We start from the raw sequence: 51,573 nt of genomic DNA, 5'->3' as shown, positions 1-51,573 counted from the left end.
TGCTATATGCATTCGAAGGCTAGCTACAACTGTAAAACTTAAACTTTTGACACATTTTCAGATTATAGAAGTGTTTTCGTGAAGAGTTACGCTACAGAAAACAAATTTTCTTGGGAAATGAAATCTTGTGCGCGAATCTGATGTTGACTTTATAGTGAAAAGGAAACCTTGTGTTTAACGATAAGTTTTCTTCCATAAATTTAGTAAAACAGATAATGCGAATGAATGCATACTTCACAATATCATAACAAATATAGTGATGTGGCGGCAGTATTTATCATATTTTTGTGTTACAGTAGAAGTTTGTTAAAAACGTTCAGGTAATAACTGAAGTGCACATTTTAACATGGATTATTTAATACTTAATTGGTTTTATTTTGTTTAACGTCCTAAGGTCATATAAGGACGAGCCTTCATGTGTGGATCTGATGCCGACGTTATATTGCTTTTTCCCCGATTTGGTTTTGGTTTCATTTGGTTTAACGTCCTTTTAACAGCTAAGGTCATCAAATGACGTTCTTCCGTGTGTGTTGTGTAATTGTGCATGTGTGTATGTGTGCTCGAGGCAGGATATGTTGGTGTACTTGCCTCCTTATGATAGCACAGATTGTATGCCGACTTTATAGTGCTATCTCACTGAAATATCACGCCGAAGGCTCCCAGCAAAGCATTCCACCCGGTCACATTATCCTGACAACGGGTGAACCAGTTGTTGCCATTCCCCTTAATGATGAACGATAAGCGGGGTATAACAAATACCATTGTTAAGGACTTTGGTATGTCCGTCTTCGCCTAGGGACAGAACCCATGGCTTCTCTCACATGGGCGAACGCTCAACATTCAAGCCAAAAGTGAGGTGTTGCCAAGCAAGACGCTAGAAAAAAAAGGTACAGTGCCGTGCCAAAAGTGAAGATAATTTTCACAACGTCATTTTAATTCCGGGTTACTTATTTTGGTTAAAAGGGGCATTCCTCGGAAAGTGCCCCTTCTTCCACACATTTACTCAAGCGATGCTTTTCAAAGGGTCATAGGTCACTGGAAGTGATTGGTCGTCTGCTTTGTTTACATTTCGTACAGTTTTGAGAATGTCACCAAAACGTAAGGAATTGTTAATATCGGAGAAAAATGCCATTGCAGCATTGCATAAAACTGGTGTGATGGGACCTGATATTGCACGGCAAACGGGACATCCACTCCCAACTATTTATGGAGTTTTAAATCATTTAAAAGGTCGAGGGAGTTTGGAAAACAAGGAGAGAACTGCATGGTAGGCCAAATATGCTAACACAGCGGGATACTCGCAAACTTTGCATCACTGTAAAATCAAATAGTAAAACGTCCACTTCATAAAATAATTTTTAATGAATTCAGGGAAGAACCTAGCTGTGTCTAAGAGTACTGTTCAGAAAAAATTGTATGAAGAAGGCTATAAAAAGTGTGTTGTTAAAATATCCATTAGAATTCGTGCCTCAAATGTCAAAAAAAAGGCTGGCACGGTGTAAATTGAACAGACACAAAACTCTTGAAGATAATTGGAGAAGAGTCATCTATATTGATGAATATAAGGTCGAAATTGGAATGGATAATCGTGTTTTAGTCTGGAGACGGTGAAGAATGGACACATTCCTGTTTAAATCTTGGGCGTGGTACACGTGGATCTGGGGCTGCATTACCTCTGAAGGTGTTGGGACTATTACTGTTGTAACTGGTTATATTAATGCTTTAAAATATATTGAGATATACAAGTTTGAGTTTACAATTTTGTTTGGCCTGTTATTGCTCGTCATTTCCCTGATAACAATAACATATACCAGGATGACAATGCTCCGTGCTCCGGTTCATAGAGCTAATTCTGTGAAAGAGTACATGGACCAAAATCAACTTCATGGTATAAAATGGCCGGCACAAAGACCAGACCTTAATATAATTGAGAATATGTGGCGTAAAATGAAACTTGAACTGCAAAAACAGGCATATAAAGTCATCACAAAGGCTCAGATGGAGACAACAATTCGGGACATATGGACAAATATACCCCTAGAATTCATAAAAAACTTTATGATTCGATCCCAAGACGTTTGAGGCAAGTGATCAGGGCAAAAGGAAATATATCAAAATATAAGTTGAGTTCGGATGATTTTATTAATATAATTAAAAAGGTTGAAAAGTGACAGGTGCTTGACAACTGGATGTGGCAGCCATCTTGAAGTATCTTCACTTTTGGCACAAGTCTAGTTAGAACCAGATATGTATTATACGTCTCTGTTAGAACTAGAGAGAAACATAAGGATACCAAATATTTGAATGGATGCAGCAGATTTATTTTGGACGCTTTATTGTCCCCAAGAAGAGGATGGATGCAAAAGCAAACCTCCAATTCTGCAGGGGGTTCCTCATTAGTCGCCTCCTTCGAAACATACAGAGGGTAATAGCAGTTGAATTCGTTTCTCAATCCCCGACCGGCAGGTGTGTATTTGTAACTTAAAAGTTATTTTTATCTCAGGAAAAAATAATATTGGTTGCAAAAGATTCAACTTCCTTTCAACAGCTGCCATTTAAGGACGTGCCTCATTGTGTGTTGTGTATGTTTGCTGGAGTGGAAGCATGGACTATTGGTGTATTTACCTCTAAGTAACAGCGCGGATCTTATATTGAACCATACTTACAATAGGTGAACCAGTTGTTGTCATTACCCCAAATGCTGAACATTAATCGAGGAATAACAACTTCCAATTTTAAGGACTTTGGTATTTCCCGGCCTGGGGATGGAACCCATTGCCTTCCTCACTTGGGCGAATTTCAACATTAAAACCAAAAGTGAGGTATTGTCAAGAAAATAAAAAGAACCCAACTATTGAAATTACAGCAAATCTAATTTGGTAGCTTTTTTTTTGTTCCCATGAAGAGGGCACAAAAGCAAATCACCAATTCTGCAGGTAGTCATCACATTAGTCGCCTCGTGCGATTTTTCTGGATCCCCGACCTGCAGGGGTGGTATTGTAAAGTGAGGAAATATAGGTATTTAGTAGTAAAGAGAAATACAAAGATCCCAACTATTGCAAATATGCAGCAGATTTATTTTGGTCGCTTTTGTGTTCTGGAGTAGAGGACACAAAAGCAAATCCCCAATTTTGCAGGCGTTCCCACATTAGTCGCCTCTTACAATACATGTAGCGGGTAACGCTAACAGCAAGTGTATTCTTTTCTCGATACCCGACCAGCAGGGTGATTAACAAATAAGTTCCTTTTAAAATGTGCCTTGTGTGTAACCTATGCATGTATGTTTGCCTCCTTGCGACAGTGCTTTCTCATTGAACTAACATGCAGAAGGCACCTAGCATGGTACTCCACCAAGTCACATTATATGACAACAGGTAAACCAGTTGTTCCCTTTTCCCTTAATACGTTTACATTAGCAGGAAATAACTAACATTTTTAATGACCTTGTAATGTTCCGGCCTTGGGACAGAACCAATTGCCTTCCTCACCTGGGGTCCCTTAAGGTAGGGCGTACGAATTGTACCTGATGCCCCTATTGCATGATCGTAAGAGGGGACTAAATTTGGGATCTTTTCTCTTCTTTCTAAACAACTTTCTTCTTCCTTATGTCTCCCTTGACAATGCCTCATTTTTGGACTTTAGTTGAGCGTTCGCCCCATGTGAAAAAGGCTAAGGGTTCTGTCCCATGACCGAGACATACGATAGTCTGAAAAAATTGTAGTTTGAACTCCTGTTTAACGCTCAGCAATTTAGGAGTGGGAAGACTAGTTCGCCCGTTGTCAGTATAATGTGAACGGGCGGGGTGTCCTGATGGGTGTCTTCGTCAGTAGGTTTCAGTGAGGTAGCACTATAAAGTCGGCATCATTTCCGCGCTATCACAAGGAGACTAACACGAACATATCGCATCTTCCCAAAACACACGCATACACTACTACACGCATGCATCTTGCACACAGTGGAGGCCGTCCTTAAATGAACATAGCTGTTGGTAGGACGTTAAACAAAACTAAACCAAACCAATCCAATACAGGTCAAGGTCGTTTATTTAAAAAAAACTTGGTAGCCCTTTAACCTGGCATGCTACTGGCCAGATATCATCACCCTGTGCTTTTTTGTTATTCAGAAGAAGTCGTTTAAAGTTTTTTTTTAAACGATTGACCTCTGTGACCTTGAATATGATTGAAGGTCATTCATTTGAACAAACTTGGTAGCCCTACATTCAAGCATGCTACTGGTCAAAATATCATCACCCTAGACATTTTGATTATTGAGAAGTTGTTGAACGATTTTAACATATTTGATCCCTGTGACCTTGAATATGTCATTTATTTGAACAAACTTTGTAGCCCTTCATCCCAGCAGGCTACTGACCAAATATTACCGTCCTGGTCTTTTTAAGTCACCTGAGCTTTAGCTCAAGTGACTTATTGCTATCCGTCTTCGTCCGTCGTGCATTGTCCGTTAACATTTTTACATTTTCAACTTAAGCTGAAATACTGTCAAAGAGATTTCATTGATACTTCATGGGAATATAACTTTCACCTCCCTGACCAAGTGTTGTTATTTTTCGGCTCGATCAGAAATCCAATATGGCCGCCATTTTGAAAAACTATTTCAAACTAATACTTGTCAAGTTCTACAGGGCCGAGTTAACGGAAACTTGGTAGGAATGATCAACTCATGGTCCTGGCAAATGTTATTTTTTCAGGTCAATCAAAAAGCCAATACGGCCGCCATGGCTGCCATTTTGGAAAATGAACTATTTTAAACTTGATTACTTGGTAAGTGACCTTATCCAATCTTCTTAACCATAGTGCAGATGGGGCCTGACCTAAACCAATCTTCTTAACCTGGTCACTGAAGCCAAAAACGAGGAAAGTGGTCCTTTCTTAATCAAGTTTTGAAGTCCAGTTTATCATGGATATACATGTATGTGAAATAAGATCAACAATTTGTGTTATGAAAATATATTTTATTTAATATGTTTAAACGAATTGCACTGTAAGTAAAGGACATATACTGTGTCTTTCCACATATTAAAATATCACTGGTAATAAAGGAGGAATTGAAACATGTATGAATTGATGTATACTATACATACATACGGAATGGATCTCAACCTTATCAATACAGTACTATACGGCTATCATTAGAGACTTGGAAACTGTCGCCAGCCTTAAAGATTCCACAACAGTACTTCAAACAAATATTTCACACATCATAAATGATAGTTCAAAACATAAAGCTGAAGCCCATGCACGGGTGGTCGGGTGGTGCAGTGGATAGCACACTTGCCTTTCAGCAAGGCGGCCGGGGTTCAATTCCCCGATCGAACGTGAAAAGGTTGAGTCACCTGCCGGACCACGTGGGTTTTCTCCGGGTACTCCCGTTTCCTCCAACGCGCTAACATCCGGGCAAACAAGAGTGATTAATATAAGATGAAATAACTTTTTTTTTATAATTGTTGTAAAATGAATAAAATTTATATTATAATAGCTCGCATGCTTTTTACTAATCTCTCATCAGATAACATACATAAACTGAGGATGCAATAACAATCCAGCAATATCAATGTGTATATTATTACCTGTTATTCAAAAGGAAATACAATTTATTAAATTTTTTCTTCATGTTAAGTATTTTAAATAGGAAGGAAGGAAATTTTGTTCTTACAATGAGATCATGTGGTCATCTTGGATTTCTTATTCATGAACCTAGTGATTACAGTAACACTTTGTCAGTAACATTTCTTATAATCATGGTGGACAGTGATCACCTGGAACAAGGAATCGGTCGAACATGTCTCGGCAAATTAGAACAAGGTGTTGTCATCGTTGACGATGAATCAACGTAGAACCATTTGGTCATAGTCATAAGCATCCTCGATATCCAGGGGTTACGTTCACCTTCGCTCTCTACACCCCTGGAATAAGTCATAGCAAAATTGAAGGCACGAAGATAGCTGTTTGATTGGTGTCAGGTAAAAAAAAACCTGATCAATCGGTAGACTGATGCCTGTCCTTTGAAGATTACAAAGGAGAGACGCCCGAAAAAGCCTGTCAATTTTTACCGTTACGTGACCACGAGATTCTTTTGATGTATATAAAAGGATCGAAATAGTCTTCTTGTCTCATCCTCAAGGTGGCACACACCGAGCCTTCAATTTTGCTATGACATATTCCAGGGGTGTAGAGAGCGAAAGTGAGCGTAACTCATGTATATCGAGGATGGGTCATAAGAGACTTTATGTCAAAACAAGTAGGAAGAAAGTTATAAACAAGAGTCATCAATATCCCGACCTGTTAGTTGGGTTTAGATAATCATGTGACTGTGTATCACACTAAAGGATTTTGAATGGAAGTGTACTAAAATTTATATTACTTAACTGTGTATCTTACTAATTAGGATTGTGAATTGTACAGCGTACTAACATTTATATTACTTACTGTGTATTATACTAAAGGATTGTGAATTGTACAGCTTACTAACATTTATATTACTTACTGTGTATCATAATGAAGGATTGTGAATTGTACAGCGTACTAACATTTATATTACTTACTGTGTATTATACTAAAGGATTGTGAATTGTACAGGGTACTGAAATTTATATTACTTACTGTATATCATACTAAAGGATTGTGAATGGCACAGCGTACTAACATTTATATTACTATGTTCCTATAGGATTTTTTCAACCTGAATACATAAAGCAATAGTGCAAACAATAAGAAAAGTAATTTTAATGATCAAAGATGGTGACTAATGTATATAAATTATAACATTTGTCCCTCCACAGGTAGTGCTTTTACGGGTTTATCCAACACCCACTCGTGATTTATCCATTACTTAGTCCATTTCCCATTTAAGGCTCACTTTTCTTTCATAAGAGGGCCAGCCCCTTCATATATACAACTCTTTTATTGGCAATAAATGCTCCAAATTTACCAGGGTAGTCAAATTCCCTCATCCATTTTTGACAAGTAGTCTTTTTACCAGTTAAATTAAAACTGGTAAATGAATGAAAGAATAGATGATGGACACCTTACTATGACATGAACTCATGGACTTTTGAATCTTAATGTGAGCGAAAATCAAACTCAATTTACAACTGTGTACAAGGCAACATTTTGCCACAAATTAATTTTACAGTATACCATATATGCCATGCTATATAAAACATTAACACCAGCATTTCCTGACAGAAAAACTATTTGGAGCGTGGTAGTACACATACAAAAATAAACTTATCAATCTTCAACCCATGCTATTAGTATATCAATAAAGCTTCACAAGTGATACAAATTTTCTCGCATTCACACATTAAGACATATGTGTAAGAGGAAATGAAGTCGCTAGAGCGATGACCTTGACCTTCAACATAGAAACCTAAAAACGCAAACTTATATGTTCAAGGCATTGCCATACCAAACACTTGTGTGAGGTTTCATGAAATTTCGTTAAGGAATGAAGTTGCAAGAGCGATGACAGAGTGTATCATACATACTAATGTACGTACGGGCGGAACCCCCTCAAACTATTGTTGCGAGGGGATAATAAGTTTGGAATGTTTTGAACATAGAAGTCCACAGACGTCAATTTTGTTATAACCGCATATTATATAAAAACTTCAATATTTACAACATATTTCCAGTCCTAATCTCTACATAAAATATACCATTAACAACAAGAATCTCATTTTTCAGTGATAAAACTGATGTATGCATAATCTCATAATACATATATTTATTATATTTTTGCCAGTGAAATATTGGATTCTATCAACTTGATAAAACTGATACCTTTCACACTATGACAAATATCAAAAGTGATAAAATATCACTTTTTGGTATTGACCAATCATAACGTTATCTTCTATTTGCTGCATTCAAAGGCAACAATTTTTTGTTCAGATTCAAATGAAGCAACGGTAGAATAAGTGGTTGTTATGGTAAATATTTGGCACACTTAAGTATTTACATAAATATACATTTACAACTAATAACATTTTTATAAGCTATCATACCAGAAAACGTCAGAATTGCGTTGAGTATCCCAATCAAAACGGTGAGCAGCTTTGTTGTCAAGCACCACGTCATTAAAATATGGCGCTAATTATTACGCTTCTGATTCCCGCCCTTTTTTCATGCATTACATTTTTTTCATGTTTTATGCTTTAAAAATGTAATAATGTTTTAAGCTTCAAAAATGTAATGAATCGAAAATTTAATTGTGTCTTCAGTAATAACAAATATATTTCACTTCTGTGGCTTATATTTTGATATTTTACATTCCTGCTGCGCACTCGTGAAAAATATCAAAATATAAGCCACACTAGTGAAATATATTTGTCATTACTGAAGACATCATTAAATATCCTCTATATATTTAGAACACATTAAAGATAACAATAGTAATCTGTTAACATGGCCTAAAATCTCCAGAATAAACCATGGATTATTTTCTTAAGATTATCAGGCTCTGCTTTACAGCTGGCCTATGTTCAAAACTTAGTAATTTCGTAGTCATTTAAACAATACCGGGTAAGCCATGAATGGTTTGTTATCAGCTCTGTCATATTAACAAAGCCTTTTAGATGTAAAAAAGTTATTTCCTGTGAGATATATGTCAGAAATTAGGGTAATTAAAGGAAATGTTACCACTTTAACCCTTTCACCCATATGTAACTTTAGCAGACTGTACTGTGCATTGATCTGGATGAATCCATTACGGTCTACAGTGGTGAAAGGATTAATGCTTCAATGGCTTTCATAGTGAAGTTTGATTAAATCTAAAACTTGACAAACTTCCAAGTCATAAATAAACTTGCATGTCATGGAATGTTTTATAAGCTTTATGCAGGTTACTCATTTAGAGATTCGGCTGGTAATATGCATTGTAGGAGTACTTCGTGTTGATTTGAGAATTGTAAAGACATCACTGGTGGGAACTGTGCACCTCACACCCGGTTTTCTTCCTCTTCTTGCACATGACCAACAAACCGTGGTGGCGGTTTCACTGGCCGTTTAAAGGACTTCAGTTCCCTTACTGGGTCAGCCTCTTTCTCTTCTAAGCCTACAGCTAACCATTCTTCTCCACGGAAGGCTGCCTACAATAAACAAGTTTACCACCAGATTACATTGTGCTCAGGTACACCATTTGGGTCAGAAAAAGGATGGACGAATTTAGGCTAAATTCAAGCAAACTGAACATTTCATATGAAAACATGCTTAATCAACAGGAAAATGGCCCATCATTTTAAGATTGATGGATCATGTAAAATCTTGAGGGGCTTTAAAATGTCAAATAAAAGAGAATCATTTGCAACAAAGAGCCATTTTGGTGGTTATCGTAGACTTCTAATGTTATTTATGTTATAAATAGTACCTACAAGCACATTTAACATGCAACTTAAAAGAAACCGCGTCTTCAATGCAGCATGAATTACTCCATGTGTTTCAATAGATGTTGTAGTGAAGACTACCCAAAACTTTATAGGATTAACATATCAATTGTTTATCCTTATTGTGATGAAACTGAACTGAAGCATGCATGTCAGTTATAACATAATAAAACAAGTCATTAGTCCCAAGCTAGTATGTCTGTAAATTTCACTAGCCCATGCAAGCTGGCGATCTGGTAGCCCTGCATGGGCATTTGACTAGTGGGTTACTGTTTATAAATTACTGTTTTAAATGAAAATTTACATTAAGGTCGCACATATGAAGCATACAGGGGAAGTTAGAATGACCGATGTATAGCCTGCCACCGTCCAGTGACCGGACATAGAACGGCTGACCACTGTTAAAGCCAGTTTTTGGAGGTAACATTTTAACCATTTGAAACTGAAAATTGGTTCTGGCATTGAAATTCAGAGGAGCCATATTTTGTTGTACTGTGATAAAAAAGAGACCAATTCCATGCACAGTAGTTTCTTTCCATAAGTAGCCTGTGGGAGGGGGGTATTATATTAGTCATATAATGTTGGTAGAATTTCATTTACTTACTTTACTTTTCATAATAAACCCTTTAGATTTGAGAAAGTATTGGTTTATTATTTACTCACCACCATGTAGATCATGCTTGTGATAAAGAGACACACCCCTCCCAGCAACGTGGCAAGGATAAAGCAGGCAGGAACACATAATCTTTAAAAATGAAATAACCAAAATATACTGTCCCATCAACACACAAGGAAACAATCTTAAACTGATATTAAAAGACAAATAAAGATAGTACAACACCTTTCATAATAACTAGAAAATCAATTTTAGTGAATGTAAGAAATAAAATGAAACATACAAATGTATGTCAATGAAAAAGAATCACCAACCACTTATAATTAATCACATTATTATTATAAAATGTTTGAATATTACACTGACAAAATGAATGATGATGAGGAATACAACCATTTAAATAAAATGAAACAGATACAAATGTATGTCAATGAAAAAGAATCACCAACCACTTATACTTAATCATATTATTATAAAATGTTTGAATATTCTACTGACAAAATTAATGATAATGAGGAATACATCCATTTAAATGAAATGAAACAGATACAAATGTATGTCAATGAAAAAGAATCATCAACCACTTATAATTAATCACATTATTATAAAATGTTCAAATATCATATTCCAGACAAAATTAATGATAATGAGGAATACAACCATTTAAATGCCATTTACAGATACATACCATGTATTAAACGTTATCTGGGTTAAAGAAATGAGACACATTACAAACTTATATCAATCACTCTTGTTGTCCCGATATCCAGGGGTTACACTCACTTTCCTCTATACACCCCTGGAATATGTCATAGCAAAACTGAAGGCACGAACATAGCTGTTTGATTGGTCTCGGGTAAAAATAACTGACCAATCGCTAGGCTGATACCAGTCCTTTGAAGATTACAAAGGAGAGAGCACCGACTTCAAAGCCTGACAATTTTTGCCGTTACGGGCGACCGCGATCTTTTGATGTACATCAAAGGATCGAACTAGTTTTCTTGTTTCATCAACAAGGTGGTGCACACTGAGCCTTCAATTTTGCTAAGACATTAGTCATATTCCAGGGGTACAGAGAGCGAAAGTGAGCATAACCCCTGGATATCGAGAATGCCAAATTTACAAAGAAAGGAACAACAATACAATATAATACAACTTACACAAGATAAATTATAAATCTGACAAAATAGTTGCGGGTGACTGGTCCGCAGCAGTTCAGTAATCTAGACAGTGGTCTCTGAAACCTGAAGATAAATCAGCATTAGAGAAAGATGGTTACTTGTTATGATATAATCTTACAATTCGTATCCTAAACATGATCATTTCTGATTCTTTCATATAAAATATCTGTTGTGAAAGTCATTGATTTAATAATTGAAACAAATATTTCAAACAACATCATTTAAAATTAATGACCTTATACAAAAGGACTCGGCCTTATTTTAATCCGAGAAATTTTCATCACAAATAGATTGTCTTGAAAGCGACCATCAGGTGTGGATATCAATGGTTTTATATGTACTCAACTAACAAAAACTAAAGGGTCAGAAGCATTTCTGTAAAAGAATATTCTATTGTGGAACTCCTACATTTGGGAGTTTAACGGAAACTATTATTTCTTTTTCTGAGCAACATTAAATTAAATGACAAGTTGTGACCAAGTCACTTTACTTTTCAGATTTATTCATGCTTTTATGAGACATACCAACATTCTTTTCAAATAATATTATTGTTCCATATTACTGCAAAAACTCCCTTACATATATATTCTCAGGACGACTGAGGTTCTTAAGTACATACTGATGAGATTAGTTTCTTACGTTCTCTCCTGTGTAGAATGACCTGTCTTCCTCTTGCCGCGAGGGTACTCGATCATCAGCACAAAAATGCCTGCAACACTGAATACCTGGTTAAGGCTAGATAAAAGTTTTATTCTATGGTCCATCAAGAATTTTAAGTAATTTAGGGCCAGTCCCAGGAAAACTGTATATGGAACATGATAATCTTGGTGAAAATAAGGGAAAGGAATCATAATATACTGATTACAGAAGCAACCTATTGTTTTAGTTATCAGTATAGTGATATAGCAGTATAGTGCGTTTAATTTTCCTTAACAAGAATTACGCATAATTATATGTGTCGCCTGTCCCGCTTTGTCAATATAATAATAAGCATTTGACATAGTACATAAGGAAACGGACCTAAACGCAAAATCATAACATTGATTTTTTTCAAGTCCAGAAATTTGAGTTTTTTACCAAAACAATGCAGAAATCAATGAACTGTTTTTAGTGCAGTAGGCTCCACTACCCATGCTACATCTATGATCGAGGTTTTGTTGGTGTAGCTTTGTCAGAAACAGAGCTAAACGCAAAACCTTAACGTTGAGGTTTTTTCTAAGTCCAGAAATTTGAGGTTTTTAGCAAAAAAATGCAGAAATCTTTGAAATGCTAGTAAAGAGTGTAATGCATTCAGCTATACATCCCATGATACAGCTATGACCCAAGTTTGGTTGCTCTAGCATTTATACTTTGTCAGAAACACCTTAATATGTAAGAGCTAAACGCAAAACCTTAACGTTGAGTTTTTTTCTAAGTCCAGAAATTTGAGGTTTTTACCAAAAAAATGCAGAAATCAATGAAATGTTTTTAGTGCAGAATAGGCTCCACTACCCATGCTACATCTATGATCGAGGTTTTGTGGGTGTAACTTTGTCAGAAACAGAGCTAAACGCAAAACCTTAACATTATTGACGCCCCCGTCGGAAAAGGAGCGCCTATGTGTCTTTCCGACATCCGTCGTAGCTAGGCGACACAAAACTACCTGTATGAATATATATTTTTTTATCCCACAGGATAACTGACTTAACTCTAAATTTAATCTCTGGTTTCCACAAAAAAAAATTCAATAAACTAAAGTTAATTGCAAAGAACTTTTGTGTTTGAGACGTTTCCTGAAAAGATACATTCCATAGATTCCGATCTCCCAGCCCTTGAAGAAACCTGCTACACCAATGGCTCCTCCAGAAATCAAAACTGAAAAGTAAGTATAATATCTATATAAATACTTAGGATCTTACATGAGTTTCCATTCCATAAGAGATTTATGAAACGAATCTAAGAATTTTTCAATTTAGCAATCCTCTGACGAGCTAAAATGAAAATTTGTGGCGAGTTTCATAAATCTGACATATGAAATGAAAACGACTGTAAGATCCTTTTATCACAAAATCAAGATTTGTGGCATTTATTCGTGTAAAACGACAATTTTCATGCAACCATCCGCCATTTTGGCGTGACGTCACAATTGAACAATTGCAAGGTCGAAAGGTCGTATTACATGGGTTAATATTCACTGGATAACACAGTACATTATGTATTTTCGTTCTCTTTTTGTTTCCTCCACACACATATTAATACATTATCTAAGGGTCTCACAGTTTTGCCCAATCCCAGATTATTACGATAATCAGAGACGTATATATATCACAATTAAATACTTATTATTATTGTAATATATACGTCTCTGCGATAATGAGGAGCTTCGGACGTATATATTTAAAACTTTGCAGAAGATTAATTTGTCTATGCGATAAGTTGTGTAATGGAAGATGGTGAAAGCGGGCCGTTGGAAACAACTCTGGAAAAAAGACACCTAGAAGTTAAGATAGATATCATAAAGACATCATTATAATCCATTAGAAAATGATTACAATGATCATGTTAAAAAGTGATCTGTTCTACAGACAGAAATACCATTGGATCACGTCTCTGTTTTGGACTATTAAAAAATTATACCTCTATAAATTATCAAAGAAGCCAATAATGACAGTGCAGTATCATAGACGTAGATATGAATAGAGATTTTTGTTCTGACCTTAGTAGTTCAGGCCCATAACCCAGTCCGGCCCCATATTCTTAGTCGTTGCATCCACATAATAATATTATATATATATGATTCATGTTTAAAATTTAATTCCGTTTGATTTTATTTGTATTGTGTATAATTTATTTTACTAATTCAAAGAAATAAAATTAAAAATTAAAAACATATATCACATTGTAATTTTTTATTTTTTTCATTTTACATGTATGTTGTCTAAAATAAACGGCAAAATACACCTGTGTAAACCAGGGATGTGTATACATAGTCCACTACACATCCGTGTGTAAACAGAGACTAAAATTTTCAAGAAGATTTTCTTTTCTTTTATTCTTTCCTTTTTATGATTGATACAGAAGATCTATATCAATCATCAAAAAAGAAATCAATAAATACATATATATGATTTTTAAAAAAACTTGAAAATGCTACGCCACTGCCTTTATTGTTTAGATTGTTATAATTGATTACCCATTGGTTATACATGTATATATATATTACCAATAAGTAATACCTATAACCATTAGATATTATATACTAGTTATAATTGTTAATATATTTTATCATTACGTCCCGTTATAAATTAGGTATACCATTATGTATATATATGGATTATATTTATTAAATATATTTTATCATTACGTATATATTTTAGTTATAACTATTAGATATATTTTATCATTACGTACATACAGAGACATATAAAGCTAGTAGTATATACGTCTCTGGTATATATATTAGTTATAATTGTTAGACATATGTTGTGTTACATAATTGAATAATGCATGAAAGTTGGTGTTTGGTATTTAATAATAATATGTGGACATATTTTTCATCTACTATTGAGTATAGGCACGTACATGTACTGATAATGAAATTGTCGCCATTTTCTCTTAAAAACATAAATTACATTATCTATTTTCGCATGATATATTGCACCTACCACTTGCATTGGTAACTTAGTATAACATGTTTGTAATTATTAACAGAGACGTATAATGTATTATACGTCTCTGTTATTAAGAAATACTGTAAGCTGTTAACTTATTTGCTATTTATTAAATATATGTTTTTATTGTTGATTGCATTAAATATTACATAATGAACATAATGTATCATGTTTTTCTTGTCTTTTAACAATGGGAAATGGGAATGTAAAACAGAGATGCATCATATTTCTTTTCTTACAGAGTTGAATGAGTCGTATATACACTGTTCCCCGGGTCGACTTATATCCACCCGTTTGCCTCTAAGCGGTTTCACGAACTATTGAACTCTCTCTTCAAAGTTCTACGGTTGTATATTTTTACACTAAAAATTGTCCGGATGAAGGGCGACAACCCATAATACACTTGTACAATAAACACAATGCAAAATGTACATATGATCCATGCATAAAACATCATTTAATGGTAATATGTGAAGGAAAACACTACAGTGAGGCCGGAACGACTAAGGGGTCGGAACGACTAGGATGGACCGGGAAGGGGCCGGGCCGGCCCGGGAGAGGCCGGAACAATCAATCAATCAATTGGGTATTTGGACGTGCCGCGTTCGGAGTGTAGGGACTAAACAAGTGAGGTGACATCGAAATATTATTCAACAAGCGAACAAACGAAAACTTACTAAATGCACTAGCTATAGCCTGCTCGTTGGCCCACATCGCCCATTCTATTTGCCTCATTATTCCTTAGTTTCCTTTTGTCAACACAGAGATTTTTTTCCTCGTTTCCTTGTTGTTGCCGGAAGTAAAAGTGGCAACTTTATAATGTATCGGCCTCTTTGATTGGATACAGGCTCAGAATTCAGCTAATCAACAACGTGATAACAAGATCAAGAATAGATAACTCTAACATTACACTTCCTGTGTGACGTTCCGTCAAAACTAGCCGGGAACACTGAGTGTAAATACAGCTAATTTGCTATTTCCTTGTTCTGACACGAATTGATCAGCTACGATACGCATGATAAAATATCATAACGTTTAAACAGGTAAAATGATCAATATGTCTTTAGACTGAAAATCGTTATATGTTCTTCAAACACTGTTTTATATATTTATACAGAACACAGATTCACACAGACTGACAGATACACAGAACCTCTAGTCATGAGAACATGGGCCTTGATTCTGACTGGCCTGTTTGTTCACATTGTGTTTTTCTACTCCATATTTGACATCTACTTCACCTCACCTTTGGTGCATGGTATGACACCAGTTGTGTCCAATGAATCTCCCCCAGCAAAAAGACTTGTCCTGTTTGTTGCTGACGGTCTCAGAGCGGACAAGTTTTTCGAGATTGATGGTGATGGAAAATCGAGAGCTCCGTATCTTAGGTAAGTAAACTAAAAACAAATATAAACATGTGTTGCAGTCTTGCCCTAATCAGAAATAATTGACTATATCCCTCCCTTTCAAATTTTGATAGGATAGGCTATCTTTGACCAATCAAAAACTTTAAAAGAAAGAAGATAGTTATTTTCAGATTAGATGAGAAATAGAAATATAGCGGAAATGGACTGGGTTGATCATCGGCGACCTGGTAGCTCAATTGGTAGAGCGTCCGTCTAGAGTTTGGAGGGTCCCCGGTTCGAACCCTAGTCAGGCCGTGCATTTATCTTCTAAATATTCCACAAGTTTTCTTCTAAATATTCCACAATAAACCAACGCACTTGGACCATTCTATAAGCAGAGCTAAAAATGCACAGTTTCGGAGAATAAAAAACAATGTATCAAGAATAGCAGCCCTTCTCTCACGTGCACACGTCCACTGAATTACATAACGTATCTTAAAAACTACATGTGGCTTGACATTGTTTAAAAAGAAATAACGCAAACTGGCAATAGTCAGAATTTTAGTTTCGGACAGGTACGTCTGGACCCCTCAATCTACACTTGCCAAATTTTCCTGAGATCAGCCTCGGTTCGGATCTGTATCTGTCGTTTTCTTTACAGGTTCAACCGGATACGCAAATGTACCCTAGATTTTTGTTTAAATAAGCAAAATTCATCAATTGAACTAGGAGTTTTTTGTTTTATTTTCCTAAGAAAGAAGATTTATTTATTTCATGAATTACTCTACTTCTATCAATATATTGTTCCTACAGAACTGTCATAGAGGAAACAGGAGCCTGGGGTGTGTCCCACACTCGAGTGCCCACAGAGTCCCGGCCTGGTCATGTAGCACTAATTGCAGGCTTTTATGAGGATGTCAGTGCAGTTGCTAAAGGTATCAAATGTGATTAAAATGTATAGGAATTTCGTCACGATACAAATAAATTTTGTTCTCTTACAAACATTCCTTTTCAGAAGGTTAGATAAACTAAAGAGTGGATAGCGCACTTGCCTTTCACTACAGTACTCCGGCTTCCTCCCTCACTAAGACCTCCCCCCCCCCCCTTGCGCGCTTACATCCGGGCAAACAAGAGTGTGGTTAATATAAGTTGAAATAACTTGTTTCATAACTGTTGTAAAATAAATAAAGTTTATATATTTATATATAAACTAAAGAGCAAAAAGTAGCATATCATGGGTTGAAAGTTGACCTCAGTTAAAATCTGGTCTTGAGACATTGTAGTATGTAAGTATAGATGCTAAAACTAAGAATTAAGCTTATACCACGATTAGTTAATAGAAAAAAAAACATTAGATAGACATATTCATTTTTTCAGTTTACATTTTTAGACCCCTATATTTCTGTCAAAGTAATGTTTATATTTTCTGTCGTCCTGTTTGCGATAGGCTGGAAGGAGAATCCTGTGGAATTTGACTCTGTGTTCAATGAGAGTCGTTATACATGGTCCTGGGGCAGCCCAGACATACTGCCCATGTTTGCTAAAGGTATGTCTGAGTAAATTTATTACTCTTACCTGCATAAATATTCTGTTACTTTATGTTAAGTGAAAAAAGACTGAAAAACACATTTTAATTATTTTTTTATTGTTGTAATGGAATCAGACGGAATACAGAATCTTGATTAGACTAGACATAAAACTCCTATGGTGATGTTCGATAAAATAAAAACATTCAGTCTGACCACTCTGTACAAAAGGTTACATGAAGTAAGTATTGATTTTGCATTTTTTTTAAACTTCATTTTCCATTTCCAGGGGCCAGTGGTGACCATGTGTTGACTGACCAGTATCCATCTGAGCTAGAGGACTTTGCAGACTCTGACTCCTCCAAGTTGGACACTTGGGTGTTTGATCGTGTCAAGGTTGGTTGTGGTTGTAGCCTGTAATTAAGTGCATATGTTTGTTTCACATTGTCCTCATTTTTTACGATCTGATTAAAATCATCTGTTACATGTCCTCATTATACACAATCTAATTAAAATCATCTGTTACATGTTGTTGCAAAATATATACATGGCTCTGTTAACGTCGGACTATGCCTGGACAGGTGTTGTACGAAGTAAACAGAGCCGTAACAGATGATTTTAATCAGATTGCATTATACAAGGACCAAAAAGGCAGTACTTAAATATTTGTATTAAAACTCAATATGTTTCATTTTTGTCTGTCAAAACATTGTGGTTTTGAAACCTATCTTGTGTCCTAATATACCTAGACATAAAGTGGTTGTTTAAATGGTCAAGTCACTTAGTGGAGTGATTAAAAAAACAATGTGTAATACACATTGATGTTTAGAGTACATTTAATCAGTGAAATATATTTAAATATTAAAATCATTATTTTATTTGCTCAAAGTGCAATAAATGTATAGAACTTGAAGCCAGTGCTCTACTTATTATTGGCAACCCTTTAATAATAGCTTTGTATTTTTTGTTGTGCTATTTTTGAGTTTGGCATTGGATTATTTTGATCAAAAGTGTTTTTTTTATATAAAAAAAACATTTATTGGTGGAGTATCTAATAGGTCCTAAGGTAATGAATGAACTTTTGACTGCTCATTGCCAGCGCTCATGAGCTGCAGATAATTTGTATGACACTTTGTCGGACATCCAGTGTATTGCTTGAATCACTTAATTTTCATTTTACATTGAAAGGCATTATTTGAGAGGGGGAGAAGGGATAACAAACTGGCAGAACAACTAAATCAGGACAAGATCGTATTCTTCTTCCACCTCCTGGGGATAGACACGAATGGTCACTCCCACAAACCACAGTCAAAGTGAGTAAATCCAAAGTCGGGAAATGCTCCATAATACTTGCTTTTCAATGCATGTGAGTTTTGAAGTTTAAAATTTTACCATTTTGGCTCTATATCCACTGTCTCTATTGAAATGTCATTATATAATCTGAAAGTTTGTGACATTTGATTATCATTTAATGAATTAAAAGTTGGTTATATTACACAAGAACTTGTGTCATATTATATGATTTCATATGCAAAATATTACACGAGTGTATTCATTTGATAAACAACGTTAATGGTCATTTGATAAATAAAACATGTACAAATTAAAAATAATATCTACCGGTAATCACATTGTTAAACATACAGCAAGGCTTGTCTGCTCAGTAAGAAGACTTTAACTCTTTCATCCCTGAAATTTCATAATGAACTATTTCAACCTTTGACCTGGAGGAGTTCAAATGTGTCTTCAGGAGTGAATGAGTTAAAGCATCATACTTGTTACATAGTTCACAACTGTTTGTGGTATTTTTAAATACTGTGGTGTTGCATTGTTTTTGAATGATATAGTGTATATAGAATATAATGTAAGTTCAGGACTGTCCATCGTCAGACCAAACAAGATTTATAAATATCACCCTGGTAAAATACTAAACGCTTCGATTCCTACAGACTCGACAAGGAGAATTTCTCTTTAGTTCATTCGGTAGAGCGTAAGACTCCTAGCGGAGGCATTGACAAAAAAATTACCTCTGTTACGTAAATAAGGAGATGGTTGAAATGACAGACTTATAAAACAATATTTGAAAATTCGTAAATTAATTACAGAGAATATTTGGAGAATATTGGACTGGTGGATTCTGGGATAAAGAAGATGACAGAGCTGATAGAACAGTATTATGGCAATGATGGGAAAACATCCTACCTGATGACAGCTGACCACGGCATGACTAACTGGGGTGTGTATGGCCACGTTCTGGTATACTGTTGTGTATTCTTTGTATTACATACTTTAAAATGTTTTAATATTTTAAGAAAGTTAAAATTATTTTAATATTTTAAGAAAAGTTAAAATTATTTTAATATTTTGAGAAAAGTTAAAATTATTTTAATATTATTTTAATATTTTAAGAAAAGTTAAAATTATTTTAATATTTTAAGAAAGTTAAAATATTTTTATCATTTAAGAAAGCCTATTCCTAATACATTTGTACAGTATAACAATGTTTTCACAATAATCCTTGTTTTTGCTTCAGGTTCCCACGGAGCTGGACATCCTCACGAGACCTTGACCCCGCTGGTTGCCTGGGGAGCTGGGGTCAGACAGCCAGTAACTAGGCAACACACATCAGACCCAGACTCCTATTCTGAAGGTTATTGTTACATCAATTTCTGCTGCATGCTTAGAATCTTTATACAGGTGTTGATGTCACTATTTTGTTTGATGACATTTTTGGGCACGTCTGAAGCTGATCTCAAAATTTTATATCAATTACGGAGCTGGACATCCTCACGAGACCTTGACCCCACTGGTTGCCTGGGGAGCTGGGGTCAGACAGCCAGTAACTGGGCAACACACATCAGACCCAGACTCCTATTCTGAAGGTTATTGTTACATCAATTTCTGCCGCATGCTTAGAATCTTCATACGGGTGTTGATGTCACTATTTTGTTCGATGACTTTTTTGGGCACGTCTGAAGCTGATCTCAAAATTTTATATCAATTACGGAGCTGGACATCCTCATGAGACCTTGACCCCACTGGTTGCCTGGGGAGCTGGGGTCAGACAGCCAGTAACTAGGCAACACACATCAGCCCTAGACTCCTATTCTGAAGGTTATTGTTACATCAATTTCTGCTGCATGCTTAGAATCTTCATACGGGTGTTGATGTCACTATTTTGTTGGATGACATTTTTGGCCACGTCTAAAGCTGATCTCAAAATTTTATATCAATATAGGAATTATCTACATGGTTTAAAAAAATCACATGATACATGTATACTTATTTATTTATATGTATAGTATAATTTTATTTGAATTTTTGATACAATTTTTTTTAGCACATTACATTGATTTGTTATCTTTCTGAACTGTACTTGTAGATTGGAATCTGAAAACACTAATGCGGTCAGATGTCCAACAGGTGAGGAAGTATAAGCTATTAAATAAGATTTTCATTGAAAACTACATGTAATATCAGTTTAGTTTTGTCATAATTATCACAGTTTATCTGTGAACATACCAGACTGTGCTGTATGTTTCTCCGTCAATCATGATTTGTATGGTGTTTATAACTGTTTGTTTACAGGCTGACATTGCCCCACTGATGGCCTATCTTATCGGAGTTCCTTACCCTGTCAACTCTGTGGTAAGGTTTAACTGGATGCTTGAGTAACAGAAGTTAGGAAGTAATAATACCACAGACTTAGATCTAATTCCATGGTAATACATAGTATTAAATCAAGACTTCTGATTTATGTTTCTGTTTTATAATTGATTTTTTGTTTCATTTTAATTGTTTGATGCATTTATTCTATATTTCATATGTAGAGAAAAATAAGTGTAAAGTTATTTAGAAATTATTCAAATGAAAATTTACCAATATGCAGCTAAAATTGTTTTTTAAGCCATGCATTTACTGTGTTACTGTATGGTTTGCTGCATTACTGTAGGGCGTCCTTCCCATTGACTACCTTGACTGTGATGATCGCCAGAAATCTCAGAGTCTGTACGCCAACGCCAGACAGATTCTGTCTCAGTACCAGGTACGGCATACAACAAGGTCATAGGTCTATGTATAGGTCAATTAGAGGTCATATTTCATAGCAAGTTTATCTGCGGGATATATAGATGATCACTCCAATGAATATGATACCAGTCATGCATGTTGTGATAACATTTCTGTTGTGTTACTAATATTGTCTACCACATATTCATCCAGTGAAAATATATCAATGTAATTATTGATTTCAGTTTAAAAATTAACAGTTGATCAATGGGTAAAGTGTATATACTTACAATGTAGCTAAATTGACATGATCATCTAAAGTTGGTGAATCTGAGATAGTTTGGTCTATATAGTAACACAAACAATAACATATGTCCGCTTAACAACAGATTATTCACGTGTTGATTCCAATCAGTGAAAATGATATCCCTATCAAAGTGACAGATTTTACTGCCATGGAGGCACGGTTGTCTAATGGTAGGACACGCTGGGCTCGTGACCGAAGGGTTGCGTGATCGAGTCACGGCACGCTACTGTGTTGTATCTCTGAGCAAGATACTCTACTCCACTTGTTCCAGTCCACTCAGCTGTAAATGAGTACGTGGTTGCATTGGGAAGTGCAAGAATTTTTGAATGCTAGCTGTTGGCGCCAAAATGGCAGCCCCAGCTGTATGCTCCCCAGGGAGTTGAGAAAGGTATTGGCTGGTTGCAAAGGCCCTATCACCACGGATAATAATTTGTGAACCGCTTTGAGACGACTGACGAATTTGGTTGTGATAAAGCGGTATATAAGAACCTCGAATTATTATTATTATTATTATGAATACCTGGGATCACATTGCATTCAGAACTGTGAAGCTAGCAGTTAACAATACTCAGTTCATGTAGCTGGTCCTTGTAGGAGAAATACAGTCAAAGATAGTTCCTATTGGTGAACATCATATTGAAACATATTAAATAACAACATAAATTTGTCAATAATGTTTCCGACATTTCATCTACAGCAACCTACATAACTTTTTATTTTTATTTTTTATATGTTCTTATTCACCAGCATGTTACAAATTAACAAATCTTGTCCTCTCGTAGGAGGGCTTCCATACACCACACTCTCTTTCATAAACTATTGATTTATAACTTTTTTTATAGTATTCACAAGTATTTGTTTTTCGAATTTTTTATCAGGCCTTCTTATATAACTATAACATAACTATTCTTCTGTATATGTTTGTTGTGATTTATAATAAAACTACTTGACAGTAAGATACTATTAAAGGGAGAAGCTTTAAGTACTGTTTATCAAAATAAGACACTTTTTCTGTAGAAATTGTGGGGTGTCAGCATTTGACACGTCAGTCATGCACACACTGTTACGATGTGCTTCATCTTAAAGGTCATATTTATAATAATGATGTGTTTAACAGAATGTGACTTTTAATTGCAGATTAAAATGGAAAAGAAAAAACAAACGACTTTATCTATGACCTTCAGACCATACAGGTGAGACATTTGATTGTTTTTTTTAATTATTTTATCAAAGTAATATTATAAATTATTGGAGATTTATAATAATATAAAATGTGATATATACAACACTGATTTGGGAATCTTGTGATCAGAAAATGTGATCTGAACAGACTTTATTTTTCAATGGATTTAACTGTTTTTGAAATGACACCAGTACTGACCGCATTCTCCGTCTTTTTTACAGTGAATTAACTCCTGCTATACAAGTAAGTACATGTCTTCATACCATACCTAGGCCTAAGGTTTGGTTTTATTTCTCAATTTTGTAATTTCTCATGAACTTGAGCTAAATGTTGAAATATGACTTTTTATGATACTGATCGATGTATGTTTACTTTTAGGCTGAAATGATAAGAACCATCAACAAGCTGATACAAGCTGGCGACTATTCTACAGCGGTAAGGCATTAGTTTAGGCTGTATCTTGTAAATCACTGTTTTTCAACTGTTGTCTACTGTCTGGGCTGTAAATACATAACTGTTCCAGACCAAAATTTAACCAAAAATTCTGTGACCAATGTCAGATCCAGGATTTCTGATAAACCTCGACCCTCCTTTCTTATAACCCCTTACTCTAGCTATAGGGGTTAGAGTATATATAGGGGTTACATTACTCCTACAGTGTATGTATCGTCACACCATGCTTTATCCTTTCTACTTATTTTCCTGTCTTTTCTTCGTCTGCTGGATAACCAAACTACTTGGTAGTGAAGCGGACATAAAACCTATCAATCAATCAATCAATCTCCTATGTAATGTAATAAGATGACTTTTAAGAGCAGAGGGATTCACCACTGGTGAGGATACAGATATTTTTGTTTTGTTACAAAAGTGTGTTTATCCTAAAAACAGTATTAAAAGTGAAGAATCTTGTGTTAGGTGATGATAGTACATGTACATAAATTACAATACTGTAAAATCATAAATTTTCGTGGGACATGAAAATTCGTTTAATTTGTGGCTAACAAAAATCCACGAAATTAAATCCCCACGGAAATATAAATTTAATTTTGGTATGATATATATAGAAAGGGGAAAATCAGAAATCATCGAAATATAATGTCCTTGAAACAGGCTAGTAAATGAAAACCATGAAATTTTAACACATGCGAAAGTAAATGATTCTACAGTAGGACCGTTCATTGTGTTTGAGACTAGAGACACACATTCCCTGCTTCAATTTGGTAGCACAGTATTTTAAGATAGATATAATGATTTCAGATAAAGGAGTCCCAGGAACTGATGCGTCTGACTTTACAGGGTCTGAATTATTACCAGACTTACGACAGGTTCTTCCTTGGGTAAGTGACATATTATCAAAGTTAGTTTTACTATATATATAAAATTAAAATTATAATTGGTTCTTTTTGCTCGGAAGTGTTTAAACATATTGCACAGGTTGCCTAAGTGATGAAAAGTATCAGCATAAAATCAAATGCCACTCTTCGTTCCCTGCTCCAATTAAGCATTTAAGCATTGAACTGATTTCAGTTGGCATTCATAGGCAATATGAATGCCAACTGTACAAAGGCAAATTCAATGAAGCGTGCTAGCTCTTCATGTTAGGTTTGCTTTTGTCCAGTTGGAATTCATTTTTCCTATAAATGCCAACTGAAAGCAGTTCAATACTTATGTTTACCATTTTTGGAATCTGTTCATCTCATAGAAAATTCAATTACATTTACTATTATTCAATATTTAGTTTAAATAATGTATGTATCGTGTATGCTTGTTCAATAATGGAACAGCCATAGCCAAGGGAGGGTCAGTGGTATCCGACATAACAATTATGACGTCATTATAATGATGAAGTCAACAATCGGTCCATGGTATTCATAGCCTACATAAATGCCAACTGATGTTTTAGGGTTTTATAGTGGCAATAGTTACGATTGTAAATATTCTAATGTGTTCAAGCAAATGAAGACACAATGCAAATGTTTCTTAAGTTTGAGGAACGGTAACAGTTTTAACAGAAAGTTCCCTTTTAGTGTTCAAAATTTTCCTGTCACACATTATGATGAGTTTGAATTTCTATTTGACAGTGTAAGCATTACCAGTGGATTCATTGGCTGGACATTGTACATCCTGGTTCTGGTTGTCAAGGAGCACACAGACGTTGTCAGAGTCAGAGTGAAGCTTGTTACGCTCCAACAGCCTGTACTTCTACGAAGGGAGATGATCGTTGGTGGATACAGCAGTTTAGGAGCTCTAATCTTCATCTTACTGGCAGGGAAGATAGACACAGAATTGGAGTGTCAGAGGTGATGCAAATTGTACTTACAAAATGTAATGTATATTTTTCTATCTTGCAGAAATTATAGCTTCATACCAAAAAGTAAATTTACAATGACATACTTTGGAGGCACGGACGTAGTCTAGTGGTAGGACGCCGGACTCGTGACCGAAGGGTTGCATGTTCGAGTCACGGCACTGTGCTGTATCTTTGAGCAAGATGCTTTACTCCGCTTGGTCCAGTCTACTCAGCTGTAAATGAGTACGTGGTTGGGCAGTGCTAAAATGGTAGAATGTTAGCTGTTAGTGCCAAAATGGCAGCTCCGGCTGTATGCTCCCCAGGGAGATGAGAAAGATATTGACTGGTTGCAAAGGCCCTATAACCACGGATAATAATTTGTGAACTGCTTTGAGACGACCTACGAATTTGGTTGTGATAAAGCGGTACATAAGAACCTCAAATTATTATTATTATTGATTGCTGTTTCAGTCAAATGGCCTTTACACATCAGGTCCATTTGGAAAACTATTGCAAGCAGTTCAACTCTTGACTTACACTCACTCCCACGCTTTGTTCTGTGTTTCAGTTCAGTCCCTGCCATGGACATATTACCTGTACTGCCTTTTACCTGTGGCTTTGTGGACTGTGGTTACCCTTAAGTAAGATCATGCATAACTTTACCATTCTGATTAGCGAAAAATATCATTTTCTAAATAATGATAAATGAAAAAGGAAGATGTCAAATGTCAATTAAAAAAGATACACAGTAGGACTAGTCAACTGTTGTAGAATCTGAATTTGCATATGAAGATCTTTACTTTGAAGTTGCTGCAAAAGAAAACTTTTCAAAACTGTAAAGAAGATTAATTAGCACAACATTACACATACTCTTTTTTATTGAGACAATTTGATTGTTGTGCAAACATCTAACTAATCAGTGGGTGAAATCGTAAAATAAACCAATGCGAGCAAATAACGGTGAAGTCATAGTAACAGTTAATATGCTAGTTAAGTGGAGTTTTGTCTTGTTTCTTTGTAAACAGCTGGTATGTGCTACAGGATTGTTCTCAGCGACTGAAGGCCTCACCAACTGGAGTCTGTAGTAGTCTCTGTCTGACGGTGCTGATGTGTATACTAGGACTAGAGATACTGGTAAGCTATCACAACTTTAATGTCATTTGATTTGTGAATTAAAAACCAATACTTAACCCTTTTACCACTGTAGACCATAATGGACTCATCCAACTCAATGCATGGAAGAGTTTACTGAAGATACATAGGGGTGAAAGGGTTAAAGACCATCGTTCATGTAGCTAAACATAACTTCAGGTACATGTGCTGCGACAAACCAATATGAATTCAACTTTTTCTGTAGGACCCATATTTGTTGTATCCTTGGTCAAGATGTTTAACCCTTTCACCCCTCTGTAACTTTAGTAGACTCTACCATGTATTGATCTGGATGAGTCCATTATGGTCTACAGAGGTGAAAGGGTTAACAGATTCTCTGATTATCCTGTTCACCCTGCTGCACAATTGCATACTATCACACTAGGAAGTCATTCTGCTCAGAGGACTTCTCATTATAGGGCAGAGAATTCAAAGAAAAATGTAGAGCTTTATATGCCACTAAGCTTGAAAAGATTATCTTTTTTGTATTGCAGGTCGCTGGCTTTTTCTACCGTGAGTTACTGTCGGTGGGACTTGTGTGTATGGGAGTGCTACCTCTGTTGTCTTCATCCCAGAGTTCAGACAGGGTGAGTTATCGTACATCATATATAACTTTAATATACATTTATTTGTAAGTCATAGTGTCAATAATTGGCTATAGGAGTTGTCGCCCTTTGCTTTACTTTCATTATTAAATGGTTAAAATGTTTGAATTTTATTTCTTTGCAAATCCTAACAATATTTATTTCTTTATTTTACCATAAATCTTTACACATTTTTAGCTTTTGATTTGTCTTTGATACACACTGATATATTTGATCTGAAGTTAATGTTAAGAATATTTTTTGTGTAGCAATGAAATTGTTGCTAGGATTTTATTAATTGTTTTACAGGTGATACGTTTTGGATGGGCGGTCAGCAGCCTCACTCTGGCGATATTTCCCTTGATGCCTGTCGTTGGTCGTGAAACTAACTACCTACTTGTGTAAGTGTCTTTGTTTGAAAAAAAATTGTTTTGAGACTTAGAAATAGTTACTTCAGCCTGATTTTTGTATTTACATCTATCGATCATCATACCAACAAAGCTTTCATATTTTTAGAAATGAACCTTGGTTATAGTATAGTGGCAGCTCTACAGTAACAAGGTTTCCAATATTGGTTCGATTACATGTAACAGTACAATTATATAGGAATACAGTGTTTATTTGAGCAATGAGTTTAGTGTGTGGAATGAAAAATTACCATGTGAAAATAGAGGGGGGATAACTCCTACAAGTTTCCTACCGTTACTCGCACATTTTGTCTGAATTGTTTTTTCAACCTGTTGCTGTTAACTCAAAGTTGCCCTTTAAAATCAACAGTTTTATATTATTGTGTTACTACAGGCAGCAATATCCTTGATTGATTTGGAACTTTTTCTCAAAAGTCAATATTATAGTTATACCTCACAAATAGTGACATTTCTGAAGTTATGATGCCCTTAATCCTTTCACCACTGTAGACAAAATTGGACCGATCCATATCAATGCATGGTAGAGTCTACTAAAGTTACATAGGGTTGAAAGGGTTAAGTAGATACTTAAGTGTTGTAAAACTAGTTTGTACTTGTTAAGAATTGTTTTTTATGCATTGTTGGTTGTTTGCAGGGGAGGTGCAGGCATGCTTGCCATATGTACAGGTGTTCTAGCCATACACAGGTAAGTCAGTGTATCAAGGTAGACCTTCATTTTTACATTACCTTTGGCATTTATCTGACTACAAGATCTCATTCTGTTTAAGTATATATTTTTCCCTATTGTAGTTCCAAATCTGTTTCATTTCCAATTAATCTTTCAAGATTTAATATTAAATTGTTATATCATTGTAGATTACAGCATTCCAGCTCACCTAGTCAGCATATCTTCAGTATAAACTGGATACAGGTATGTTAGACTGACCTTGCCTAGTCATATGTAGATTATAGTTTTTAAACATGATTTATATATCAGATACATGTAAGATATCAAAATTATTTTATTATTAAAATTCATAATTAATATCTAAACATGAAAATTCTTTTGATTTAATCTAAGTCTGATCAATTGGCTTGTGACATTGAGCCCCAGGCTGTTTGGGACTATGACTTTGGGGCAATGTTGGGGTGACAATGGGGTAATGTTAACATGATATTTGGGCCAGCATGACGTTATGTTTGGGCCAAACTGTCCTTTGGGGCCAAGCTGACATTAATTTTGGGACAACCTGACATGACTTTGTGTCTAAAATGGCATTATTTTGGGGACAGCCTGATTTGACTTTGGGGCCAGGCTGTCTTAACCTAAGTATTTATGATGTTGCTGTTTACTTACAGATTGCCCTAACAGCAATGTCTGTGTATATAGTCATGTCTACCTCCTCCAGTATACAGAGAAAACAGGGGCTTCCTGTCATCAACCAGGTCTTTAGCTGGCTTATATTAGGTAAGCAACTTCAAAAGTTCAAGTAAACAAAAATTTCCACAACGTTTTGTTTTATAAATTGTTTTGCTGAAGAAATTCACCATCAATTATTAAAATGAAATCTGAAATCTTAAAATTGGCTTATGGAGCGAACACTGCTGCTTTACCCAAGTCTGTTGCATTGAAGATGATAAAAGCAATACTGCAATCTCTAGAAAATATTCGCTGAAGATGGTATACTAACTTTTTGATAAAGGTGTGTTATTTTTACAGGTGTTTCATTAGTGATACCCATGTTGTCGGGAACAGGTGTGCTACATCGAGTATTGACCATCACACTAGCCTACCTTCCCCTGTACCTGCTCCTCAGCATCTCGTATCCTTACCATGTATTGTTTCATAATACTTAACGAAAAGTAAATTTTGTTGGAAAAAGGTAATTACAGATATTAAAGTTTCAATTTATGGAGTTTTGATAAAAATCTGTTTACTTAATGAGTGTATTTGCAATTCCCTGGATCAATGATAATATGAGCTACATGTACCATATAAGCCATGATCTCATGAGCTTAATTATCTATAGAATACAGTAATTTAATATTTACCTGTAATCGTTTTTTAAGGCTTCTGTATTAGGGCTGAAATAACAATATGTAGTGTAGCTGGTATTGATGAGCTGTCATGTTGTGTCAGAGTTTTCTTTAACCAGACATCAGTCATGAGGGACTCTTTGTAATCACTCTCTGCTACCTGTTATATTTCTGGTTACAACTGGAAGAAGATACAAGTAGTCAAATGACCGGGCATATGAAACAGGTTTGTACAATCGTGTGTCGAAAGGGGAATATGTTTGTACAGTTTGTATGGAAAATGAAATAGGTTTTACAACTGTGTGACTTAACAGGCTTATTATACAACTGTGTGACTAAAAAGGCTTATTATACAACTGTGTGACTAAACAGGCTTATTATACAACTGTGTGACTAAACAGGCTTATTATATAACTGTGTGGAAAAGAAGTGAACCAGGTTTGTAAAATTTTGTGTGAAACAGGGTTGCACACCTGTGTGTGATGAAACAGGTTTTTACAATTGTGTGTAGTGAAACAGGATTTTACAATTGTGTGTGGTGAAACAGGTTTTTACAATTGTGTGTGGTGAAACAGGTTTTTACAATTGTGTGTGGTGAAACAGATTTTTACAATTGTGTGTGGTGAAACAAGGTTGTACTAGTATGCGTCAGAAGTATAGATTGACAGTTTGTAACATATGTTTTTATATATGTTTTACACACAGTGTTGAGGTAGTATATAACTTATAGTTTATAAAAAATACATTTTGGTAATGAAAAATGAATAAATCCTGTTAATCTACCTTCTTGAATTAGAAGCGTCACGACAGCTAAGCAGTCATAATTAGCCACTGGACTTAGAGGATGTACATTTGATCTTCTCACTCATCCGGTCTGTGTTAGCTGCCTTCCTGTCCCCCTTATACATATGTATATGAATGTTGTGAGACAGTTAAAGTAATCATTAATGATACCCAGTTAAACCGAGTTAAACGCTTAAAAAAAACACGAAGTTCAGAATGTTGCAAAGTGTGAAAACAATATCTATTTTTTTCTTTTACTTCATATGATGAAACTGATTTATTTGGGAGCAGTAAAAATAGACATGTATGGGCTGGATGACAAGTACTGAATTGACACAGAGTTATTTTTGTTACAGGTCGGATCTATAGACTTTGTCTCCCCATTAATGTCAGAAATAAAACTACAACAACGCTACCTCCAGTTGGAAGATGTCCGCAGAGCTTTTTATTTTGTATCTTTTTACAATCGTGGCAAAACTGCATAAACAACTACTTGCATGAAAAAGCGATTTCTTATTGATGTCGTTTAGTGTGGTTACTCAGGAAGGCCATGATTCCAGATTTTTATCTGAAAATAACTTAAGTTTCCTTTAAAACAAATTGTGTTGAAAGGATGTTTGATTTTTTAGAATTCATTTGATAATTTTGAAGAGTTCAAAGTTGCTGCGTTAGAATGGGTGTTGCTCTGGCGATGTGTGAACTTGTTCTCACTGCTGGTCCGTGTGATTGGTTCACCACATAACATTGCCGACAAACTAATTTGCTAGAGAAACATGAAAGCAGTTTATTAATTGATTTTGCAATTTAAATGATTAGATGTTTCCTTAATCAACAAGGTTTTCCTCATGCTGACAGGATTTTTCGGTACTGGGAATATTGCCAGTATCAATAGGTAAGTACATGTATGGCTATATCACCTATACTGTCATTTTGTTGTATTTTCTGCAACAAAACAAAATACAAGTCTGTTGTGATGAACATTCTCTTTAATTTGGTAATACATTGTACTTTACATTTAACTTTACATGAAAGTTAATTGGATAATACAGAAATAGAAATAGGATGATAAATGCCATTTCAGGTATAATGAGAGGACTTTTCGACAGTGTGTTTTGTGTGTTTGGTGTGTTTGCGGTTTGCATACGAAACATTCTTGGCTATGTGTTCAACATAAAGTAAATCAATTTGTATTAATCTTCCTCTCATAAAGGTTTTGTGAAATTCTCCAGTCTGACTGGTCCATCTAGTGTCACGTACATATAGCAACATGAAACATGGTTCGCTTCAGAGCGCGTTTTTCTTTTCATGTTATCTATTTGTCAAATCGTCAGTAATTAGAACACGTCAGGACTGGCAATGTTGATTGCTTTTTACGGAATAATTTACAGTGTAACTCTATGTAACAAACAGGTTAAATCAATAGAAACATTCCTCACAAGACCTCTTGATGAAAATATACAACCATGATAAGAAACAGGGACGGTTTCCGTTATAACCGGGCTGTAGTTTTTGCCTGATAACTAAATACACTTCATTCCTTGTGTAATGAGAGCTGCATGGTTTTGTGCGTTAAATCTTGAAGTGAAATCGTGTATAATTTCTTGAGGTGGGCAAGTTATACATCATGCTAAAGCTGCCAAGTCTGTGGACTAAGATGTCAGAATGTGCATTTTATTACAGTTTTCGGCAGTTCTCAGTGGTATCATCACTCCAATAGATTAGTTCATCATGATTTTGTCCAAACCGTTGTCAGTTTGGTATTTCCGTTTCTTGAAAGCAATTTCTTCTCTATTTCAATTTAAACACAGTTCAAAAATTCTTGCACGAAACAAACAGCTGATATATCTTGAATATAGGGTACATACATTTTCTTCAGTATGGGCATGTACAAATGTTTATACACAAAAATGCAAAATATAACATGGTAAATTCAGTTAAAGAACTTTGATTATGTGATGCAAATTGTTGCACATCTGTATTGCTTGAACATGTTGAGTGTAGTTATAAATTAGATAAAAGGTTAATCTACTTACGTTACTATACTAACTATATTAACTTATGTAGGATTTCACCGTTCTCTCCGACTTGTGCTACAGTGGGTGTTGTATTTACGATACATACAGGGGTGTTTAGGTCCCTCCTTGTGCTAATCCTTCGTTGGGTTTCCTGAAATGACTTGCAGTACAGTAAAACCTTTGAACCGAAGATAATATAACGAACATGTGTCGGTAGCCATACTCACATTTTAAAACAAATCAAGAATACTATTACCTTGACATAATAATACGCAGTAAACATGAAATAATCTAAGGGATTGAACGACATTTAAGTACGTAGAAGGTTACGTACAAATTGCATGAAACTAGAGGTACATGTTAATTTTTATATATGTTTGTAATATTAAAAAGTTTTAGTTATTAGTGAACAAATTAGTTTTCTAATTTCTATGACGGTCTCGCGTTATGTGAGACGAGAGGAGTTAAATGACACTGATCCAGTTAGACCTATGAACGTAATTTCTTGGTGGAGTGGTTATATGGGGACTTGCACCGTACATAAAGACCACATTTGATTGTAAAGCCATACACTCCTCCGCACTTTTGTTTAGTTCCTTGCAGTATAAGAGGATCAGATAAACATAGATATGCTTTTTTCGACATTTATAGTGTTTTTTAAAACAGAATTTGTATATTCCTGTTTCTTATACAACGGTATCGCTAATTGAAATGAACATCAACTTCACTGCGAATAAAACCTATGTCAGCTCTAATTATAGACATCAGCTGTTCTTTTACGGTCCGCTCTGCTTTTTTTTGTATTCACAACTTCACGTCGAAATTAACGTCAAGGTGAGTAGTCCAATGGGACCTTATCTTAGTACCCAGATAAGATAATAGCACCTACATGTATGTATATCTAGACCGACAATAATGATAACCACGCCTTGATCAGTGTACCTAAGTCACCAGACATTCGATTTCCAGCAGCTCATCATGTGATATACATGTCGTTTTACGATAGTCTGACTACCATGATAGGCATTATGGAAACTTAAAATTGATCGGAAATACCTGTAAGTGTAATTCATTTTATAGCAAAACATCCTATCAAAGCTTCCAAGGCTGTGATGGTTTTAATGTAGTTTAAATCTATGAAAGAGATCCTGTTTTGAACGCACAATCTCGAACATTATCATTGCGACATCACATTCAGCACGTGATCTCGATGCTGCTATAACTTCATAAACATATTTACTTCCCATTGTGGCTTTTACAAAATGTTTTATTTTTATGAGCTGACTCTCAGCTCTAGTGTAAATAGAAGCTTATAAACGTTGGGCGTGGCAATGAGTATATGTTATGAAGGTGTACTGCTGTAAATATATTCTTATTTTTAATGCGTCCACACACTGAGCAGTTCAAAACATGTAAATTCCGACATTATTGAAATAAAATAGTATACCCATGATGCTATCTTCAACATTATCGCTAAACTGACTCACGATCGGTAATTATATGGACGTACTAGGCCGTTTTATAAAAATGATATTGAGTGTACAGAAAACAACTTAAAATAAAACAAAATCACGTTTGTAGATACATTTTAGTGTTTGTTCTTGTGTCAATTCAGTAGTAGTAGGTGATAGTTTTCGAACACACCTTGATTTAAGTCTGATCAACTCTACCACACGTTTTATATATATATTATTTTTTATTATTTGTAGTACTTTCCTTTTGGCTGCTTTGCTATTTACCATCTTTTGCTAATTATATGTTACATTAACTTATTTAAGTTTTTAAGATAACCTCTTTACTTTTAAAACATATAATTACAACAATGTGCTTATTTATCGACATATTGTTTTTACTTCTACTCACAGAAAGTTTGTATTGTTAAAAAATAACTTACAATGTTGGCCAAATATTCATAACATTATTGAATAAAATCATTACCAGAGAGATTCAATTTAATTCCACAAATAATCAATGTGTATTGATAAGAATATACAGACAAAATATCATTGAAATTAGTTTGTAATGTATTGAATTAGTAACGTCAACTATTTAGGTAACGAATTGTGTCTGCCTCCGAAATTGCAAGCCTTTGGTAATAGCACATTTGTTGGAAACATGTTACGGTTAAACAATATTATGTACGCATATTTATCAATAAATAAAAAGTAAAAATGTCGAAACCCATATGGTCCCCATCGTGGGTGAGTCCGATTGAAGATGCTATTTTCGTAAACTATGTGTTGTAATGAAGTTAAATAATGCATGTGAATATATTTCCGTTTTATCTGTTTCCAGCTTTGAACCTGCATCAGTGTACTGTTTTTTGACAGTCTTCAGTCCGTTCACCATGGGAACTCTTATGATGTTAAAGGTAATGATGTCTTGCTCTTATTTACAAATCATTAGTTTAATAGTTGTTTGCTTATTGACTGCCGTTTCAAGATATTTTGTATATTATGTAATACACAAATCACATTGTTGGAACTTACTAATAAAACAACAACATGTCATTATTTGGCAGATTTCATTATATTTTGTAATTGTATGGAATATCATATTTTGATTTTTAGCTCACCTGGCCCGAAGGGCCAAGTGAGCTTATGCCGTGGTGCGGCGTCTGTCGTCCGTACGTCCGTCGTCCGGCGTCAATATTTTACTTTAAACAACTTCTTCTCAATAACCAGAAGGCCAAGGGTACTCATATCGTGCATGTAACATACTTGGATGAATGGTTACCAAGTTTGTTCAAATGAAAGACATTGCCTCACTTTCAAGGTCACAAAGGTCAAATATGTTAAAAACTTCAAACGACTTCTCAATAACCAAAAGGCCCAGGGTACTGATATTGGGCCTGTAGCAGGCAGGGATGTAGGGCTACCAAGTTTGTTCAAATGAATGACCTTGACCCACTTTCAAGGTTACAGGGGTCAAATGTCTTAAAATCTTCAAACAACTTCTTCTCAATAAACGAAAGGCCCAGGGTACTGATATTGGGCCTGTAGCAGGCAGGGATGTAGGGCTACCAAGTTTGTTCAAATGAATGACCTTGACCCACTTTCAAGGTTACAGGGGTCAAATGTCTTAAAATCTTCAAACAATCTCTTCTCAATAACCGAAAGGCCCAGGGTACTGAAACTGGGCCTGTAGCATGCTTGGATAAAGGGCTAATAACTTTGTTCAAATGAATGACCTCGACCCACTTTCAAGGTCACAGGGGTCAAATATGTCAAAATGTTCAAACGACTTCTGCTCAATAACCAAAAGGCCCAGGTTACTGATAGTGGGCCTGTAGTATGCTGGGATTAAGGGCTACCAAGTTTGTTCAAATGCATGACCTTGACCAACTTTCAAGGTCACATGGGTCAAATGTCTTAAAATCTTCAAACAACTTCTCAATAACCAAAAAGCCCAGGGTACTGAAATTGGGCCTGTAGCATGCTGGGATGAAGGACTACCAAGTTTGTTCAAATGAATGACCTTGACCCACTTTCAACCTAATGTCGACAATCAAGGTCATAGGCGTCATATGTTTAAATCTTTTAATAGGTTCTTATGAAACAAACACTGATATTCTGCCTGTAGCTGTATTTTAAGATAACAAGTGTGATATTAATACGAAGGTGAGCGATGCAGGCCCATTGGGCCTCTTGTTTAATCAGTTGGTGCTGAGCTATACATTTCAGTAACCAGCTATTGTTTTGTTACTAAATTTAATATTCGATGTTTCTGTGCGGTTAAAGCATCAATATTGCATCGTTTTATATTCTTTTTGCTAAATATTTAACACTGAAATGTTTCCATGATCGTCATTTCTTTCTAACATTTTACAGTTAATGCTATACCAAGTGATGATTAAACATGTTCGCATCGTACTGATGGGCTTGGTTACAACATCTGGAATGATTCAGAAGAATTTCAAATTCACTTTTTGTATGTTAACTGGCTAGGGTGTTTTCCTCTCTTTGTCAGAAGTTATTACCCTTCCTCCTGATGAACGTTACGTACACCGTACGTTTACAATCGATAAGTCATTGCCCAGTTTTGTTAGAGCAGAAAATACACTAAACATATACAATGTACTTATTCCCAGCTTTATTGTAATAACAGGTCAATAAACACAACGGAAAGAAATTGTATGCACATTTAATCGTGACTTTAACCAAATTCACACGTGCAGTACACATCCAAGACGGGTTTATGCATGTACATCTTCATTAACACCTGCTCCTATCCCCGACATATATCCTGCAATTCCTTTTAAATTTGTTAATATTTGGTAATACTACAGCTTTTACATTGACGTCCCATTTTCTTGCGTGAAAAAAATGGTTACTTTGATAAATGTTCAATATTTGGTTGGAAATAGAATCATGATTTTAACACGATACTACTGGTAACGGACTCCTCTGTCTTAAACCACAGGTGAACAGTATTTAACCTTAAATTTATACGGTATATCCACAAACAAATTTATACATTTATACGAAACGATTAAATCATTTTTGAACACTTCGATACATTTTTCAAGAAATTGTATGGATTGTTTAGTAATACAGTTGTATTTCCTATTAATTTATAACCAAAACGGCACCCAAAGCAAGAAAAATGCTCGTTTCGCTGAAGTAAAAGAGTTTAGACTAGGAACCGTCATTATAACGTTTGTTGTAACAAACCGCACTGTTGACCAGAATTGACCAGAATACTGTGACGACTACCAAATTTGTTCTTAACTTTTAGGCTTTATTTAGGTAGTCGCCCGTCCTTAAACAATTATTGTTATCGCTATTTCTCAATAAGCGCAGGACAAGTCTTGTATGTAGGTTCCCCTTGGTCCTTTATTGTTGTGTTCCATTTCGAGTCTGATCAGAATAGGTAGACTGCAGGGTGGTCATCTTTGATTTTGACATTTCAATTATGTTATCACTATTTCTGAAGAAACACTGGACAATAAGAGCGAAATCACACTCGGTTTCAAATTGCTGAAATGAGTTAAAGTGGAAGTAAGACGGATATGGGAGGTGACCAGTCAAAAAGTGAATTTCTATTCACTGCATTATATACACCTTCTTTTCAGGTTAGATACTGATTAAGCTACTTTAAAATCTGTGGTAATTTTGGTACATTTTTGCTGCATACACGAAGAATTTTACTGAACTGTATTCTCGATAACATTTTGTAAGAAAATCTTTCCAGATAATAGGAAAACGATGGAGTTCATATTTGTCGTTGAAGGTTCTTCTAAATGTTGTTATTAATATACTTCACGAGTATGGTTTTCAACGATAGGAAAAACATTAATAGGAAACGAAACCTTTAAATATCCTGTATGTATTTTAGTCCTGTTTATATTGATTCATTTTTGAGAACATTAAAGGTAAATGTCCAAAATACACCTTTTACATACAGTAATCATTTTCCACTGACACAATATGTGTGATATCTTACCTAAAAGTACACTATTATAGAATTGTTTATGGTGCCATAAAGAAAGTCAGGACACGTTTAACTCCATTTCCCAATGTTACACTATTTATGATGTATAAGATGTATCCCGCGTTAGAGTTCTGGAGAATATTCACATACTGGCGACGCGAATTCTCCCCTGTAATCCAGATCCTGATGTCTCCAGCTGCTTTTTTCTTCTTTTTCATTTTTTAAAACATATCTTTAGATCGTAGTATTCATATCATGACACTAAGGAGACCTATTAAACTTATCTAATATTTGCCCTCCCAACATTTATTTTCCCTAGCGGTTGATAGGACATGTATATACCATTCCTTCTGGCGGTTTGCCTTTTTATTTAATCTCATGCTAAATTTAGATACAGAAACAAAAATGTAGTTGGGTGTTTATTTGATTGTAGAACTGTTTAATATTTTTACCACGGAGGCCAACGGATACATCTCGATTTATTTACACCTGCCTACCTATTGGCATAGTTTAACTATCATGAGACAAATTTACCTTTTCGCATCGTTAAGCCTTTGTAGAAATATTATTTCTTTGGTCGGATATGCACATTAATTTCAACACTGCTTCCGGGAATACACGTCATTTTCAACACTGCTTATAGTCAAGTTAGGATGTGGGAAAGGACCACGTTCAGTCTTGGATCAAGAGAAGACAACAAGGGGTCCAAGTGGTAAAGATGTTGAGTCCATGTTTGTCCATTTATTAGTGCAATTATTTATTTAACCTGAAACATAATAATAATTTTAATTTCTTCAGTAAAGTGACAGGGAGTTACATTTCTCTCTTTTAATCAAAATTTAACTAACAGAGGTAAAATATACACATGTATGCTATCCTTTTTGGGTTTGTCCGGGATTGGGAGTGTTTTCTAATAATTCATTCCATTTCTTCCAAGAATTTTCCATTTTTAAAGCAGTATCCACTCCTTTGCCTATAGAAATATATTTTTTCTGTAGTGATCTATAATAGCATTTTTTAAAGCATGAATTGATGGAGTTTGTTGCAAGCATCTTGATCTATAGATATACTGTTTCATTATTAGTAGTATAAGGTTATCAGTTGTATAGTAAGTACTTTTATAGTTATGCATGCCAAAAATGAAAGTTTCCTTATTAAAAGTAAATGGAATAGATAATGCGTCTAAAAAAAATTCTGGAAGAATGACTGTACTTTTTCACACTCCCATAGCATATGAACTATTGTTTCTATTTCTGTTTTACAAAAAAAGCAGTAAGGAGTTTCTACTAATCCTATCTTAAATATATGCGAATTGGTTGTTAAAATGTGATGATTTATTCTGTATTGTAACCAGTGTAACTTAGAATTTTTCGAAACTTGAAAGGGTGTTTTATATATACAATTCCATGTTTCATCATTTAGATTAAATATTTCATTCCATTTTATTTTACCTGTTGCTTTGATATTATTTTTGCAGAGTATTTTGTAGAAGTCCTTTGATCCTTTAATATTTTTAAAGAAAATTTCAAGATTAAGTGGAATAAAGGATAACTAACAACATCATTAACTATTTCCTTATGCCACAGATATTTCCTTACTGTTCTAACTATTCCTTCAAAGGTAAGAAAATTAGTTCTTAGGTCATGTTTCTCCATTAATTCCCGATAATTATAAAAAGTACTTGTTTTCGGGTCTTTTATTATATCATTGATAATAATTACTCCCTTCTTATACCATTCTTTATAAAATACAGTTCTATTTTCTATTGTTAAAAAATTATTATGCTAAATAGGTGTTTTCGGTATTGTCCTATTCCCATTTATCAACTTTTCTTCCTTATCATGGAGGGTTTTCCAAGAGTTTAGGACATCTTTCCAAAATGGATTCTTGCATTTTTTTTCACAAATATATAAGTATTCTGATCCACAGTTAGCCATAATATCTATATCAATATTTTTGTTAAGTATACATTGCCATTTATTAGATTTAGAAAATAATCTCCTGATCCATGTTAGTTTTAATGCCTTAATGAAAAAACAAATATGTATCATCTTTAGCCCCCCCTTCTGCATAGTCTTGTATGATAATATCCCTTCTTACTTTGTCAATTTTTCCACCCCAAAGAAAATGATACAGTTCTGAATTTAGTTTTTTAATGAAGTGTTCATCTGGATTTGGCACGGATATAAAAAGATGATTAAATTGTGTGATAAGCAAAGACTTAATAATGTGAATTCTCCCAATTGGAGTAAGTTTTCTCCTATTCCAGTTTTTTAAGATTAACTTGAGTTTTACCAGTTTTTTATCATAATTCAGTTTTGGTATTTTATGTAAATCAATGTGAAAATCAATCCCCAATACAGTAAACTTATGGTTCCCCCAATGCAAGTTCCACTCTGGAAAAAAGTATCCTCACAGTATTTTTTGCTTCCTATCCAAATTACTTCAGTTTTAGTTGTGTTTATTTTCAATCCCGAAATTTTGGCAAATGTGTCTAATTCCCCTAATGTTTCCCTTAAAGAGTTTTTTGATCCGTCAAGAATAACTGAAGTATCATCAGCATATTGAGATAGTAATATTGGTGTATTTTCTGTATTTATTCCTTTAATACTATAATTATTTCTAATTCTGATACCTAGTTCTTCTGCGCATAAAATAATTAAATACGGGGCAATAGGGTCACCTTGACGACATTCACGTTTAATTTCAAAAAATGGTGATAGATTCCCCCCTTGGTTAATAGATGACTTTGGACATTTGTGAAAAATTTTGATCCAACTTCTTATATCATTTCCAAAATTTAAAAAAAAAAGTACTTTATCAATAAAATCCCAACTAACAGAATCAAAAGCTTTCTCAAAATCAATAAAAAGTAGCATACCAGGTATTTCATTCTCTTCGGCATATTGCATGATGTCATATATTTTTCTAGTGTTTTCTCCTATATATCTTCCTGAAATAAAACCTGACTGATCAGTATAAATTAATTTGTTTAAAACAGTTTTTACTCTATTTGCGATTGTTCCTGATGCTATTTTGTATACTATATTTAGAAGTGAAATAGGTCTCCAGTTTTTCAAAAATTGCCTCGGCTTATCTCCCTTTGGTAAGCATGTTATGATTCCCTGTCTTTGTGTTATTGAAAGTTCATTATTATTATATCCATATCTTATTGATCTAACTACATACTGACCTAACTGTTTCCAAAAGCATTTAAAAAATTCAGAAGTAAACCCATCAGACCCCGGACTTTTATTGTTTTTCATCTTTTTAAGTGTACAAGATGCTTCATTATAAGAAATACTCCCCTCTAAACTTTCTGATTCTTGACGACTCAATTTTGGAACACTATTGCCATTTAAAAACTGATCTAAATTAACCTCATGAAGATCATTATCTGCAGAATATAATTTTTCATAAAATTGTTGTACCTCATTTAATATTTCACCCTGTTCCCTAATCAGTTCTCCTTCTACCCATTTAGCTTTAGATATCAAAATATTTCCTTTTAATCTTTGTATTCTTATTACTTCTAATTCATTTTGTTTTTCTTCTAGTTCTTTAAAGTCTACATTTTCTTGAGCTTCTAGTTCTTTAATTCTATTTCTAAGATAGCTTTCCTGTTTGTTTTGGGTTTTTTTCTTGTATGACGCATAAGAAATAGTCTTTCCCCTAATTTCAAATAAAAGAGTTTCCAGAAAAAATTGGTCATTGATTGTTAGTTGAATATCTTCATTTGGAATGACAGACAAATAATCGAGGTTGTAAACTGGTAGTGCATAATGTATTTTAATGTCTAAAATATGTTTATTAATACTATTAAGATATTCTCTATCATGAAGCAATGAATTATTGAACTTCCAGAGGCCTTTTCCTTTCTTAAAATCATTAAAAACTATTGATATAATTGGTGTTGAGTGGTCTGATCGATATCCTGGCTCAATTGTTGATTTTTCAATACAAGATATCATATTTTCTGAAACTAAAAAATAATCTATACGTGACTGTTTGATTGGGTTTGACCTTCTCCATGTATATCTTTTGGTCTCAGGGTGCTGCTCTCTTTATATGTCTATCATTCCAAATTCATTTAACTCAATTACTCTATCTCTTGCTTTAGGATTGTTTACATGTCTATAATTATTGTCATAATCTAGATCAGGGTTCATAACTAAATTAAAATCACCACATATGATATAAGAGTCAATATTGTAATCATTAATAGCATCATATAATTTATCGTAAAAACTAGGTATGTCTGAGTTTGGTCCATATAATGTAATTAAAGTAAGTCTTTTTTCTAATATAAACAAGTCCAGAGCTAAAAAAAATCCCTCTAAATCCTTCTTTTAACTTATCACCTTTCCCTCGAAATTCCTTGATCTGTTGACAATTCTGCAGCTGAGCCATGACTCTGCTTTAGTCATATGCAGTCTCGTTTAGCCATGTGAAGAATCATGTTCAGCCTGGGTAGAAGCATATTCAGACTTTGGTATTGTCATACCCAGTCTTATGCAGGATCAATTACCCCATCTCTGGATTGGGTCATGTTAAAACTATTAGGCGTATACGTATCTATTCATTATCTAAATGTTTTGGGCTTTGGAAGGTGTAGCGCCTTGATAGCTTTTTCACATTTGTGCTATGAAAGGTACACCTCCCTAAATATAATTAATATTATTAAAAACTCACGGCTAGATGGATGTGGGATTGCAATTAATTCTTGAGCAAGCCGTTGCTACTGTTCATTGCTACTGTTCCTACACACTAACCTTAAGAGTAATGTACCATAGTAGTGTATTCACCATGTGAAGCTGTTCTAGATCATTAACGCATATCGAGTATCATCATCTGTGTGAATTTAATAGATACAAATTCCGTGTCGGGTGTTTGTAATTCTTCCACCCTCAAGACGTGCAAGCGTTGAGGTAATGGACATATTAAAGAGAGGTGGAGACACCGGTATATAATCGTAAAACGTGTTTACTAAGCCTCCCGACAAATTACGCTGTTTTAACGGGAACGCGGCGAGGACTAGTTACCGTTATACGTATCTGTATTATTTCAACATGCTTTTTTTTAGATATTTTAAATGATTCAAGTGCTTCACGTATCATCCTTGTGCAATAAATGTTGAAAAACACAGGCCGTGGTGTAGCCGTTGATGTTACTAACTTTTTATATATATATATTACATCGCTTAAAATTGATAAGCCTCCGTCAAGGTATTTGGGAAACGGATAATAATCTAAGGGTAATATTATATTTATAATCAAAGTACGGCTCCTTATTTCATGGGGATCATGTTATGCAATTATAAGTTATTTCCCATATCACGTGTATCTAAGTGGAATGCATTTTTGGGTAACGTAATGTTCACTATTTGTAGCAATGCTAGCTGCTACTTGTCACAATTCAAATAATTTGAAGCTATGGACAATTTTAAATACGTTGATTGATGACAATAACGCTTACACATGCGAAGTGTTTTCTTTTTTTCAATTGTTTTTTTTTATGCTGGTAGTATGTTTAGATGAGGTTCAATTATATTTGCCTTTGTTTTATTACACGGAAACGAATGAGTATTTCTGACCTCAACTGTGTGTTTTCAGAACAAACAGATAACGACAGTAATTAAAACAGTATTTTGTAAGATTGATCATAGACAACAGCTGACTGTATGCATTAATTAGAATGACTTATTGATCTGTTGATATGGTACATGGCTCACGCACCTAAATTCTCTCGTTAACATCAAAGGCCTGTAATCCATCCGACATACGCATAAAATGTAAATGGATGGACTCTATTTCAAACATGAGTTTTCTATCTCTTAAGCTATATATATGTATCACACGTTAGACAAACGAGAACATACAATCTTGATTATGTCAGTTTCAAATATAAACATGTACACTTATAAAATATATGGGTATTTTTTATTCTAGTGTTTGTGGGTGTATACCTAATATACGGAACACTAGCATTCGTTTGTTAGTTTAAGCAGTTCTACTTTGTGATTTCTTCTGTATGTTGCTTTCCCTTGGACCCGATAATACCCAGGTGTGGTGTTATATATATACACGCATCTGATAACACCTAGGGGTATATGTGTTTTATGTAACAGCTGATGCTAAGATATATATTTGTATATGGAATACACAACTGATCCCATATATCACCCAAACCTCTATAAATCAAAAGTTATACTTCTGACAGATTGTTCAACAAATTACTGTAGTGTTTTAGGGGTGGTCGGGAGCCTGGAATGTACTTTGAAATTTGGAGAGCGATAGCCAGTTTGTATGATTAGTTGTTTTGTCTTTCGTGTCGCATGTAGATTGCCACATTCTTCATTCAATATACTAAGAGTTTAAGTTGATATATGTTGTACGTTATTTCTGTTGTTATTTACATAAACTATACCCTCCTCTCCTAATGTTGTATGACTTGGGAGATTGGTAGTCGATGTCTTGTTATCCGTCGCCTGTCACACCATCCTACCATGCACAATTCTCTGCATTGTTACTTACTCTGCGTCTCGTCTCACAAGGTGGCTACACCTATCACACCTGTTAAGCTACACTACCTTGGGAACGACTTCCCCGATGTCTGCACAAGATAGTGTCACACCAAGTGTTTTATATGTTAAATCGCAACACTGTCTTGTCAGGAACATTGATAAGTTATTTAACTCTATCAATTTATTACCTCACTTATCTTGACATTATATGAAAACACAATAAACTACACATCGCTTGATGTACATGTTAGAACTAGTTAACCATTCCTTTCATTTATTGCACATTGCAGTACATATTAATAATACTCTCCTGATAATGTTTATCTTTGAAAACCCAATTTAATTTTATCACTTTTATTCACTGTTTATCACCACTTTATGTACGTACGGTTCGCCTCCCTATCATAAGTAGGCTTTCATGAATGGATGTGGATCAAAACCAAGATTGAAAACTGTATCAGCAAGATGTTTTTGGTTTTATCGCAAACAAATGAAAATCCTCGATGCAACTTTTCCATCATGGTCAGTCCAGTTCATACCGGGCTTATTTCCTCATAGCTAAAACGTTAAAACACAGTAAAATATTTGCATGGCCAATTTACTAACAACACATAGTAACTGAATGAAAACGCTAAAGGGTTTGTTCAACTCACTGTCATCCGCGAGCATAACAAGCCAAAGTACTTTTTATGTTTTTTTTTTATTATTAAATATCACAACACTTATTTTAAAGAATAACATTCACAATACAAGTATAGGAAAGATAGTGTTGTATCATCTCACATGCTTGATACATGCTCACGACATGAATATGTTCGTCTAAGTACTTTAAATCTGATCCTACACACGACATGGACATATTGGTATCAGTTCATCTATAATGGGTGATCCCTACACACGACGTTGATATATTGGTACAAGTATATCTGCAATGGTTGATACCTACTTGAGACGCGGACAAATTAGTATAAATACATCTATAATTGGTGATTCCTACACACGACGTGGACATATTTGGTACAATTATATCTTCAATGGTTGATACCTACTCGAGACGCGGACAAATTGGTATAAATACATCTATAATTGGTGATTCCTACAAACGACGTGGACATATTTGGTACAAGTATATCTTCAATGGTTGATACCTACTTGAGACGAGGACAAATTGGTATAAATACATCTATAATTGGTGATTCCTACACACGACGTGGACATATTTGGTACAAGTATATCTTCAATGGTTGATACCTACTCGAGACGCGGACAAATTGGTATAAATACATCTATAATGGGTGATACGTGCACACGACATGGACATATTGGTTTACGTATAACTATATAGTGTTTAATCAGACACAGCCTGCTGTGAAAACTGCTCAGCTATGCTATCTATCTTAAAGGTGTTCGTTCAAATTTCGTTGATTGAATTTGCGGATAAGTATTGTAGAGTTCGTCTTTTCGTTGGCTATCATGACAGAGTTATGTAAGTTATGCCAGTATCGTCGATCTTGGCTGATGAGTGTTTCATGCTAGTCTGACAGGTGGAAACAGGTGCCCTGCCCTTGTCGATTGTGTGAGATAGGTCGATCGAGGACACTGCGGCAGGATGATACAGGTGTTTGATTGGCACGGGTGCTGCTTTGAGGCAGGTCGAAAGTAACGGACTTGTTGACAGACCGTGTACTGTATCATGACTACTGTTTACTGGTCGTGTCGTTACGGAGTTCGCCCACTTATAGTTTGCTTAATGATTGTGCAATGTGCGGAACACCTGCTTCAAGGCTGTCTCAACACGAAAAACATGACCTTGTCATAGTATTTGATTTTGAAACCAGGTTTGCTTGCGGGGGAAGAGTAGGAAACACCTCACATAACTTTCTAATTAGTAAACCCGTCCAAAACCATATATACATAAATGTGTACATGTCAGATTTTGTGTCTGTTTTTACGCATTTATGTGTCACATTCCAGTTTAGATTTGACTGAAGCAAAAACCTACCTACCATAACTAACCCACACAGCCATGGCGTTGAAATGCGAGGCCTTGCATTCAAACTCCACTGCTATACAAATTATCAGACAGATAGTGTAAGGTGTTAAAGGCATCACACGCAAATGATCCTGCTGATTCATTTTACTATACATAATTTCAGTCATTGAAACGGCGAATCCACATCCACAGAACACACTTTTCAATATTTCATTCTAAGTTGAATAAAACAAGATACTTAATTGTGATTTCAGAACGTGATACCGCTCGTGCTTGTGACATGTACGTTCCGAGCCATCCATATCACTACGAACGTTCCCATCCGGGCGTTGTTCTTGCTCGTGCTGGCCATGTCTGACCTCATGGCACTGGTAAGTTGCACATGGTGATTATGATCACGATACTACTAAACGGAAGGAAGTCTAGCAAATATTATAGTAATTTAACAATATCACACCAGAACTTTGCTTAAATGGTATTTTCGTGGTTTTGTAGAAACTGTTTTAAAAGCGCACTTAATTGTTGTCTATGAAGAATTATTTTTTTTGTTTTTTGTTTTGCTCAACAACTATCGAGGTAGTTAGGTAATTGCCATTTTGAATAAGCATGGAGACGCATAGACATTCACTCGCAGGTATATGTACAGGACGAGAATATGCACCACATATACATTACAATTAGGGCATCGCAATTGTAATGACGTCACTATCGCCAATGATCGTTCCACACTATAATGCATGTATTTGTATGATTATGTTGTAAGTAAATCGAATATATGTGATTAAATATGCTTAATTTTTAATCATGTTGATTTTCAGAACTTTTTCTTCTTGGTCCGTGACTATGGGAGTTGGCTCGAGATCGGTACGAGCATAAGCCACTACGTGATTGTCATGTGTATGATCATATTCCTCATGCTGCTATTCGGTCTGTCGCACGGACTCACCACATTCTCAATGATCCCACGCAAATCACTCAAGACCGGAGCGGGTTCACCACATTCTCAGTGATCCCATGCAAATCACACAGGAACTGAGCGGGTTCACCACATTCTGACACAATCTGACAAGAACTGATTCAACACATTCTCAATGATCCCTCGCAAATCTTGTAGGAATTGAACGTTTTTATCACATTCTCCGTGATCCGTTTGAAATCTTGAAGGAATAACTGAACGGGTTCACCACATTCTCAGTAACCCCACGCAAAACTCACAGGGACTGAGCGGTGAACAACATACCTAGTTATCACGCGCAAATCTGAGACAAGAACTGAGCTGATTCACCACATTCTTAGTGATCGCAAACAAATGTCACAGGAACTGAACCGGTTCACCACAGACTCTTTTGGTCACACGTAAATCCCGCAGGAACTGATAGTGTTGACTATGTTCTCTATCTGTCGCCTCTGAAGACTGAGATTTGAGTTTATTTTTCATTATATTTTATTACTAAAATATCTTACACAGAAATGAAAAGAGCTTAAAAGCAGTTTTAAAATAATGCGAATGATTAGTAATTTTATAATAAAATTATTTTAAACAATATTATTTAAATATGTGTTTATCTATTCCAAAACAATCGCCAATTCGCTATTTTACTAATTAAATAGGATAGATTTTAACTTTTACAACATATTTCATTAAATAGCTTAATCAAACATCAACGGCATGAAATCCTGCTCTTAATATAGAGATAGATTTTAATTTAGTATGGATCGTCCTTACGTCGTGTGTTCATGTTGGAGATATACACGTCACGATATGTAAACAACATCCGCATGTATGGCGACGTGGTAGCCTGTGTTGATAATAAAGGTTGACTATAAAACCTACAAGATGAACCACACAATTATTAACCGATGACAGCTTCGTTCTAAAATGAGTTTGAGCAATTTATTGGGCTTTAGATTTAATGGGTTTCCGCTTCATTGATATTTAGGTGTGTTTTGCATCAATCCATTGGCAACAGATCATGGAAGCAGTTGGTGGTGTAGATCTGCTATGGTGTAGTAGTACAGACGTTACTACACTGGTCGTACAGACGTTACTGCACTGGTCGTACAGACGTTACTCCACTGGTCGTACAGACGCTACTGCACTGGTCGTACCGACGTTACTGCACTGGTAGTACAGTCGTTACTGCACTAGTCATACAGACGTTACTGCACTGTTCGTACAGGCGTTACGGCACTGGTCGTACAGACATTACTGCACTGGTCGTACCGACGTTACTGCACTGGTCGCACATACGTTACTGCACTGGTAGTACAGTCGTTACTGCACTGGGCGTACAGACGTTTCTGCACTGGTCGTACAGAGGTTACCGCACTGGTCGTACAGTCTTTACTGCACTGGTCGTTCAGACGTTACGGGACTGGGCGTACAGACGTTACTGCTCTGGTCGTTCAGACGTTCCCGGACTGGTCGTACAGTCGTTACTGCACTGGTCGTACAGACGTTACTGCACTGGTCGTACAGATGTTATTGCACTGGTCGTTCAGACGTTACCGGACTGGTCGTACAGACGTTACCGCACTGGTCGTACAGACGTTACTGCCCTGGTCGTACAGGCGTTACTGCACTGGTCGTTCAGACGTTACTGCACTGGTCGTACAGACGTTATTGCACTGGTCGTACAGGCGTTACCGGACTGGTCGTACAGACGTTACTGCCCTGGTCGTACAGGCGTTACTGCACTGGTCGTACAGTCGTTACTGCACGGTTCGTGCAGACGGTCCTGCACTGGTCGTACAGTCGTTACTGCACTGGTCGGACAGTCGTTACTGCACTGGTCGTACAGACGTTCCTGCACTGGTCGTACAGTCGTTACTGCACTGGGCGTACAGTCGTTACTGCACTGGTCGTACAGACTTTACTGCACTGGTCGTACAGTCGTTACTGCACGGTTCGTGCAGACGGTCCTGCACTGGTCGTACAGTCGTTACTGCACTGGGCGTACAGTCGTTACTGCACTGGTCGTACAGACTTTACTGCACTGGTCGTACAGTCGTTACTGCACGGTTCGTGCAGACGGTCCTGCACTGGTCGTACAGTCGTTACTGCACTGGGCGTACAGTCGTTACTGCACTGGTCGTACAGACTTTACTGCACTGGTCGTACAGTCGTTACTGCACTGGTCGTTCAGACGTTACTGCACTGGTCGTACGCTGCCATGCCCGGACTTTATGGAGTAAATGTGGTAACGTGAAACCATTTCTTGCGGTAGATGTTTTGTTTAAAGCATTCGTGGGTAAATTCTTCCGAAGAATAGTTGAGGTAATCTCAAGAACATTAATCAATTAAGATCAACATTTATAGACTAAAGCGTTTGAAGTCGGTGGGTATTTTTGTTCGCACTTGAGTCTAAAATAATAACATTTGGTTGTGATTACCAATCTATTTCAGACCTTAAAAATGATATTCTTGAATGATATATAAGAAATGAAGGCGGTATTTTTGGAGAGACAGGGACATTGATGGTAGCAGATATCTTGATAGTATAGAGAACTATCACATCGTGAACACGCAAGGACTAGGTTGGAGTAATTGCATAAGGACAAGAACTGCGGGGACGCCAAATGAGAAATGAAAGATACCCTAACTGTGGCAAACACCGTAGGTAAACTAATATTGCACCTGCTCAGTGAAATTAGCAGACTAGATGATAATTATGTATTATACTGAAAAACAGAATAAGATTCAGTTTGTAACCTCGTAAGGAAGAGAGATAATTTTAAAAACAATATAATTTTGCCACATTAAGTGGTTAAAGAAATGTTATTAAAGATCGCTGTTCTGAAATCCTCTGTGGTCACGAGTTATATTATTTTACTGTTAGCCTTACGTAATACAGGTATAGCACTGTCATAACTAGTTATTGTAAATGCCTACAATTTGAGGAGATTCTTTTAATTGGCGATGTTTAGCTGGAATTATTCGTAAATATCTGTGTGATAAAATACCTCTTTTCAGATAATAGGGACTTGCAAACGTTTCACATAGATCACAATTTTAGTTCATTAACTGTAACCTGTGCTAAAATTCATCAAAATCCTTTCCAATACTACGACTGCTAGGGAAACATGTCAATTTAAAAAAAACAATAGCTCCGAAAGTGAACAGTGTGTATTAGACGGCTACCTGAAGCGTCCTGATATGTTTTCATTTCTGAATAATCTGTCCATGCGTAAACTTCTTCACCCTCATTTCGATGTGTTTACTGAAATGTTCACAAATAATAATACTGAATACTACCTAAACTTACAGGAATGTTATCAGTTCTCATGTGTTAGATCAAACTACCAGTAACTTCACATGAGAACGATTTTTAAAACATTTGACAAGTTTCCACGTTCTTTGTTACTCTCAATGTAAGGACTCTCGTTATCCGTCTGAACCTTTGTTGTTAACACTCAAACTTAATTTATGTTTTATATGTAAATTAGGATTGATATTGTTAGTTCAAAATAAGTGTATGATCATCTGAAGAACATAAGTAGGCCATGTAATTGGGTAAATATATACATTATACTACATTTTCTGTATATCCCAAGGGCTCGATGCATCAACAACAAAGCCTCTTCAGACATAACAAAGCCATGCATATGGCGATACATAACGAATCGTACATTAAATGGGGTAGAACCAAGTTCCATGTCAAGAGGTTATACATTAACAAGCGCGAGAACATTTGTAAACATATCGCTCGTGTATGTGTAGTTACTCCAGATCCAGTACTGCGGCAGACTGAAGACATTTCATCAAATTAGTTGTTCATCAATCTGCGAAAGTAATTTTCCCGTTGTTGAGGGCATGGTTGGCTATACTTGTGCATGTGGAAATCATTTGATTAATATTGCATTGGTATGATTACACAACAAAATTCTCGTGTATGAAATTTGCTTTAGGATTAGAGTAGAGAGTCAGTTACGTTTTCTATACAGGCATGCAAAAGTTATTTTCCTGTAATAATTATGTTATTTCTATTATATTCCTGATTCATACAAGGACAGCTATATACAAAATATAGGACTTTTTAGAATTATGAAATTTCGCAGTAATTTTGTAGAGAATTTTTGAATGGAGATCCCTTCATTCTAATTAGGAACGCCTGGGATCAAATTCCAATGGCAGAG

General features: G+C 35.4%; 2 protein-coding genes across 2 annotated transcripts; one reads left to right on the top strand and one right to left on the bottom strand.

Moving 5' to 3' along the window:
- Positions 1 to 8,314: 8,314 nt before the first annotated feature.
- On the bottom strand, positions 8,315 to 15,654 carry LOC110449899 (cytochrome b-245 light chain-like). Its single transcript, XM_021497045.1, has 6 exons — positions 15,528 to 15,654; positions 12,985 to 13,054; positions 11,840 to 11,917; positions 11,180 to 11,263; positions 10,067 to 10,148; positions 8,315 to 9,109 (listed from the first exon to the last, which is right to left on the bottom strand). The coding sequence occupies exons 1-6, from the start codon at positions 15,583 to 15,585 to the stop codon at positions 8,960 to 8,962; spliced, it is 522 nt and encodes a 173-aa protein (XP_021352720.1). The 5' UTR covers positions 15,586 to 15,654; the 3' UTR covers positions 8,315 to 8,959.
- Positions 15,655 to 15,737: 83 nt separating this feature from the next.
- Positions 15,738 to 48,254, top strand: LOC110449898 (GPI ethanolamine phosphate transferase 1-like). Its single transcript, XM_021497044.1, has 30 exons — positions 15,738 to 15,805; positions 15,968 to 16,238; positions 17,010 to 17,131; positions 17,644 to 17,742; positions 18,012 to 18,118; positions 18,911 to 19,035; positions 19,828 to 19,958; positions 20,256 to 20,372; positions 21,105 to 21,145; positions 21,311 to 21,370; positions 21,675 to 21,767; positions 23,175 to 23,230; positions 23,442 to 23,463; positions 23,599 to 23,655; positions 24,478 to 24,557; positions 25,302 to 25,489; positions 26,079 to 26,151; positions 26,536 to 26,644; positions 27,157 to 27,249; positions 27,556 to 27,647; positions 28,309 to 28,359; positions 28,530 to 28,584; positions 29,013 to 29,121; positions 29,374 to 29,476; positions 29,817 to 29,916; positions 30,830 to 30,925; positions 31,310 to 31,365; positions 34,784 to 34,859; positions 46,692 to 46,808; positions 47,256 to 48,254. The coding sequence occupies exons 2-30, from the start codon at positions 16,012 to 16,014 to the stop codon at positions 47,445 to 47,447; spliced, it is 2,847 nt and encodes a 948-aa protein (XP_021352719.1). The 5' UTR covers positions 15,738 to 15,805; positions 15,968 to 16,011; the 3' UTR covers positions 47,448 to 48,254.
- The last annotated feature ends 3,319 nt before the right edge of the window (positions 48,255 to 51,573 follow it).

The sequence above is a fragment of the Mizuhopecten yessoensis genome, unplaced genomic scaffold, assembly GCF_002113885.1.
Source record: "Mizuhopecten yessoensis strain PY_sf001 unplaced genomic scaffold, ASM211388v2 scaffold4839, whole genome shotgun sequence".
Taxonomy (NCBI): Eukaryota; Metazoa; Mollusca; class Bivalvia; order Pectinida; family Pectinidae; genus Mizuhopecten; species Mizuhopecten yessoensis.
This window is presented reverse-complemented; position numbering and strand designations above follow the sequence as displayed.

What these genes read in the sequence shown, in the direction of transcription:
- LOC110449899 (XM_021497045.1), bottom strand. Translation starts at nt 15,585, where the DNA reads ATGAGGCAAATAGAATGGGCGATGTGGGCCAACGAGCAGGCTATAGCT. An exon ending in GAGATCGGAATCTATGGAAT is followed by an intron (nt 11,918 to 12,984) that starts GTATCTTTTCAG and finishes CCAGGTATTCAG; the next exon opens with TGTTGCAGGCATTTTTGTGC. An exon ending in AGATTTATAATTTATCTTGT is followed by an intron (nt 10,149 to 11,179) that starts GTAAGTTGTATT and finishes TCATTTTTAAAG; the next exon opens with ATTATGTGTTCCTGCCTGCT.
- LOC110449898 (XM_021497044.1), top strand. Translation starts at nt 16,012, where the DNA reads ATGAGAACATGGGCCTTGATTCTGACTGGCCTGTTTGTTCACATTGTG. An exon ending in AGATTCTGTCTCAGTACCAG is followed by an intron (nt 21,768 to 23,174) that starts GTACGGCATACA and finishes TTTTAATTGCAG; the next exon opens with ATTAAAATGGAAAAGAAAAA. An exon ending in TCAGTATAAACTGGATACAG is followed by an intron (nt 28,585 to 29,012) that starts GTATGTTAGACT and finishes GTTTACTTACAG; the next exon opens with ATTGCCCTAACAGCAATGTC.